Genomic DNA, 72089 nt, shown 5'->3' with positions numbered 1-72089 from the left:
CCGGAGCCACAGGAACGCTTTCTGAAACTGGGTGAGCAGACGAACTCGTGGCAGGAAGAACGTACAGACCATGCTCACAGGGGCCCTGAAAAATCACCCTCTTGGTAGTATTGTCTAGGATCTGAAAATCATTAGAGGTGAACAAGAGTGAGCAATTATTGTCTTTTGTGAATTGGTGAACTGAAAGGAGATTGGTTTTAATAGAAGGGGCGTGGGTAAGGTTACCAAGGTGAAAGATAGCGGTGGGGGTTTTAATGGTACCCGTTCCAGTGTGAGAAATATTAAGGGACTCACGTTGCCAACAGTAATACCATTGGATCCATGATATGGATTTGGAGTGTTAAGCTTGGATAGATCAGAAGTAACGTGCATGTTGGCCCCAGTATCAAACATCCATTCAGGGGAAGGGCCGGCTTGAGATGCATAATTGGCACGGTTATCACTATTTCGGTTCTCTTCATACCGAAACAAGCAACGAACAGCGGTGTGTCCTATTTTCTGACAAATTTGACAAGTTGAATGATCCCGCTCGTAAGTGCCCTGCCCGCCGCTGGAAGATGACTGCCCGCCGCTGCCGAAGGAGTGCAGGCTGTTGTTGTTGCCGTGCTGCTGACCGTCGTACGGCGGACGACTGCTCTGCCGACCGCCGCGCCCGCGGCCTCCGCTGTTTCTGCCGTAGCCGCCGCGGCTCCCCTGCCGGCCGCCACCACGCCCCCCGCGATAGTTCTAGCTTGCAGTGAGGGCAATGGCCGGCTCCATAACAGTGGCTTCTCGAAGAAGAAGTTTGCTCTCCAGATCCACATTGATTTCTTCACTTTTTAGCCACGAAGAGAGAGTAGCCAAGTCAACGGGCGTTGGACTGATGCGAACCGCCTGTTTAATGGAGGAGTAAGCTGATGGGAGCCCCCGAACGACGCACATGACGAGATCTTTTTTCGGGAATGATTTCGTTCACGGTGTCGAGGGCTGTGATGATGGTGGAGACCTCGTCTAAATACTCCGCCATAGTTTTCGTGCCTTTGGTAATTGTGTGGATACGATCACGCAATTGAAAAATAGTGGGAAATTGATGCATAGCGTGTTGCGAGGGCCGTCCACAGGGCTGAAGCAGTTGTGTTGGATCAGACGTGTTTCTTAACCGTGGGAGAGATGACCGCAATCAAACATGATCGGATCTGGCCATCCACGGCTTTCCAGGCGGCATGGGCCAGATTGGTTTTTTCTGATTTGTCCGTGGCGGTGATGACTGCCGGCGGCGGTTCTGTGCTTCCATCGACGTATTTGAGAAGGTAATTGGCCTCAAGGGCTCTAAGAACTGTGATTTTCCATGTAGGGTAATTTATGTCAGATAATTTTTTGGGAATCAGGGCATGAAGATGCCTGAGAAGGAGTTTAACGCCAGAAGGAAGTGAATCGAGAGGATCCACCTCGGTTGTCATGGTTGCCGCCGCCCAAGAGAAGAGAGGGAACGATCGGTGCCCTAAAGAGAGAAAAAAAAACCTAGAGAAAAGAAGATCTAGGTTTTCTGGCTCTTGATACCATGAAGTAATATTGATTGTATTGAAGTCTTAACCTAATAAGGGAATACATGGGAGATATATATAGGAGATATAGGAAGGAGTACTAATTCTAATAGGACTAGGATTAAGGAGTACTAATCCTAATAGGACTAGGATTAGTACACAGTAAATACTATTATTATTTAATACTATTTATTTAATACTATCTGTTATTAAAAACTTATTTAAATTTTAGGCCTCTAATTAAAATTTCACTTCAGGCCACGAATTATGTTGAGTCGCCCTTGCTCTCACAAGAAAACAACAACTTTTTAAGAATCGAAAGGGACCCGATAGAGCTATCAAATGTCTTTAGTTGTTCATCAGAAAGTTGTTTTTTTGAATTTTAACCTGTAAGATCTATTCCAATCTATAAAGGAACTAGAGAGTTGTACATAAAAATTTGACCAAAATTAATTATCTTATTCAGAATACATTGATCAACTTTTAAAATAAATTTGTCCCTTCAAAAAAAAGTCATACGTGTGTGTATATATATATAATCGTGGTAAATATTTATCGCAAACTAAAACATCAAACAAAAATAAGTAAATGAACTTACGAATTTGACCCAAATAATATATCATATTAAGAATGCATTTATAATCTATTTAGATATATTTATCATTTCAATGAAAACAAATTGCACTTATAGTTAATGTCGTTATTTTATTTTTGATGATGGTGCTGATATTAATAAACATCTAATGCAAAATAGTACGTATTAAAAAAAGAAGTTGAAGTAACAAATGCGATCCAAATAATTTATCGTATCAAAGATATATTGTTTATCTTGTAAATAACTTTATCATTTTAATTAAAATAACTTGTATTTAAGTTAATATCATTTATTTTTATTGTGATATAATCAACAAATATATATTGCAAAATAGAATATCAATAAAACATGAATTGAACTAACAGATTTAATAGAAATTAATATTGTACTAATAGACATTAATTATTTTTTACGATTTTTTTTTCCAGTGAAAATTTGTAATTGAAGTTACTATAATTAGTTATTTTTTTCGAATTTATTCTTTCAGCCAAAAGGCATAATTATAGTTACTATAGTTAACTATTTTTTTGACGATTGTACAAATCATAACTCCAAATATAAAAAATTGTAATTATAATTACTAATTGACATACCATCATTTATTTTATGATTGTGCTTAATCAACAAATACATATTGCAAAATAAAATATCAATAAAAACAAATTGAACTAACAGAGTTAATCGAATTAAATATCGTATTAATGAGACATTAATTATTTTTTACGAGTTCATACTTGCAGTAAAAATTCGTAATTGAAGTTAATGTAAATTAATTATTTTTTATGCATTTATTCTTTCAGTCAAAAGTCATAATTATAGTTACTGTAATTGACTAACTTTTTGACGATCATACAAATAATAACTCCATATATAAAAAGACGTAATTATAATTACTAATAACATACGATCAGTTATTTATGATTTTGTGTGTGTTTGTATATATATGTGTGTGTATTGTAATACAAAATACCAATAAAAATAAAATTGAACTAATAGATTTAATCGAAATAAATATCGTGCGAATGATGCATTAATTAATTTTTACGAATTTAGTCTTTCAATAAAAAGTCATAGTTGAAGTTAATGTCATTACTATTTTTTACGAGTTTATTCTTTCAATCAAAGTCATAATTATAGTTACTGTATTTAACTATTTTCTTACGATAGAACAAATCATAACTCCACATATGAAAAATCATAATAATAATTATAGTTATTGTGAGAAACTATTTTTTATGAGCGTATCATAACTCTACATATAAAAAGTTGTAATAGTAATTACTGTAATTAACTATTTTTTCGATCATATTGAATCATAACTTTACATATATTAAGTCTTAATTGTAATTACTAATTAACATATGAAAATAGCAAACACAGTCATTTACTTATAAACTTTATTTAATTTGAATAAACGAATGAACAAAATAATTTACTTATAATTTAAATCTAAAATAATGATATTGGAACTTTTTATGTGTTATTCTCGTATAATTTGTGTTATCTAGAGAAAATAATAACATCAAATAAAAAATTAAGAGTGGAACAAACTAATAACCCAAATAATCCATTATATTAAGAATGAATTAGTTATCAATTTTAATAAATTTATCATTTCAATAAAGGTAGTGATATTCTCGTTATTTTTGTGTATTTCAATAAATATCTATTGAAAAACACATGCACGCGCGCACACTCATACATGTACGCACACACACATACAATAAATTTTAATGATCGTGCTAAAAATAATAAATATCTATCACAAAATAAATAATCAAACAAAAACAAATAAGAAATTAAACTTACAAACTTGACCCAAATAATTTATTTTATTAAGAATACATTTACATTCTTTTTAGATATTTTTATTTATTTCAATAAAAAATCACTTATAATTGATATCTTTTTTTTTTTAATGATCGTGCTGATATCAAAAAACTTCTAATACAATATTTATGCAGAAAAAAAGAAGTTGGGATAACAAATTCTGTCCAAATAGTTTATCTCATTTAAAGATAACATTCATTATCTTGTAAATAAATTTATAATTTTAATAAACTTATCCTTAAGTTAACATCATTTATTTTTATCATTGTTATATAATTTACAAATATATATTGCAAAGTAAAATATCAATAAAAAATGAGTTGAACTAATATATTTAATCGAAATAAATATCATACTAATAAGGCATTAACTATTTTTAACGAATTTAATTTTTCAATAAAAAGTCATAATTAAATTTAATACAATTAATTATTTTTTACGAGTTAATTTTTTCAGTCAAAAGTCAAAATTTGCAAAATATTAATAAAAATGAATTGAAGTAATGGATTTAATCGAAATAAATATCGTGCTAATGAGCCATCAATTATTTTTTTACGATCTTTCAGTAAAAATGTCGTAGTTGAAATTAATGTCATTAATTGTTTTTTAACTATTTATTATTTCAATCAAAAGTCATAATTATAGTTACTGTAATTAACTTTTTTTTTTTACGATCGTACAAATTATAACTCCATATATAAAAAGTCGTAATTATATTATAGTCATTGTGAATAACTTTTTTTTATGCTCGTATTATAAACCTACAAATAAAAGGTTGAAACTATAATTATTGTATAACTATTTTTTCAATCGTACTAAATCACAACTCTACATGTATAAAGTGATTGTTGTAGTTATTAATTTACATATCAAATAGCGAACATAATCATTTACTTAAAATTTTATTCAATTTGAATAAACGAGCGAACACAATAGTTTACTAATAACTTAAACCTAAATTAATGACATTGCAACTTTTTATGTGTTATTCTCGTGTCACTTGTGTTATTAAGCGAAAAATAATAACATGAAATTAAAAAAAGTAAGAGTGAAATAAACAAATTAATCCAAATAATTTATCGTATTAAGAATGCATAGTTATCTTTTTTAATAAATCTATTATTTAAATAAAGATCATGTTATTCTCATATTTTTTTGTGTATTTTAATAAATATCTATCGAAAAACACACGCATACATACAAAAAAAATTAATGATCGTGCCAAAAATAAAAACATTTATCGCAAAATAAAACATCAAACAAAAATAAATAAGGAGTTGACCCTACAAATTTGACCTAACTAAATAAGGAGTTGACTCTTTCAATCAAAAGTCACAACTATAGTTATTATAATTAACTATTTCTTTTACTATATCACAAATCGTAACTCCAAATATAAAAAGTCGTAACTATAATTATAGTTACCGTGAATAACTACTTTTTGATGGTTGTATTATAACTTTACATATAAAATGTTGTAACTGTAATTACTACAATGAATTGTTTCTTCGATCGTACTAATCATAATTTTACACATATAAAGTTGTAGTTATATTTACGAATTAACATATAGAAATAGCGAACACACTCATTTAGTTAAAATTTTTATTTAATTTGACTAAACGAACGAACACAATAATTTTACTTATAATGTAGATCTAAGATAAAAATATTGCAACTATTTATGTGCTATTCTCGTGTCACTTATGTTATTTAGCGAAAAATAATAACATAAAACTAAAAAATATTAAGAGAGGAACAGACAAATTAACTTAAATAATCTATCATGTTAAGAGTGCATTAGTTATCTTTTTTAATAAATCTATCATTTCAATAAAGGTCGTGTGATATTCTCGTGTTTCTTGTGTATTTTGATAAATATCTAAAGAAAAATATACACATACTCGCACACATACAAAAACTTTAATGATAGTGCTAAAATAATAAACATTTGTCGCAAAATAAAATATCAAACAAAAATAAATAAGGAGTTGAACTTATAAATTTGACTCAAATAATTTATCGATTTAGGAATGCATTTATAATATCATTTCAATTTTAAAAAATCACCCTTATAATTGATATCGTTATTTCTTTTTTTGATGATTGTGCTAATATCAACAAACATCTAATGCAAAATATATGTATAAAAAAAGAAGTTGGAGTAACAAATTGGATCCAAATAATTTATTGCATCAAAGATACATTCATAATCTTGTAAATAACTTTATAAGTTTAATAAAAACTTGTACGTTAGTTAATCAAAATATAATCAACAAATATATATTGCAAAATAGAATATCAATAAAAATGAATTGAACTAATATATTTAATCGAAATAAATATTGTATCAATAAGACATTAATTGTTTTTTACGAATTTATTCTTTCTCTATAAAGTCATAATTAATTTTTTCGTGATTATTCTTTCTAACAAAAATCATAATAATATTTACAATAATTTACAATTTTTTTGACGATCGTACAAATCATAACTCAATATATAGAAAGTTATAATTATAATTACTAATTTACATAATATTATTTATTTTATGATTCTGTAATCAACATATATAATATATATTGCAAAATAAATTATCAATAAAAATGAATTGAACTATCAGATTTAATCGATATAAACATCGTACTAATGAGACATAAATTATTTTTTAGAGTTTATTCTTTAATGTAATGACCCAAAAGCTCCTCTTTAGAATTTTGAATATTTATTTAACTTAAGTTAATTAATCGATAGTTTATGGGCTAAAGTGATAATTTATTTAAGACCATATACCATTTAGACTATATTCAATAAAATATGTGGGTAAAACCTATCACTTTTAGTACATAATTAATTAAAAAAAAGAAGAAGAAGAAATAAGTAAAAGAAGAAAAGGTCGAACGCTAGAGGCGGCCGAAGGGTTTGCAGGTAGCTGATTTCCCATTTTCTATATGCCTGCTACATTAATTTTCTCCACTTAGTTTCAATTTCTAGGTTACATGTTAAATTATTATTTTATCATGAAGTAAGGACATATTGTTATGCATATATATTAGTTATTATTATTATATTAACTAGGTAGAGATTAGTCCGTGCAAGCACGGGCCCAACATGAGCCCAATATAATGAATATTTAGTTAGAATTGTTTTGTTGAGAACAAGTTATCTAAAATAATTAAATTTTGAAATAAATTATTATATATTTCATCACTACGACAAAAAAAAATCTGCAATAAACAAGTGAACGACTACCTAATATTCCCAACTAAACATAAAATAAAATAATTCAAACATTTTGTCCTGAAATTATTATACATTATATTCACACCAAGTAACTCTTTAGAGTTTGTTTTATGTAAGAAAAACATAGAGTCTGTTTTATTTAAGAAAAACATATACTAATTGAAAAGTGAATAATGTATTTAAAGTTAGATCCAGAGATCTAAAGATTTCTATAAATGTTCTATTTACATATTAACATAATGCAATGAATTAAATTGAAGGTCAGCCAGGATGCAGTCTAAATTGTGATCTCCAACTTGCCCTGTCATATAAACAAGGTAGGACAATACATGAAAATAACTTAAAACAGAACATAAAAGCACAAAGTTTGAATCCTTAAACTCGGAATCAATAAAGTAACCCCAATATTAAACCAACAAAACAAATTACCAAGTCACCAACTACCCAAAACAAAACAGTATGAAATTAAACCCCACATCAAATCAAACGAAGAACTCAAACCATAATAAGAAAGAGCTCATACCTTTATCGAAAAATCACAAAAGGCCTTTGGACTTGAAATAGTCTCTGCAACAATGAATTCAAGAAGAAGAACACATTTTACACAGTGCAGATTTGTGGTAAATTAAAAAAGTACAAAATTATCTGCAGCACATAGATTGAGGAAAATGAAGGAAAAAAAAAGGATCCTAAGAATCAGGATGAATCAATTATAAAATGAAAATTCTCACACCACATAATCTTAATCTAAGCCGTATGTTTTTGGAGGATCATCAAGAGCTACACTTGCAATAGTGAAGGAGAAGAAAATCATATACCCGAAATGGAGATAATCAGGAAGAGTTTTGTAGCTCAAATACATCCTGATTAAAAGACAACCAAAATTTACTGCATGTAAAAATATATGGGGTTTTCATACGTAAGCAGAGGAAGACAACCAAAAAGTCTGAATTGGAAGAACAAACTAACACTATATCTGACAAAAGAGAACCAAAAGTTACTGCATGCGAAAATACATAGGTTTTTCATACATAAACAAAAGAAGATAACCGTAGAGCACTAAGTTCAATTATTTTATGGCCTTTTCTTTGGTGATAGAAGATCGAGAATTCTTTAGTAAAGGCATGGCTTAAGCCCACTTGGGATGGAAGGTTTTTCAACTATTATTACAGCTCATACAACCATTTTTGTATTCTAATTTTGGTATTGAAATGCATTCAGTCAAGAAATTTTAGGGTTATTCACCAATTTCATTTTGGTATGTGAACACTCATATATGAACTCCTTGGTTGGTAAGGGAAGATTTTAATGTGCTTGTGGATGAATATCATAAGTTTGGTGGGCTGAAAATGAAGACTTCTTGTTGCCTAAAGGAATGTCAATTATCAGATATGGGAGTCACTTCACTGGTAGCATGCTCCTTGATTGAATGGCAGATCAGATGAAACTTACATTTCTAAAAGACAGGACAAATGTTTGCATAATCAGATATGAGTATGTTTCCTAACCTGGAAGTGGCACATTTAATTAAGCAAGGATCTAATCATGCACCTCTCTTAACGCATTACAAAGAGGATAGTAGAGTAACTAAGAATTTTTGGGTGGAACATAAGACATTCTGGGAGGCAGTCAGGCAGAATTGATCAAGGAACTTTGGTCCAGACCGTATGGTTATTGTACATAATAATTTGAAGAAGGTCAGTAAGGCATTGTCTAAAAGGAGTAGCAATTTTTATGGTGACACACTGAAACAGATAGCAAACTCTAGAAGTAGTAGCTAAGGTCCATGAGCTGGAATTTGAACAAAATCCTACCTATGGAAACAGGAAGAGGCTACAAAAATGTACAAGCTGAACTGATAAAATTCTATGATATGGTGAAAAAGTTTTGGAAGCAAAAAGCTGGAAAGCAGTGGTTTCAAAATGGTGAACAGGACCACCTAGTTCTTTCATTCCCATGTAACTGATAAGAGAAATAAACTACAAATCAAGAAGATTAAAAATCCTAATGAAAACTTGCTGGATAAGGAGGAGGATATCGTGCAGGAGGCTATAACAATTTACACATATTTATTGTTGAGGATCACATTCCAACAAACTTTCAGATGATACTGAATCATATACCTCAACTGATTAATGCAGAACTGAATAATTAGATTCATGAAATTCCAGAGATAGAAGATGTGAAGAGTTGTTATAAGTCTAAATGTAGATAGTTCAAGTGGTCCACATGGTTCACTGGAAGCTCTACTGATATTGTTCGTACATGATTGAAACAGATGTGCTCACAACGATGCACTTTTACTTCCATGACATAAATTACCGGAGAATCCATTTCGGAAACGTAGAATGTAAGAGAAATTCAAATGTGAAACAATAGGTGAGCTCTTCTACTTGAAATATCCATTAATTATGGATATGGAAGAAATATTCTTTTATCGTTGTACGATCAGCTATTCCCGATGCATCAACAACAAAAATGAGGCACTCCATAATGCAATAACTGCAGAACACACCTAGCAACTTGATCACATCAGTGTGATGCAGAACACACCTACTATTGAACATATTGCGTTTTTTAATTTATTGAACTTTATGACCAAAGCCATGTGAGTTAGCTCTCCCCCATAGCAACAATGTAATAAAAGACTGGTATACCTACTGCCAACAATCATCTCTCCAGCAAGCAGGTTTTATGGAAGGAAGAAGCATAGTTGAGAATATATTATTAGTACAGAAAAATTGTGCATGATGTTAAGATAAAATTCGAGATGTGCAAAAAGATATCTCTCCCATCTCTCTCAAAGCATTAACCTCCTGTAGAACGACTGTAGGCTTGTGCCAATTGTCCTGCCGATACTCGATAGAAATATCGACTCACAAAAACCCAGAAAATTAATTCAGATGGAAAAAGCCATATATGAATGGAGGAAGTTGAAAAGAGTTGTGATATAGAAAACCCAATTAAAGCAAACCACAAAGTAAATTGCGATAGAAAAAGATCAAATTAGCAGCAAATTAATAACTACATACAAGAAAAAACAATAAAAATTTACTGCATGCAAAAAAAACACAACAAAAATCTGAAATAGGAATTCAAGATAAAACATATACTCAACCAAAATTGAATTGAAACCAGATCAATTAAAATTACAAAAACCCATAAAATTAAAAGCATATCAATTAAAAAGGTGCTGTCTGCACAAGCATTTTGTCAAAGGAATGAAGAAAACATTAGTGTAGACTTCCAGAGCTTACGCTTGACTCCGACTTTTGGAAATTTAAAAAGGACCACAACTCATTTTTCTCATCATCTCCGTTATGTCAAATTCTAGAACATTTACACATAATAGTCCAAAATCCAATAATTCAACACGTGAATTTCAGTCTCAATGGAAAATTTGCAATTATTGTGAAAACAAGAATCAAACATAAACCTAAACTATCAGAAAAAAAATTAGATGCAATAATAATACCCAGTTGTGAAACAACTATGAGAAGGAGCATAAGGGTATGTATCACTTACCGGCTCATGTGTTTGCCAAAAATCTGTAGGTAATCAATTTTGATCCAATTGATGCCACTTTATTTTTAAATAGAATTCTTTTTGCATTAATCTCATGAAAGAAGAAGATGTGAAGTTGTTGAACCTCCATCATAGACATGCAATTAGAAATCTGCATGACAAATTGTGCATTGTTGAAGGAGATATGATCTCATATGCAGAGGATTGTTGGCAGATGGAGGAATATGCACATCACACGTTTGATATTCTATATGCATCTTATGACACCTGTTTATCATATTGTATAATGACTAATTTAGCCTTTAAATGTTTTAAAATAGCAAGAAGCACACATGTTGAATTACCGCATTTCTACTATAGTAGTAATTTACTGTTAGTATGATTATTGATTGGTTATTCCATTCATACTTTAAGCATGTTGGATGGATTGATAATTGAATCATTATTGTAATGTGCAATTTTATTTTAGGATAAAATAGAAGAGATAAAACTTGTAGATAAATTAATTGAAAAAAATAATAATATCGGACTTTGAACTAATATGGTTGCCACAGTATTTTGGTGGTTTCTGGGAATTAAACAAATAAGATTTGATGGAAAATTGTTACAATAATCATGCAGTAATCATATAACAACGATTAGGTGATGAGGGGAAAGTTGGGAATTGTCAGAATTGACACTTCCTCTTATGCGGACAATAACTAATTTCCATGCTTAGCGTGAATTTGATGTTTAAGATTCTCTGCACCAATACACTAGGATTCATATTTTGATATATTGAGACTTAACCTTAAGTTTAAAATTTGGAGGAAATTGAATGATTTGACATGTTAATTGGCATTAAGGTTTAAGAACTTGATTATAAATTTGTAGTGAGTTTTTGGGTCAAGGCTAAACACATAGTAATATAAGTGTTGTTAGTTCCAAAATCTTACTGTGGTCATTTACTTGAATAGATTGCTTTGAGTTGGAAATTCAATTAAAGGGAAGAATCAAGTTTCAAAGTGAATAGATTGAATGAGGCAAGTGGATTTCTAAACTCTTGTTAAGCGTATGAAATTCGTGTATTTCCTTGCATGGTGTTGAGAACGATTTAGAGGCTTAATGCTTATTTGTTAGTGTTGTATTCCTTGCTGTAAATTGCTTTTTGTTATCAAAATGGTTATCTCCTCATTTTCATTTGAGCATGTCAATTGCATTGTATCTGAGACATGATTGTGGTATAAGGATGTATCATTTCGAGGGTCGTATTGCGCGCCGCGATGGATATTATATTTCGAGGGACGTATCGCATGTCACGATGGTTACTATTATCGAGGGTCGTGTCGTACACCCAGGTCAGGGCTCGTACGGTTCACAGCAGCGACCTAAAGGGCGAGGCAATTATAGTGGGTTTTCAGGGTCCACACAACAGTTCCCAGGTCAGAGATTTTATTTTACTTGTGGAGATCCCGATCATCTAATGCGATAATGTACTTTACAAAGGGGTCGTGGTGGACCTCGACCTAATTCTTCATTCCAGACTAGACCACCAGCACCACAGGGTAGAGGTCGTGGCAGAGTTCAGTCAGGTAGAGGTGATAGAGTTTCTAGTAGTGGTGTTGCAGCTCAGCAGAGTGGGGGTAGAGGTACCACCCAGGATGGAGGATGACGAGGAGGCCACTGCTATGCTTTATCCGGGATACCTGAGGCGGAGACCTCCGATGCTGTTATTACAGGTATCATCCCAGTATGCCATCGACCTGTGTCTGTGTTGTTTGATCCAGGTTCTACATTCTCTTATGTTTCTACGTATTTTGCTGCTAAATTTGATATGATATGTGATAGCATGACTGTACCTATTCGTGTTTCTACACCCGTGGGTAAGCTCTTAGTGGTGGATCGAGTATATCAATCTTGTCTTATTTCATTGGCTGGGTATGACACTTGGGTAGACTTAATCATTCTAGGGATGGTAGACTTTGATGTTATCTTGGGTATCGATTGGCTTTCTCCTTATCATGATGTCCTTGATTGTAATGCTAAGACTGTGACTTTAGCAATGCCTGGTATTCCGAGGGTTGAGTGGAAGAGTGCTAGTGGTTCTTATCCTAGCAAGGTCATCTCTTTTATCCGTGCTCAGAAATTGGTGGAGAGGAGGTATTTGTCTTACTTAGCATTTATTCGGGATACTAGTGTTGAACAACCTTCCATGGACTCTGTTCCCGTGGTTCAGGAGTTTCTCGATGTATTTCCTTCTGATCTTCCAGGTGGTCCTCCCGATAGGGATATCGATTTTGCTATTGATTTGGAGCCGGGCACTAACCCTATTTCTATACCTCCATATCATATGGCCCCAGCAGAGTTGAAAGAATTGAAGGATCAGTTGCAAGATTTATTGAGTAAGGGTTTTATTCGCCCTAGTGTATCACCTTGGGGTGCCCCTGTATTGTTTGTGAAGAAGAAGGATGGGACTATGAGAATGTGTATTGATTACAGACAGTTGAACAAGGTAACAGTTAAGAATAAGTATCCTCTTCCGCGTATTGATGACTTATTTGATCGGTTACAGGGAGCATCATTATTCTCTAAGATTGATTTAAGGTCTGGGTATCATCAGTTGAAGATTAGGGCATCAGATATCCCTAAGACAGCTTTTCGGATTTAGAGGTGAAAAGGCTAAAACCAACTTTCCTATTTCAGAATATACTGCTAGGGCGGTCAATGATGAGATTAACAAGTTGACTAGTGTAGTAATGGAAGAAGAGAGAGAATTATTAGTACAAGTCCTTAATGGTGGTGACGTGGCTGTTAATGATGAAAATGGTAGTAGTATACAGAATGGTGATGAAGACGACTTTTGGGAGACGTTAGAAGATGATGGACTTGTCAAATGGATATGTTCGGCTTAGGTTTTTTTGTATGATGAAAAATATCTTATCTCTTTGGGTTTGTTTTTTTTCGAGTTCTGTGTCTAAAGGTTTATGGGCATTATGAGTTTCTAGTGATGTCCTTCGGATTGACTTATGCCCCTGCAACATTCATGGAGTTGATGAATGGGGTGTTTCGACCATACCTTGATTCTTTTGTGATTGTTTTCATCGATGACATCTTGGTTTACTCTAAGACTGAGGAGGACCATGCCGACACCTGAGGATTGTACTTCAGAGGTTGAGAGAAGAGAAGTTGTATGTCAAGTTCTCAAAGTGTGAGTTCTGGCTTACTTCTGTGACATTCTTGGGACACGTGGTGTCCAAGGAGGGTATTAGAGTAGATCCGGCCAAGATTGAGGCAGTTAGAGGCTGGACGCGACCTACTTCACCTACTGAGATTAGGAGTTTTGTGGGATTGGCAGGCTATTATCGACGATTTGTTCAGAGTTTCTCTACTATTGCAGCTCCATTGACTAGATTGACTCGACAGGATGTGGGTTTTCAGTGGTCTGATGAGTGTGAGGAGAGCTTTCAAAAGCTCAAGACTTTGTTGACTTCTGCTCCTGTGTTGACTCTACCTGAGTAAGGTGTAGACTTTACTGTGTATTGTGATGCTTCAGGAGTTGGTTTGGGTGGTGTGTTGATGCAGAAGGGGAAAGTGATTGCTTATGCTTCTAGGCAATTGAAGTCCCATGAGAAGAACTACCCTACTCATGATCTGGAGTTAGCGGCTGTGGTATTTGTACTTAAGTTATGGCGTCATTATTTGTATGGAGTGCATTGTGAGATCTTCACTGATCATCGGAGTCTTCAGTATATCTTTAGCCAGCGGGATTTGAACTTGAGGCAACGGAGATGGCTTGAGTTGCTGAAGGACCATGATGTGACCATTCTGTATCATCTAGGAAGGCCAATGTTGTGGCTGATGCTTTGAGTAGGAAGACTCCTAGCATGGGGAGTCTTGCAATGCTTAGTATTGAGGAGAGACCGTTGGCTAGAGATGTGCAGATATTAGCTAACAGTCTTGTCTGCTTGCAAATTTCAGAAGAGAGTGATGGGATGATTGCTTTTATTGAGGCTCGGTCTTCTTTAGTCGAGCAAATCCATGCACACCAATTTGATGATGAAAAATTATGTCTCATTCGAGACAAAGTATTGAGAGGGGAAGCTAAAAAGGCTGTCCTTGATTCTGATGGTGTCTTGTGGATCGGAGTCAGAATTTGTGTGCCCAGGACAGGAGATTTGATTAGATTGATTCTTGAGGAGGCCCATTGTACTCGGTATTCCATCTATCCGGGAGCGGCGAAGATGTATCATGATCTGAGTCAGCATTACTGGTGGTGTGGGATGAAGAGAGATATTTCAGACTTTGTTTCGAGGTGTTTGACTTGCCAGCAGTTCAAGTGTGAGCACCAGCGGCCCGAGGGTGTATCTTAGAGGATGCCTATTCCTACTTGGAAGTGGGAGCGGATTACTATGGACTTTGTTGTGGGTTTGCCTACCACAGTGGGTGTTTATGACTCTATTTGGGTTGTTGTTGATAGGCTGACCAAGTTTGCCCACTTCATCCCGGTTCGGGTAAAGTATACAACAGAAAAGTTAGCCGAACTATATATCAGTCAGATTTGTGCGACTACAAGGAGATCCTGTTTCTATCATATCAAATCAAGGCTCACTATTTACTTCTCACTTCTGGAAGCCATTACAACATGGTCTGGTTACTCAGTTAGATATGAGTACGGCATTTCACCTTCAGACCGATGGTCAATCTGAGCGGACCATTCAGGTATTGAAAGATATGCTTCGAGCGTGTGTGATCGATTTTGGTGAAATATGGGATCGACATTTACCCTTTCGCCTATAATAACAGTTATCACTCTAGTATCCAAATGGCCCCATTTGAGGCATTGTATGGTAGATGGTGTAGATCTCCTATTGGTTGGTTTGATTCGGCAGAGATGGACTCTTTGGATACAGACTTGCTTAGAGATGCAATGGAACAAGTCCGTATGATTCAGTATAGACTGTTGACAGCCCAGAGTCAACAGAAGAGTTGTGCAGACCGGAGAGTTAGAGCCTTAGTATTTATGGAGGGTGATCATGTTTGGCTCCGAGTTTCACCCATGAAGGGTGTGATGAGGTTTGGAAAGAAGGGCAAGCTTAGCCCTAGGTTCATTGGACCTTTTGAGATTTTAAACCGAGTGGGAGAGGTGGCCTATAAGTTGGCCTTGCCACCTAGTTTGTCGGCAGTTCATCCTGTTTTCCATGTCTCTATGCTTTGGAAGTATATTTCGGATGAATCTCATGTGATTTCACTCGATTCTGTGGAGCTGGGTCCAGACTTGACATATGAGGAGGAGCCAATAGCTATATTGGATAAGCAAATCCGAAAGCTTAGGACCAAGGAGCTTGTTTCAGTGAAGGTGCAATGGAAGCACCGTTCAGTAAGAGAAGCAACTTAGGAGACAGAGTCTGACATGCGTGTCAGATATCCTCAAATTTTTGAAGCTTCAGGTGATTACTATTATTCTATGTTCGAGGACGAACATGATTTTTAGTGGTGGATAATGTAATGACCCAAAAGCTCCTCTTTAGAATTTTGAATATTTATTTAACTTCAGTTAATTAATCTATAGTTTATGGGCTAAAGTGATAATTTATTTAAGACCCTATACCATTTAGACTATATTTAATAAAATATGTGGGTAAAACCTATCACTTTTAGTACATAATTAATTTTTTTTTAAAAAGAAGAAGAAATAAGAAAAAAAAAAAAAGGTCGAAGGCTAGAGGCGGCCGAAGGGTTTGCAGGTAGCTGATTTCCCATTTTCTATATACCGGCTACATTAATTTTCTCCATTTAGTTTCAATTTCTTGGTTACATGTTAAATTATTATTTTATCATGAAGTAAGGACATATTGTTATGCATATATATTAGTTATTATTATTATATTAATTTACTGTTAGTATGATTATTGATTGGTTATGCCATTCATACTTTAAGCATGTTGGATGGCTTGATAATTGAATCATTATTGTAATGTGCAATTTTATTTTAGGATAAAATAGAAGAGATAAAACTTGTAGCTAAATTAATTGAAAATAATAAAAATATCGGACTTTGAACTAATATGGCTGCCACAGTATTTTGGTGGTTTCTGGGAATTAAACAAATAAGATTCAATGAAAAATTATTACAATAGTCATGGAGTAATCATATAACAACGATTAGGTGATGAGGGGAAAGTTAGGAATTGTCACGACCCAAAATGAGCCGCGAGTGGCACCCACACTTATCCTCCTAGGTGAGCGAATCAACAAATCTAAACCCCAACATTTACCAGTATATAAATTATAAATAGCAAAAATAATGCGGAAGATCCAAAACTTATTATTCCCAATACCTGGAAGTCATCACATCAAGAACATCTATCCTCAAATTTCTCAATCTAAGAGTATTTAAGAAGCTAAAATAAGTAAAAAGATGGTCCATGTCTGAACTTCAAGATATCAAGATGTGAAGGAGAGAATCCAGCACGAGCTAGGAATAATAGCTCACCCTGAACTATGATGTACTGAAGACTGGCTAGAGCTGAGGACGAGTCGAAGTCGATGGCACGCTTGCTTCACTCCACAAATAACAAAGAAGAAAATTACAAGTAGGGGTCAGTACAAGGAACACGTACTGAGTAGGTATCATCGGCCAACTCAAAATAGAAAACAATATATGCTGAATAATAATATAAAATCAACCACAATACTTAACAGGTGACAATCAACAAGTATAAGAACCATTGACAACAACACCAAGCACACCTATGAGGACTCAAGCCTCCACACCATACTCATTTGGAAAATAGGTTCTTCGAATTTGAGTATATTAACATAATTCAAGATTCATTCTATTTATCATTATCGTGTCAGAACGTGACACTCCGATCCCCTAATACTACCGTGTCGGAACGTGACACTTTGATCCCCTAATACTAGCGTGTCGGAATATGACACTCCGATCCCCTAATGCTACCGTGTCGGAATGTGACACTCCGATCCCCTAATGCTACCGTGTCGGCACGTGACACTCCGATCCCCTAATGCTACCGTGTCGAAACGTGACACTCCGATCCCCTAATGCTACCGTGTCGGAACGTGACACTCCGATCCATTTATCTCATTATTTTAGTTCATCAAGCCTTCTTTATGTCAAGGCATCATCTTAATAGAGAGGATTTAAGATTGAAGATTCAACAGTCTCATCATTCTGACCACCACAATTACACAATCACAACATACAAACATACAATTAATCATATAGAAGACTTTACAATACCACCCAATACATATCGATCGCTATTTAGAGTTTATCTATCACATAGAAATAAACCATAACCTACCTCCACCAAAGAATCGTGATCAACCAAGCTACTTCCCAATGCCTTTGCTTTCCTCTTCGTTCTCTCTCTCTCGCTCGTTCTCCCCTCTTCCTGTTCTTTTTATTTTCCTTCTGCACATTCTTTTTCTTTTATCCTAGTTATCATATAATCCGTTATGATAAAAGTAACCCACTATTTATTTCCTTATTATCTTCTTTAACCCCCAAGTAAATAAATTATTAAACTTACCCCACTAATTCCATAATTATAATCATGAATAGTCCAAAACACCCCTTTAAAACTTTTAGCAAAAATCCGACCCAGTCGGGGTTACGCAGCTTGTGACGGTCCGTCGTATCTACGACGGTCCATCCTGCAGGTCCGTCACAATGTTCAGAAAGTTTATTTCGATAGTGAGGTTATGCAACTTGTGATGATCCGTCGTATCTATGACGGTCCGTCCTGCAGTTCCGTCGTGAAGTTCAGAGAGTCGATCCCAGTACCCAGATTTCAGAGTTGAAGTGTTTTGGAATGAAAGTGCTCGACGGACCGTCGTGCCTGTGACGGTTCGTCCAACCTGCCGTTGAGGGTAATGAGGAGAGCAGCAGAAGAAATTACACAAGTATGGGATGATGGAGTCCATCACGGTGGCATACCAGGAAGGTCTGCGGGAAACACATCCCGAAACTCATGGACTATCGAGACAGACTCAATTGAAGGTACTTGGGAAGTATCATCCCTGAGATGTGCCAAGAAAGCTAAACAACCCTTACTGACCATTCTCTTAGCACGAAAAAAGGAGATGATATGAACTGGAGTGGATATGTAGTCGCCCTCCCACACTAGCGGATCTGTTCCAGGCTTGGCCAATGTGACAGTTTTAGCATTACAATCTAAGATTGCAAAATTTGGAGAAAGCCAAGTCATACCCAGAATCACATCAAAATCAACCATTTCTAGAATAATCAAATCTACATGAGTATTGCTCCCCACACAAGTCACAAGACAAGACGTATACACCTTCTCAACTATCACAGATTCACCCACAGGAGTAGAGACACGAATAGGCATGTCAAGCAAATCACAATATAAGTCAAGACCAGTAGCAAAGGAGGAAGATACATATGAAAATGTTGATCCAGGATCAAATAATACAGAAGTCATGCAATCACAAACCAAAAGATTACCTGTGATAATAGCATCAGATGTCTCTGCTTCAGACCTCCCGGGGAAAGCATAACAATGGGCCCTATCACCTGTCTACCCGTTTCCCCTACCGTGTTGCGCTGCAGTAGCTCCAGCTTGCCCGCCACCCCGGCTGATTTGGTGACCACCATTACCTTAGCCACCACGTCCTCCAGAATGGCGGCCTCTCCCATGACCACCTCTACTGCTAACTATTGGGAATCTGTAACTCTGTTTTGGACAATACCTCCTAATATGTCAAGTCTCTCCACATCCACAACACTCTCTAGAGTCAAGCATAAGTCTCTGTGAGAATGACGAAGTCTGGGGATAACCTCCAAACTCAGAGAAATGTTGACTGGTCTGCGATGGACCCCAGCTACAGCCTACAGTGAAGACTGAATAGGTTGGGCTAGGTAACCTCCTAAACTCTGCCCTCTGGAGTAAGAACCACTAAACTCACTTCCCTTACGGAACTTCTTAGAAGTCGACGCCATGGTGAAGTCTTCTGGCTTCACCCCCTCCACCTCTATCACAAAATCAACCACTTCCTGAAAGGATTTTGCTGCTGCAGCTACCTGTAAGGCTGTGATCTGCAAATCTGACCTCAATCCTTTCATAAAGTGGCGAATCCGGTCTTGTGGACCGAAGAAAAGCTGAGTGGCATACCTGGATAGCCCACGAAATTTGGCCTCATAAGCAGCAACAGACACCCTTCCTTGCTCTAGGATCAGGAACTCATCTCTCCTCTTATCCCTCAAAGTCCGGGGTATATACTTCTCCATAAATAAGCTAGAAAATGATGCCCAAGTCATAGGTGGTGCCTGTGCTGGTTGACACTCAACATAAGACCGCCACCACATTTTGGCATTCCCTTGAAACTGATAGGTCACAAACTCAACACCGAATCATTCTACTATGTCCATCTTATGTAGTAGCTCATGACAATCAACCAGAAAATCATAGGCATCCTCAGATTCAGCACCCTTGAAGACTGGAAGTTTCAACTTCAAGAATTTAGTGAAAAGTTCATGCTGATCACTCGTCATTATAGACCCTATAGTCAATCGAGGAAACGTGCCTACTTCCAATGAGGCATCCATGTAACTAGCCACAACAACTGCATGTTGTACTCCCGAAACCTGAGGTGCTGGTACAGGAAACACTGGAGGTGTCTGGCCCTGATCAGATAACCCGTTAAGATAAGTAAGAACCTGGTTGATCATCTCTGGGTAGGTTGGGGTGGTAATTCCTCATCTTGCACCTACTCATTTTCCCCTTCCTCACCCTCTCTTACTACCTCATTAATCGGTGGAGGAGTCACCGCCCTATTACTAGCTGGACCAGGTGTTTGTCCTCTACCCCTAGAGGGTGTTTTTCTGCGACCTCTACCACAGCCTCTTTCCACTGCTCCTCCTCGAGCTACAACCCCAATGTTCGGCTCAGACGCACCCTGTCTTGCCGGTGTTGGTGTTGGCACAGTTGTTGCTCTAGTTCTAACCATCTGCGAAATAGAGTGAGGATGTCAGATACCAATTTGTATTAACTAGAAAAGTAAGGGCGTCCCCCTACCGTTCCTCAAGACTATACTATACTCGTTCTTGTGTGTTGAGACCAACGAACCTAAGGCTCTAATACCAAGTTTGTCACGACCCAAAACAAGCCGCGAGTGGCACCCACACTTATCCTCCTAAGTGAGCGAACCAACAAATCTAAACCCCAACATTTACCAGTATATCAATAATGAATAGAAAAAATAATGTGGAAGATCCAAAACTTATTATTTCAAAAATCTAAAAGTCATCACATCAAGAATATTTATCCTCAAATTTCTAAATCTAAGAGTATTTAAAAATCTAAAATAAGTAAAAAATGGTCCATGTACAAACTTCAAGACATCAAGACGTGAAGGAGAGAATCCAGCACGAGCTAGGAATAATAGCTCACCCTGAACTCTAAGTACTGAAGACTGGCTAGAGCTTAGGACGAGTCGAAGTCGATGGCACACTTGATGCACTCCACAAATAACAAAGAAGAAAATTACAAGTAGGGGTCAGTACAAGGAACACGTACTGAGTAGGTATCATCGGCCAACTCAAAATAGAAAACAATATATGCTAAATAATAATATAAAATCAACCACAATACTTAACAGGTGAAAATCAACAAGTATAAGAATCATTAGCAACAACACCAAACACACCTATGAGGACTCAAGCCTCCACACCATACTCATTTGGGAAATAGGTTCTTCGAATTTGAGTATATTAACATAATTCAAGATACATTCTATTTATGTTTATCGTGTCGGAACGTGACACTCAGATCCCCTAATACTACCGTGTCGGAACGTGACACTCCGATCCCCTAATGCTACCGTGTCAAAACGTGACACTCCAATTCCCTAATGCTACCGTGTCGGAACGTGACACTCTGATCCCCTAATGATACCGTGTTGGAACGTGACACTCTGATCCCCTAATGCTACCGCGTCGGAACGTGACACTCCGATCCATTTATCTCATTATTTTTGTTCATCAAGCCTTCTTTATGTCAAGGCGTCATCTTAATAGAGAGGATTTAAGATTGAAGATTCAACAGTTTCATCATTCTGACCACCACAATTACAGAATCACAACATACAAACACACAATCAAGCATATAGAAGACTTTACAATACCACCCAATACATATCGATCGCTATTTAGAGTTTATCTATCACATAGAAATAAACCATAACCTACCTCCACCGAAGAATCGTGATCAAGCAAGCTACTTCCCAATGCCTTTGATTTCCTCTTCGTTCTCTCTCTCTCTCTCTCGCTCGTTCTCCCCTCTTCCTGTTTTTTTTATTTTCCTTCTGCAGATTCTTTTTCTTTTACCCTAATTATCATATAATCCGTTATGATAAAAGTAACCCACTATTTATTTCCTTATTATCTTCTTTAACCCCCAAGTAAATAAATTATTAAACTTACCCCACTAATTCCATAATTATAATCATGAATAGTCCAAAACACCCCTTTAAAACTTTTAGCAAAAATCCGACCCAATCGGGGTTACGCAGCTTGTGTCGGTCCGTCGTATCTACGACGGTCCATCCTGCAGGTTCATCACAACGTTCAGAGAGTTAATTTCGATAGTGAGTTTACGCAACTTGTGACGATCCGTCGTATCTATGACGGTCCGTCCTGCAGTTCCGTCGTGAAGTTCAGAGAGTCGATCCTAGTACCCAGATTTCAGAGTTGAAGTGTTTTGGAACGAAGGTGCTCGACGGACCGTTGTTCCTCTGATGGTTCGTCCTACCTACCGTCGAGAGTAATGAGGAGAGCAGCAGAAGAAATTACACAAGTATGGCACGACGGAGTCCATCACGGTCCGTCGTGACCATGACGGTCTGTCGCGTGATCCGTCGACCCAGTCAGTTTTTTTATCACAACTGATTCTACTGCTCGAATGACTAAACAGGTTGTTACAGGAATTGTCAGAATTGACACTTCCTCTTATGCAGACAATAACTAATTTTCATGCTTAGCGTAAATTTGATGTTTAAGATTCTCTGCACCAATACACAAGGATTCATATTTTGATATATTGAGACTTAAGTTTAAAATTTGGAGGAAATTGAATGATTTGACATGTTAATTGGCATTAAGGTTTAAGAACTTGATTATAAATTTGGAGTGAGTTTTTGGGTCAAGGCTAAACACATAGTAATATAAGTGTTGTTAGTTTCGAAATCTTACTGTGGTCATTTACTTGAATAGATTGCTTTGAGTTGGAAATTCAACAAAAGGGGAAGAATCAAGTTTCAAAGTGAATAGATTGAACGAGGCAAGTGGATTTCATAACTCTTGTTAAGCATATGAAATTCGTGTATTTCCTTGCGTGGTGTTGAGAACGATTTGGAGACTTGTTGCTTATTTGTTAGTGTTGTATTCCTTGCTGTAAATTGTGTTTTGTTATCAAACTGGTTATCTCCTCATTTTCATTTGAGCATGTCAATTGCATTGTATCTGAGACATGATTGTGGTATAAGGATGTATCATTTTGAGGGTCGTATCGCGCACCGCGATGGATATTATATTTCGAAGGACGTATCGCGCGCCGTGGTGGTTACTATTATCGAGGGTCGTGTCGTACGCCACCGACAGATGCATGGACAGATATGTCTCTCATGAGTCTCGGACTGAGAGACAGCGGGTGTGTATCGTTAAAAAATACATGCATCACTATATTTGACATTGCATATCATGGCATTGCACATTTATTATTGATGAACTTGAACACGTGTTTTGTTGATCTTGTGAGTGTTTTTCTTTAAAGCTTGTGACTGTTGAATATTGAGTTGTTATTATTAATGTGTAAACTGATAGAGTGTGGTTATTGAGTTGTGTGTTGGTAAACTGAAAACTGTTAGGCTGTAGCATGGAGGTCTAGATAGGGTGTAAGAAGTACCCGTATTTTGTTCACTTAACTTGTGTTTAGAGGTTTGCTTGTTGGGTACCGCGTGGTTAGGTACTCACCCCTTGCTTCTACAAATTTTTGTAGTTTACGAGCCCGAATTTTTGTGATACCTTCCATTCTCTTTGTTTTCGAGGCATCTTGTGGAGGATTGTGAGGTAGCTGCTTGTCATCTCAGCGAACTTTCCCACTCCAGTTTATGACTTTGTCTTTACTTGAAAGATAACTTCATTTTAGACTTCTATTTTGTTTCAATTCTAATATTTACATTAGAGGCTTGTGCACGTGACAACCTGGTTTTGGGGATTGAATCAATATGACTTGGTTTTTTTTTATAGAAATTGTTGTTGGATTGTCATTTACTTCCGCACTTTGTTAGATATTGGGTTTTAGGCTGACTTGTCTTGGTGGGATAAGACGAGTGTCATCACACCCATTTCGGGTCGTGACATTTAAGTAAAAATTCGTAGTTGTTTTACAAGTTTATTGTTTCAATCAAAAGTCATAATTATAATTCATGTAATTAACTAACTTTTTGACGATCATACAAATTATAACTCCACGTATAAAAAGTCATAATTACAATTATTAATCAGCATAATATCATTTATTTTATGATTTTGATATAATCAACAAATATATATTGCAAAATAGAATATCAATAAAAATGAATTGAACTAACAGATTTAATCGAAATAAATATTGTACTGATAAGGCATTAATTATTTTTTACGACTTTATTTTTCAATAAAAAAATCTTAATTGAAGTTAATGTAATTAATTATTTTCTACGAATTTATTCTTTCGGCCAAAAGACATAATTATAATTACTATAGTTAACTATATTTTTGACGATTATACAAATCATAACTCCACATGTAAAAAGTCGTAATTATAATTACTAATTAACATACCATTATTTATTTTTTGATGATTGTGATTAATCAACAAATACATATTGCAAATTAAAATATCAATAAAAATGAATTGAACTGACAGATAATCAAATTAAATATCCTATTAATCAGATATTAATTATTGTTTCGTTTATTCTTTCAGTCAAAAGTCATATTTATAGTTACTGTGATTGACTAACTTTTTGACGATACAAATTATAACTCCACATATAAAAAGTCATAATTATAATTGCTAATTAACATCCTTTCATTTATTTTATGATTGTGAATAATCAATAAATATACATATTGCAAAATAAAATACCAATAAAAAGGAATTGAACTTATAGATATAATCGAAATAAATATCGTGTGAATGATGCATTAATTATTTTTTACGAATTTATTCATTCAATAAAAAGGCATAGTTGAAGTTAATGTCATTAATTATTTTTTACGAGCTTATTCTTTCAATCAAAAGTCAAAATTATAGTTACTGTAATTAACTATTTTCTTACGATCGTACAAATCATAACTCCACAAATAAAAAATCATAATTATATTTATAATAAATATGACTAACAATTTTTTATAGGTGTACTATAACTCTAGATGTTAAAAGTTGTGATTGTAATTACTGTAATCAACTATTTTTTTTTTTATCATACTGAATCATAACTTTACATATATAAAGTCGTAGTTGTAGTTACTAATTAACATATGAAAATAGCGAACACAATCATTTACTTATAAACTCTATTCAATTTGAATAAACGAACGAACAAAATAATTTACTTATAATTTAAATCTAAAATAATGACATTGCAATTTTTATGTGCTATTCTCATGTCAGTTGTGTTGTTTAGCGAAAAATAATAACATCAAAATAAAAAAATAAGAGTGGAACAAACAAATTAAACCCAAATAATTCATCATATAAAGAATGAATCAGTTATTTTTTTAATATATCTAGCATTTTAATAAAGTTCGCGATATTCCCGTGTTTTTAGTGTATTTCAATAAAGATCTATAGTAAAATACACATACGCATATAATGACCCGGATAAAAAAAAGTTATTTTTGATAATTTTGAATAGTCGTTTATCTATAATTAATTAATTTGTGAGTAATTTGTTTATTATTAAAAGTAATGGATCAAATTTTTAATTTTAAAAGAAGTTAGTGAGAATTATTACTTTTAATATTTATAATAAATTTAGAAAAGAAAAGAATGAGTCGGAAGAACACCTAACCTAGCTAAACGTGTGACTAAAAACAAAGCAACAGGAAAATTCGAGTGAATATATATATATATATATATATATATATATATATATATTAACTGTATAAATATCATTAAACTTATGATATTGGAGAAGTTGAAGTTTAAATCTAGGTTTGAAACTTAGAGATTGTGAATTTGGGTGAGTTTTTGGGTATAGGCTAGACATATAGCAATATGAGTGTTGTTAGTTTTGAAAGCTTATTGTGATTATGTATGTGAATAGATTGCTTTGAGTTGGAGATTCAACAAATGGGAAAGGTTCAAATCTCGGAGTAAATTCTTATTGGATTCAGACAAGTAGATTTTGAAACCTTTGTTAAGTGTATGTAATGCATGTATTTCCTTGTGGTATAGATTTGGGAATAATGAGACTTGGTGATGGGTTGACTTGTCCACATCGATTAATTCTAATGATAAAAACAAAGGGTAATAAAAGGCAATGTGCATAATTGTTTTTGTATGATGTGTTGATAATGGAGAATGGTTTGAAAGACTTGTTGAATCATTGTTAATGTTGTTGTGAATTGTGCAATGTTATGAAAATGGTCATCTCATCGTTATTTTTGTGAATATGTGCTTTGCATTGTTCTGAGATATGGTTGTGACAAGTGTTATGTGCATTGAGAAAGAATGAGAAATTAAAGAGGATGTACCATTTTGAGGTTCGTATCGCACGTGTCACGACCCAAAATCACAAGTCGTGATGGCACCTATGTTCCTAACTGATAGGTAAGATAATCCAATAAGTTTACCAATTCAACTTAAAAAATGAAAAGGTAAGTAGCAAACTAGTATCTAACATAATAGTCTTAATAATGATGCGGAAAATAAAATACCACCCCCAAGATTTAGTTTCATAAGTACAAGAGCTTCTACAATAAAATATAAGTCCAAACTAATATGAAAATCTAAACATAAGAAATATCGTATTATAATATTAAAGTAACCTAATAAATAGAGGTAGATTGAAGGTGTGGGCCGCTGAAAATATCCCAACCAGCGCACCACAACTACAAGATAATTCAAACTCATATTCAAGATCCAAGAACGTGCCCGAATTTGAAATTCAATCTTCATTACAAAAGAATCAGATTCTATAATTCTAATTTTATCTTTTAAGTTAATCAATTTATTACTTATAAAATTATGTTAACAATTCATGTAATAATTGTTTCAATAAAAGGATGTTTTTCAATGTTGAATTGATAAAAATTTACCTGAAAATAATAATTAAAAAAATATTTGAAAAAATCATTTATATAAAAGATATAAGTAATAATTTACATCTAAAAATTTAGAAAAATAAATAAGCACAGTTAAAGTTTATTTAAATTTTAGGCCTCTAATTAAAATTTCACTTCAGGCCACGAATTATGTTGAGTCGCCCTTGCTCTCACATGAAAACAACAACTTTTTAAGAATCTAAAGGGACCCGATAGAGCTATCAAATGTCTTTAGTTGTTCATCAGAAAGTTGTGTTTTTGAATTTTAACCTGTAAGATCTATTCCAATCTATAAAGGAACTAGAGAGTTGTACATAAAAATTTGACCAAAATTAATTATCTTATTCAGAATACATTAATCAACTTTTAAAATAAATTTGTCCCTTAAAAAAAAAAAAAGTCATACGTGTGTATATATATATATATAATCGTGGTAAATATTTATCGCAAACTAAAACATCAAACAAAAATAAGTAAATGAACTTACGAATTTGACCCAAATAATATATCATATTTAAATGCATTTATAATCTATTTAGATAAATTTATCCTTTCAATGAAAAGAAATTGCACTTATAGTTAATGTCGTTATTTTATTTTTGATGATGGTGCTGATATTAATAAACATCAAATGCAAAATAGTACGTATAAAAAAAAGAAGTTGAAGTAACAAATGCCATCCAAATAATTTATCGTATCAAAGATATATTGTTTATCTTGTAAATAACTTTATCATTTTAATTAAAAAAACTTGTATTTAAGTTGATATCATTTATTTTTTATTGTGATATAATCAACAAATATATATTGCAAAATAAAATATCAATAAAAACAAATTGAACTAACAGATTTAATTGAATTAAATATCGTATTAATGAGACATTAATTATTTTTTACGAGTTTATACTTGCAGTAAAAATTCGTAATTGAAGTTAATGTAAATTAATTATTTTTTATGTATTTATTCTTTCAGTCAAAAGTCATAATTATAGTTACTGTAATTGACTAACTTTTTGACGATCATACAAATAATAACTCCATATATAAAAAGACGTATTTATAATTACTAATAACATATGATCAGTTATTTTATGATTTTGTGTGTGTTTGTATATATGTGTGTGTTGTAATACAAAATACCAATAAAAATAAAATTGAACTAATAGATTTAATCGAAATAAATGTGCGTGCGTGTGTGTGTTGTAATACAAAATACCAATAAAAATAAAATTGAACTAATAGATTTAATCGAAATAAATATCGTGTGAATGATGCATTAATTAATTTTTACGAATTTAGTCTTTCAATAAAAAGTCATAGTTGAAGTTAATGTCATTACTATTTTTTACGAGTTTATTCTTTCAATCAAAGTCATAATTATAGTTACTGTAATTAACTATTTTCTTATGATAGAACAAATCATAACTCTACATATAAAAAATCGTAGTAATAATTATAGTTATTGTGAGAAACTTTTTTTTATGGGCGTATCATAACTCTATATATAAAAAGTTGTAATAATAATTACTGTAATTAACTATTTTTTCGATCATACTGAATCATAACTTTATATAAATGAAGTCTTAATTGTAATTACTAATTAACATATGAAAATAGCAAACACAATCATTTACTTGTAAACTTTATTTAATTTGAATAAACGAATGAACAAAATAATTTACTTATAATTTAAATCTAAAATAATGATATTGAAACTTTTTATGTGTTATTCTTGTATCATTTGTGTTATCTGGAGAAAATAATAACATTAAACAAAAAATTAAGAGTGGAACAAACTAACAACCCAAATAATCCATCGTATTAAGAATAAATTAGTTATCAATTTTAATAATTTATCATTTCAATAAAGGTAGTGATATTCTCGTTATTCTTGTGTATTTCAATAAATATCTATTGAAAAACACACACACGCGCATGCACGCGCGCACACTCATGTATGTACGTACACACATACAATAAGTTTTAATGATCGTGCTAAAAATAATAAACATCTATCGCAAAATAAAATATCAAACAAAAACAAATAAGAAATTGAACTTACAAACTTGACCCAAATAATTTATCGTATTAAGAATACATTTACATTCTTTTTAGATATTTTTATTTATTTCAATAAAAAAAATCACTTATAATTGATATCGTTTTTTTTTTAATGATCGTGCTGATATAAAAAAAACTTCTAATACAATATATATGCAGAAAAAAAGAAGTTGGGATAACAAATTCTGTCCAAATAGTTTATCTCATTTAAAGATAACATTCATTATCTTGTAAATAACTTTATAATTTTAATAAACTTATGTCACGACCCAAATTCAGGCCGCGACTGGCACCCACACTTACCCTCTTATGTGAGCGAACCAACCAATCTAAACCTTAACATTTCAATATAATATCAACATAAAGTAATGCGGAAGACTTAAACTCATTAATAAAATCAATAACTATTATTATCCCCAAAATCTGGAAATCATCACCACAAGAACATATACGATCAAATGACTAAACTAAGAGTATTCTAAAAGCTAAAAATACATAAGAAGCTAGTCCATGCCGGAAGTTCAAGGCATCAAGACTTGAAGAAGAAGATCCAGTCCAAGCTAGAAGCATTAGCTCATCCTAAATTTCCGGTGTAGTAAGACTGGCTTGAATTACTGTTGAGTCGAAGGCGACGGCACGTTTGCTGCACTCCACAAATAAATAAGAAGAAAACATAAAAGTAGGGGTCAGTACAAAACACGGGTACTGAGTAGATATCATCGGCCAACTCAAAATAGAAAACAGTATATATCAGATAATATCATAAAATCAACTAATATCCTTAGCATGCAGCATTTACAGTTACCATAACCCTTGGTTACAACACCAAGCACATCAATGAGGACTCACGCCTCCTCATCATACTCATTTGGGAATTAGGTTCATTAGATTTGAATATATTATCATCTTTCAAGACTCATTATCTTTATTCCCCTCGTGTCGGTACGTGACACTCCGCTCCTCAATATACTATCCTGGTGTCGGAACGTGACACCCGATCCATATTTTATCTTGGTACCGGAACGTGGCACCCGATCCATATACTATCCTGGTGTCGGAACGTGACACTTCGATCCTCATATACTATCCTGGTACCGAAACGTGGCACCCGATCCATATACTATCCTGGTGTCGGAACGTGACACTCCGATCCTCATATACTATCCTGATACCGGAACGTGGCACCTGATCCATATACTATCCTGGTGTCGGAACGTGACACTCCGATCCATATATTCTATCCTGGTACCGAAACGTGGCACCCGATCCCCTAATCTCACCACTTTCGTTCATCAAGCCTTCTTTTATACCAAGGCATCATCATTAACAAAGTAGATTAGGGTTTCTTTTCAGGATTTGGGATTCAATAGCTTCATCATGCTTATTTATTCACAATTACATAATCACATCATTCATGCAAGCATACAATTAAGCATATAGAAGGTTCACAATACTACTAACACATATCATTCGCTATTAAGAGTTTACTACGAATAGCATAAAAACCATAACCTACCTCCACCGAAGATTAGTGATCAAGCAAGCAAATTTTCTCCAAAGCTTTGTGTTTCCCCTTCTCGATCGTCTCTCTCTATCGATTCCCTTCTCTCTCTTTCTGTTCTTTTCTTTTTCTTATTCCAACCCTCTTTCTTTTACCCTAATTAGTATATAATTAAGAATAAAAGATGGCAATAATGCCCCACTAATTAACTTAAGGTTACCTCTTTTAACCCCCAAGTAATTAGACTTATTAACATTAACCCACTAACTTTATAATTAAGGCAAGAATAGTCAAAAACGTCCCTTAAAACGTATCAAGAAATCCGACCCAGACTGGGATTGCGCAGTCTGTGATGGCCCGTCGCGCCTGCGACGGTCCGTCCTGCTGCCCGTCACAGAGTTCAGAGACTCAATTTCTCTGAAGGGTCTGTGACGGTCCGTTACACCTGTGACGGTCCGTCCTGCCATTCCGTCACGAAGTTCAGAGAGTCGATTTTCAGTACCCAATTTCAGATTTTCTAAGTGTTTTGAAATGAGACCCTGCGACGGTCCGTCGTGCCCATGACGGTCCGTCGTGTGGTCCGTCGTTTCTGCTAGTTTCTCCAAAATTGAAGTCTGCTGCTCAAAACGACTAAACAGGTCGTTACAATAGATACCAATTTACCCATCGTTCGTCCCCGAACGATCACAAGAAGGAAAACAAGGGCGAAGAGGAGTACCTGAATCTGTAAACAGGTGTGGGTATCTTTCTCGCATATCGACCTCCTTCTCCCAAGTTGCTTCTTCAACCGGCCGATTCTTCCATTGCACCTTGATGGATGCAATCTCCCTTGATCTCAACTTGCGAATTTCCCTATCTAGAATGGCAACAGGTTCCTCCTCATAAGACAAATTCTCGTCAAGCAGAACTGAATCCCAACGGATAATGTAGTTTCCATCCCCATGGTATCTTTTCAACATCGACACATGGAATACCGGATGTACTCCGGGCAGCCCTGGAGGCAAGGCTAACTCATAAGCCACCTCCCCTACTCGCTTAAGTACTTCAAATGGTCCAATGTACCTTGGACTTAGCTTACCCCTTTTACCAAACCGCATCACCCCTTTCATGGGCGAAATCTTCAGCAAGACTCGTTCTCCCTCCATGAACTCTAAGTCTCTAACCCTTCGATCTGCATATTCTTTTTGTCTACTTTGCGCCGCTAGAAGCTTTTCTTGAATAAATTTCACCTTCTCCATCGAATCCCTCAAAAGATCAGTACCCCAAGGTCTAACCTCGAACGCATCAAACCAACCAATGGGGGACCTACATCTCCTACCATACAATGCTTCAAATGGAGCCATATCAATGCTTGAGTGATAGCTATTATTGTATGAAAAATCCACTAAGGGTAAGAAGCTATCCCAATGGCCACCAAACTCTATCACACATGTGCGAAGCATATCCTCCAACACTTGAATCGTTCGCTCAGACTGACCATCGGTCTGAGGATGGAACGCGGTACTAAGGTCCAACCTAGTACCCAATTCCGCATGCAGTGTTTTCCAAAACTTAGAAGTAAACTGCGTACCTCTATCTGATATAATGGAGAGTGGAACCCCATGCAATCGCACCACTTCTGAGATGTAAAGTTTGGCTAACTTCTCTGCATTGTAAGTCACCTTGACCGGAATGAAATGAGCAGACTTAGTTAACCTATCAACAATCACCCAGATGGAATCGTACTTACCCATCGTCTTTGGAAGACCAACCACGAAGTCCATTGCGATTCTCTCCCATTTCCATTCCGGAATGGGCATTCTCTGAAGTGTTCCTCCGGGCCTTTGGTGTTCCTACTTTACTTGTTGACAGTTTGGACATTTGGTAATAAAGTCCACAATGTCACGTTTCATTCTACTCCACCAAAAGTGTTGCTTTAGGTCACGGTACATCTTGGTTGCACCCGGATGTATCGAATACCTTGAACTATGAGCCTCTGACAGAATAGTGTTGATCAAATCATCGACGCGGGGTACGCATACCCTTCCCTTAATCCTCAAAACACCTTCCTCATCGATTTGTGCTTCCTTAGCCTCTCCTCGCAATACCTTATCTTGGATTCTGCGCAGTTTCTCATCATCAGACTGTCTTCCCTTAATCTTGTCAAGAAAGGAAGATCTTGCCTCAACAGAAGCCAACAATCCTCCCTTCTCATTTACTTCTAATCTCATCAAGTCATTAGCTAGAGTCTGAACCTCTTTAGCCAATGGGTGTCTAGAAGCTTGCAAGTGAGCTAGACTTCCCATGCTTCCCGCCTTTCTACTTAAAGCATCCGCTACAACATTCGCCTTCCCCGGATGATACAAAATAGTGATGTCGTAGTCCTTCAGTAGTTCCATCCATCTCCTTTGTCTCAAGTTCAAATCTTTCTGAGTAAATACATACTGTAGGCTACGATAATCCGTATAGACCTCACACTTAACCCCATATAAATAGTGTCTCCATTGCTTTAATGCAAACACTACCGCGGCCAATTCCAAATCATGAGTTGGATAGTTACGTTCATGCACTTTTAATTGTCTTGAAGCATAAGCAATCACATTCTTCTCTTGCATTAGCACTGCACCCTAACCCGAATAAGATGCATCACAATAGACAATGAAATTCTTACCTTCCACTGGCAAGGTGAGAATGGGTGCGGTAGTCAACAAAGTCTTGAGCTTCTGAAAGCTTTCCTCACACTCATCCGACCATACAAATGGAACATTCTGCTTAGTCAAGTTCGTCAGTTGGAAAGCAATAGAAGAGAATCCCTTGACAAATCAGCGGTAGTAGCTAGCTAACCCAACAAAGCTCCTTATTTCTGACACATTAGTAGGTCTTACCCAATTTTTCACTGTCTCGATTTTAGAAGGATCCACCATCACTCCATCCTTTGAAACCACGTGCCCCAAGAAGGACACTGCATCTAGCCAAAACTCACACTTAGAGAACTTGGCATAAAGCTTTTTCTCCCTCAACATTTCCAATACAATTCTCAAATGCTCCTCATGTTCTTTCTTGCTCTTTGAGTATATCAGTATATCATCAATAAATACGATCACGAAGAGGTCCAAATACGGCTTAAAAATCCTGTTCATCAAGCTCATGAACGCAGCAGGGGCATTCGTAAGACCAAAAGACATCACTACAAATTCGTAATGCCCATACCTCGTTCGAAAAGCAGTCTTTGGCACATCCGTTGCCCGTATTTTCAATTGATGATAACCGGATCTCAAGTCAATCTTAGAGAAGACACAAGCACCTTGTAACTGATCGAACAAGTCATCAATGCGAGGAAGGGGATACTTGTTCTTTATGGTTACCTTGTTCAACTGCCGGTAGTCTATGCACATCCGAAAACTCCCATCCTTCTTCTTCACAAACAAAACCGGAGCACCCCAAGGGGATGCACTTGGTCTAATGAAGCCTTTGTTCAACAACACTTGAAGTTGTGCCTTTAACTCTCTTAACTCCGCGGGAGCCATTCTATAAGGGGGTATAGAAATGGGGAGAGTACCCGGTTCAAGGTCAATACAGAAATCAATATCCCTATCTGGTGGCATACCAGGAAGATCTGCAGGGAACACATCCCGAAACTCACGAACCATCGAAACCGACTCAATCGAAGGTATTTGGGTAGTGTCATCCTTGAGATGTGCCAAGAAAGCTAAACACCCTTTACTAACCATTTTCTTAGCACGAAGAAGGGAGATGATACACACCGGATTGGAAGTGTAGTCACCCTCCCACACTAACAGATCTGTCCCGGGCTTGGCTAACATCACCGTTTTAGCATTACAATCCAAGATCACAAATTGCGGAGAAAGCCAAGTCATACCCAGAATTACATCAAAATCATCCATTTCTAAGATAACCAAATCTACATAAGTGTTTCTCCCCACAAAGTTCACCAAACAGGACCTATATACCTTTTCAACTACCACAGACTCACCCACCGGAGTAGAAACACGAATAGGCATATCAAGTAATTCACAATGTAAATTTAGACCATTAGCAAATGAGGAAGATACATACGAAAATGTGGATCCAGGATCAAACAATACAGAAGCCATGCAATCACAAACCAGAAGATTACCTGTGATGACAGCATCAGATGCCTCCGCTTCAGATCTCCCAGGGAAAGCGTAGCAATGGGCCCTCTCACCCGTCTATCCGTTGCCCCTACCATGTTGTGATGTAGTGGCTACAGGTTGCCCATCACCTCGGCCGTTCTGGTGGCCACCATTACCTCGGCCACCACGTCCTCCAGAATAACGGCCTCTACCATGACCATCTCTACCTCTAACATTTGGAGGTCTGTAACTCTGTTTTGGACAATATCTCTTAATCTTTCCAATCTCCCCACATCCATAGCACTCTCGGGGTTCATGCATAGGTCTCTCAAAGAAGTGTTGACCGGCCGGAGGTGGACCCCCAATTACAGTCTGTAGTGAAGACTGAATGGGTCGAACTGCGTAACCTCCGGAACCCTATCCTCTAGAGTAAGAACTATTAAAATCACCTCCCTTTCGAAACCTCTTTGATGTCGATGCCATGGTGAATTCATCTGGCTTCACTCCTTCCACCTCTACCACGAAATCTACCACTTTTTGGAAGGATTTTGCCGTAGCCGCTACCTGTAAGGCTGAAATCCGCAACTTTGACCTCAACCCCTTCACAAAACGACGAATCCGCTCTTGTGGACTGAAACAAAGTTGGGTGGCATATCTGGATAGTGCATGGAACTTAGCCTCATATGCATTGACCGACATCCTACCTTGCTCTAGGCTCAAGAACTCATCCCTTTTCCTATCCCTCAACGTCCGGGGGATATACTTCTCCATCAACAAGTTAGAGAATGAGGCCCAAGTCATAGGTGGTGCCTCTGTTGGTTGACACTCAATATGCGACCGCCACCACATTTTGGCGTTCGCTTGAAACTGATAAGTCACAAACTCCACACCAAACCGTTCTACTATACCCATCTTGTGTAGTAGCTCGTGACAGTCAACCAGAAAATCATAAGCATCCTCTGATTCAGCACCCTTGAAGACCGGAGGTTTCGATTTCAAGAACTTACTGAAAAGTTCATGCTTATCATTTGTCATTATAGGCCCAGTAGTCAGACGTGGAAATGTGCCTATGTCTAATGAGGCATCCATACGAGGAGCCATAGTGGCTGCATGTTGTACTTCTGAAATCGGAGGTGTTGGCGCAGAAAACACTGGAGGTGCCTGACCTTGATCAGACAACCCACTGAGATAGGCGAGAACCTGATTGATCATCTCTGGGGTAGGTTGGGGTGGCAATCCCTCATTCTGCACTTGTTCATTTTCCACATCCTCCCCTTCTCTTATTACTTCCTCAGTCGGTGGAGGAGCCACTGCCCTAGTATCAGATGGGCTAGGTGCTCGTCCTCTTCCCCTAGAGGACGTCCTCCCACGACCTCTACCACGGCCTCTTGCCGCTGCTCTTCCTCGAGCTACAGCCCCAGTGGCTGGCTCAGACGCACCCTGTCCCGCCGGTGATGGTGTTGGTGTTGGCGTAGTCGTTGCTCTAGTTCTAACCATCTGCGAAAGAGAGTGAAGATGGTCAGATACCAATTTGTATCACCTAGATACCAATTGGATTCAAGTAGTAGCACGAAAGAAAGAAAGAAAGAATTGAATTTTCCCAAAGTCTTATAGCCTCTCAAAGAAAAGTAAAGGCGTCCCCCTACCGTTACTTAAGACTCTACTAGACTCGTTCTTGTGTGATGAGACCAACGAACCTAATGCTCTGATACCAAGTTTGTCACGACCCAAATCCGGGCCGCGACTGGCACCCACACTTACCCTCCTATGTGAGCGAACCAACCAATCTAAACCTTAACATTTCAATATAATATAAACAGAAAGTAATGCGGAAGACTTAAACTCATAAATAAAATCAATAACTATTATTATCCCCAAAATTTGGAAGTCATCACCACAAGAACATCTAGGATCAAATGACTAAACTAAGAGTATTCTAAAAGCTAAAAATACATAAGAAGCTAGTCCATGCCAGAAGTTCAAGGCATCAAGACTTGAAGAAGAAGATCCAGTCCAAGCTAGAAGTATTAGCTCACCCTGAATTTCCGGTATAGTAAGACTGGCTTGAATTACTGTTGAGTCGAAGGCGGCGACACATTTGCTGCACTTCACAAATAAACAAGAAGTAAACATAAAAGTAGGGGTCAGTACAAAACACGGGTACTGAGTAGATATCATCGGCCAACTCAAAATAGAAAACAGTATATATTAGATAATATCATAAAATCAACTAATATCCTTAGCATGCAGCATTTACAATTACCATAACCCTTGGTTACAACACCAAGCTCATCAATGAGGACTCACGCCTCCTCATCATACTCATTTGGGAATTAGGTTCATTAGATTGAATATATTAACATCTTTCAAGATTCTTTATCTTTATTCCCCTCGTGTCGGTACGTGACACTCCGATCCTCATATACTATCCTGGTACCGGAACGTGGCACCCGATCCATATTCTATCCTGTTGTCGGAACGTGACACCCGATCCATATTCTATCCTGGTACTGGAACGTGGCACCCGATCTATATTCTATCCTGGTGTCGGAACGTGACACTCCGATACTCATATACTATCCTGGTACCGCAACGTGGCACCCGATCCATATTCTATCCTGGTGTCGGAACGTGACACCCGATCCATATTCTATCCTGGTACCGGAACGTGGCACCCGATCCATATTCTATCCTGGTGTCGGAACGTGACACTCCGATCCTCATATACTATCCTGGTACCGGAACGTGGCACCCGATCCCCTAATCTCACTACTTTCATTCATCAAGCCTTCTTTTATACCAAGGCATCATCATTAACAAAGTAGATTAGGGTTTCTTTTCAAGATTTGGGATTCAATAGCTTCATCATGCTTATTTATTCATAATTACATAATCACATCATTCATGCAAGCATACAATTAAACATATAGAAGGTTCACAATACTACTAACACATATCATTCGCTATTAAGAGTTTACTACGAATAGCATAAAACCATAACCTACCTCCACCGAAGATTAGTGATCAAGCAAGCAAATTTTCTCCAAAGCTTTGTGTTTCCCCTTCTCGATCGTCTCTCTCTCTATCGATTCCCTTCTCTCTCTTTCTGTTCTTTTCTTTTTCTTATTCCAACCCTCTTTCTTTTACCCTAATTAGTATATAATTAAGAATAAAAGATGGCAATAATACCCCACTAATTAACTTAAGGTTACCTCTTTTAACCCCCAAGTAATTAGACTTATTAACATTAACCCACTAACTTTATAATTAAGGCAAGAATAGTCAAAAACGTCCCTTAAAACGTATCAAGAAATCCGACCCAGACTGGGATTGTGCAGTCTGTGACGGCCCGTCGCGCCTGCGACGGTCCGTCCTGCTGCCCGTCATAGAGTTCAGAGACTCAATTTCTCTGAAGGGTCTGTGACGGTCCGTCCTGCCATTCCGTCACGAAGTTCAGAGAGTCAATTTTCAGTACCCAATTTCAGATTTTCTAAGTGTTTTGAAACGAGACTCTGTGACGGTCTGTCGTGCCCATGAAGGTCCGTCGTGGGGTCCGTCGTTTCTGCCATTTTCTCCAAAATTGAAGTCTGTTGCTCAAAACGACTAAACAGGTCGTTACATATATGTGAGTCATTTATATAACAGCAAGGATACATATGAGTTACTTTCATATAATTAGGGGTATATCAGCTCTAAATATCAAAATAGATAGGTATAGCAACCCCTTTGCACTTTAATTAGTATTTTAATAATAGTTTTTGTGCAAAATGATAAATCTAACTTTGGGCTTAAGCTCTTGTCACTTTTAGTAATACTAGTTTATGGGAACGTACGTTGCACATTTACCTCAAATTACTTGATAAAATATTTGTATTGCAAATAATAAATTTAAATGATACATGTATTATTCGACTTATATATATATATTACCCCCTAAAGCTCAGCTCTGCGAAGGCCTTTCGGAGATTGACCTTTCTTTCTCTTCTTCCCGGTCTGATCGGTCGAGCTCTCGTAATCGATCACTCATATATATATATATATATATATATATATATATTGTATCAGCTCTTATATTATTGTATTAGTTTGAGAAATTTCTATAATTATAAACTTATAAGGGATAAATGATAATTTTACTGTAAAAGCATGTGATTTCTGTCATTTGTTCTATTAAAAATAGGGTCCCTTTAAAATAACAAAATCCAACTTAAAGTTTAAGTTATAATCATCAAACGTAATATACTTAATATTCATACTACTACTGTATCATCATAATCATCATTCATCATTGGTGACGTATTCACACCAAGTATAGAAGTTTCATCCATCATGCAAAATATTCAATCACTTGTTTCTACTCAAACCTAGTTGCATGATTTTTCTCAAAATGATAATATTTTTTGTGTACATTTAAATATTATACGTAGTTGCTAAATTACGTTATATTTTATTAATGTTTAACTAATCAATATTGTATATAAATTGATGAAAATAAAGAAATCTTGTCAATATTTATATATATATATATATATATATATATATATATATATATATATATATATACACTTTTACAAAAATGAGTTAATCCGACATGGCCTGCTATCAACCTATTAGTGGGTTGGACTGGCTGATTTTTGGCCCACAAAACAAATAGGCGAGTCTAACCTGGCCTGTTAAATTCCAAAGCCTATATAAGCTAAGCCGAATGGGGTGGGCAACTCACATTTACAACTTTGATATAAATCAACTCACGAAAAGTAAAATCGAAAAACTAAGCAAATACTCCATAAAAGTTAAATGATTATAAACATATATAATTTTACATTCATGCCCCACTAAATAATAAAACTATATAACCCCCCCCCCCCCCACTAACTAAGTTTGTTTAATTACTCTAATTAGTGTCATATATCGTATGATATCATTAAGGCTGATAATTTCGCTTAATAGTCATATATTGTATTGGTATCATTAAGACTGATAATTTCGCTTAATTGATACTAAATCTGTGTTTGTGTGTATGAGATCAATGAGTAATTTTTCAACAAGAAACCTTGATACCATACAGTATATAATATATATACGTATGCATATCACTAAAACGTTAATGATACCACAACAACATACATATACCCTTATAGTTTTATTAATTAATGGGTAATTTCAAAATAAGAAATCTTGATGATACTATAACAATATACATATACTCTCATAGTATCATTGACTATAAGTATTTTCTGAACAAGAAACCTTAATGATATCAATATGTCACGACCCAAAATCACGAGTCGTGATGGAATCTATATTCCCAACCAATAGGTAAGTCAACCAACATATTTTTAACAAACTTAACTAACAAAGAAGTGAAAAGACAACAATTTCCAAATCTCCAACACTGAGTTCTTATAAGTACGAATGCGGAAAACTAAAAAAAAGTACTACCCAAGAAATGGTGTCATGAGTACAAGAGCTTCTAAAATACGATGCAAGTCTGAAACTAAAAGGCAAATCTAACATAAGGGATATCCTGTCTGAATACTAAATAACAGAATAAGTAAAAGATAGAGGGAGGTGTGGGCCACGGAACAGCAAAGCAGCTCACCACAACTCCAAGAACTTCAAGCCGGACTCAATTTGCTCCACGAGATGTGCTCCTACTCGAAATCGAATCTGCACCACAAAGAGTGCAACAAGCGTAGTATGAGTACGAAACCACGTGTACCCAGTATGTCTCATTGACCGACAACGAAGAAGTAGTGACGGGAGTTTATATAAGAAAATAAGTTCTTAAATTATACAAGTATATATATATATATATATATATATATATATATATATATATATATATATATATATATATATATATATATATATATATATATATATATATTACACTCACTATTTAAGTTTCATCAATAAAGGAAATCAACATTTAATATTTTCCAAACACCAAACGAAACATATAGTCATCAAGAATGAATGATGGGATGAAATGCAATGCAATATGATACCATGTAATGATATGTCTCAGAATACCCAGTACTCACTCAACCGTATATACATGATACTCCTCGGAAATACATCGAGAGTTCATGACCCATGGGGGACTCGCGAGGTCCATATACCGACACAGACGATCTCCACGTGTCTGTGCGGACGATCTCAACGCACTATCATAATATCAAACAATTTTCGCACGGACGATCTCCACGTGCCCAAATTACAATCTTAACATCTCACCATCCCCAGCACGGACGATCTCCGCGTGCCCAACTTATACTCAGTCTCATCTCTATGCATGTGCACAATATTGTTTCAATAGAGGGAATGATGATGCATCTCAATCAATCAATATGAATATAATACATAACCACCTCAATTATCTCAACTATACGGGTGAAATAAATAAAACACAATCACACAAGGAATTCAAGTCAATAATATATCAGCTAATGCCCATATGCTTTGGCATTCTCAAATTTCAGTCCACATTCTATAACAGTATTTTTCCTTTTTATAACACCGGTACTCGTACCAATGCCCGTCACACCATTGATACGAGACCACCATCTTTCCCCCTTACCCCTTGTCTATTTTCATTTTTTTTAATCTTTAATTAGGAAAACGTCCTTCAACAAGTCTAAAAAGTCTTAACATACCTTAGATGCCGAACTTGTGCCACGAATCTTTTAAGAGTTTTCCTTTCCTTTTCGCAAGGTTTCGGAACGTTCCCAATCTACCAATTTTGCAATATTCGTAAGTAAGCAATTTTTGTAGATATTAAAATTATTATATGTCTATCATAGACGCTAAAACCCACTCATATTTTCAACCAACTCCAAATCTTGATATAATTTATATGCCAACTTGTCAAATTTCAAGCCAAGAATTTAACCTTAATTTCTTAAATACACTAAATTTCAATGTTAGATCATATAATATATATCTAATAATTAATTACCTATCTCAATATATCAAAAACTAGTAAATTAATTTTGTAAATAAATAAAATAAGAATAATTTCACCCCTAACGATGCACGACATCAGTCGCAAGCAGCCTGCAATTCTCCTCCAATTTGTCATTCTGTACAGGTGACAATTTGGTCTGTTTGTCACATGCCAATCATTGGCAATCATTGCCCAATGATTGGCTCAACATTCTTTCCCATCATTCTTATGCAACAATTAATTATATAGGAGGGAAATTTGCAGATCAAATTCCCAGATTTTCACAATACGTCTAGCGATTAGGATTTTATTAGACTATCACCTAATAACCACACTAACGTCCCTAGAAATCCCAATCCGTGATAATAAATAAATTCTCAACTCACTATACACTACATCTTACCCATGAAAAAAAAACACCCTTAATAAACAACCTAAGAATATAATAATAACAACAATCTAATGCCCTCTGACAACCTATTTTCATATGTAGAACTGAGAAAGAATGAAACTTTTTTGCGTTTACCTGAGCAATTCTTATTGTTTTTCCTCTCGTTCGTCGCCTACAGTAAGTTTCTGCCTCCACCCCTTTTATTTTCTGAACAAGAGTTTGTTAACCGTGAAACCCCACTAATCTATTATCTATATTACTTATTTAATAAAAGTTTCATCAATTGGGTACTCATAGTTATCTAATAGTTTAAAAATAACCCTTTAAATTTTCAAAAGGAGTCAAACTAGTCCTAGTTTTCAAAACGACCTAGCGGGTCGTTACATCACCTAGCACTTAAACAAATGTTTGTCCTCGAACGTAAAAAGAAAAGAGCTAACCTGAACGCTCAAAAAAATGAGGATATTTACTCCTCATGTCTGCCTCTGTCTCCCATGTAGCCTCCTCCACTGGACGATGCTTCCACTGAACCTTTACTGAAGCAATCTCTTTGGACCTTAGCTTCCGAATTTGCCTATCCAAAATGGTGATCGGCTCCTCCTCAAAAGTCAAATTCTGATCAAGTAACAGTGAATCCCATTGAATCACGTGATCACCACCCTAATGATACTTCTTAAGCATTGAAATATGAAATACAGGATGGACACCTGACAACCCAGGTGGCAAAGCTAACTGATATACCACCTCACCAATACGCTCCACAACCTCGAAGGAACCAATGTACCTTGGACTCAACTTGCCCTTCTTTCCAAATCTCATCACACCCTTCATGGGTGAAACCTTAAGTAAAACCCTCTCTCCAACCATAAACTCCAAATCACGAACCTTCCTATCTGCGTAACTCTTTTGCCTACTCTGAGCCATGAGAAGTCTATCTTGGATCAACTTGACCTTGTCCAAGGACTCCCTCAACAAATCTGTACCCCAGGGTCTAACCTCAAATGCGTCAAACCAACCAATTGGAGATCGACATTTCCTACCATACAAAGCCTCAAATGGTGCCATCTCAATGCTCGAATGATAACTATTATTGTAAGCAAACTCCGCTAATGGCAAGAATTGATCCCAGTGACCACCAAAGTCAATCACACATGCCCGCAACATGTCCTCAAGAATCTAAATAGTCCGCTCAGACTGACCATCAGTCTGAGGGTGGAAAGCTGTACTAAGATCCACCCGAGTACCCAACTCCTTCTGCATAGACCGCCAGAAATGAGATGTAAATTGGGTGCCACGATCTGAAATAATAGATATAGGAACCCCATGCAAATGAACTATCTCTCGAATATAGATTTTGGCTAACTTCTCTGAATTATAGGTCGTCTGAACTGGTACAAAGTGTGCAGACTTAGTCAGTCGATCCACAATGACCCATATAGCATCAAACTTACCCAAAGTACATGGCAATCCTACCACAAAGTCCATAGCAATACGCTCCCACTTCCACTCAGGTATAGGCATCCTCTGTGTCACACCTCCAGGCTTTTGGTGTTCATACTTCACTTGCTGACAATTCAGACACTGGGATACAAAATCTACTATGTCCCTCTTCATACGACACCACCAATAATGTGCTTCAAGTCACGATACATCTTAGTAGCCCCTGGATGAATAGAGTACCTCGAACTATGAGCCTCCTCCATGATCAATCTAGTCAAATCACCTGTACGAGGAACATATATATGACCCTTAATCCTCAAAACTCCCTCACTATCAAGAATTGCAGCCTTGGCTTCTCCTTTTAACACCTTGTCCCTAATCTTACATAAATCACCATCATCAAACTGTTGAGCCCGAATCTGCTCCAACAAGGATGACCTAGCCTCCATATAAGCCAACACCTTACCAGATTCTGAAATATCAAGTCTCACAAAGCTATTGGCCAGGGATTGGACATCCCTAGCTAAGGGACGCTCGCCAACCTGTAACATGGCTAGGCTACCCATACTTACCGCCTTCCGACTCAAGGCATCTGCTACAACATTTGTTTTGCCTGGGTGATAAAGAATAGTCATATCTTAGTCTTTGAGCAACTCCAACCATCTCCTCTGCCTCAAATTTAGATCCCTCTGATTGAATATATACTGGAGACTACGATGATCCATGAACACCTCACAATGCACACCATAAAGATAATGCCTCCAAATCTTTAATGCAAACACCACAGCCGCCAATTCTAAATCATGAATAGGGTAGTTCTTCTCATGAACCTTTAACTGTCTCGAAGCATAAGCTATCACTTTTCCCTTCTACATTAATACACAACCAAGACCAATCCGAAAAGCATCACAATATACGACAAAACCCTCTCCCTCAATGGGTAGGGTCAAAATCGGAGCAGTGGTCAATAAAGTCTTGAGCTTTTGGAAACTAACCTCACATTCGTCAGACCACTGAAAAGTCACCTCCTTCTGTGTCAGTCTAGTTAATGGAGATGCAATGGATGAGAAACCCTCAACAAACCGTCGATAATAACCTGCAAGGCCCAAGAAACTCCGAATCTCAGTAACTGAAGCAGGTCTGACCCAATCTCTAACCGCCTCAATCTTCTTAGGATCCACCATGATACCCTCCTTGGACACTACATGTCCCAAGAATGCTACCGAACTAAGCCAAAACTCACACTTTGAAAACTTTGCATAAAGCTTCTTCTCCTTTAGAATCCCAAGAACAATCCTCAAATGATGCTCGTGTTCCTCCTTACTGCGTGAGTATATCAATATATCATCTATGAAAACAATAACAAAGGAATATAAATATGGTCTGAACACTCCATTCATCAAGTCCATAAAAGCTGCTAGGGCATTAGTCAATCCGAAAAACATCACCAAAAACTCGTAATGACCATAACGTGTTCGAAAATCCGTCTTAGGGATATCCTCCGCCCTAACCTTCAACTGATGATAGCCAGATCTCAAGTCAATTTTGGAGAAAACTGAAGCACCTTGTAACTGATCAAATAAATCATCAATACGAGGTATCGGATACTTATTTCTAATGGTTACCTTGTTCAACTGTCGATAGTCAATACATATACGCATAGATCCATCTTTTTTCTTCACAAATAACACTGGAGCACCCCAAGGAGATACATTTGGTCTAATAAAACCTTTGCTCAACAAATCCTGCAACTGCTCCTTCAACTCTTTCAATTCAGCCGGTGCCATACGATAAGGAGGAATAGAAATAGGTCGAGTGTCTGGCTCCACATCGATACAAAAATCAATATCACAATCTGGTGGAAGACCTGGCAAATCAGTCGGGAATACCTCTGAAAATTCACTCACCACTGGAATAGACTCAAGCATAGGAGTCTCAATACTAGTATCTCGAATATGGGCCAAGTAAGCCAAACATCCTCTCTGTACCAACTGACGAGCCTTAAGGAATGATATCACACCCATAGAAGGATGACTAAGAGTACCTCTCCATTCAACTATAGGAATTCCAGGCATAGCTAAAGTGATGGTCTTGGCATGACAATTTGAAATTGCGTGGTAAGAAGATAACCAATCCATACCAAGAATCACATCAAAATCTATCATTTCTAAGACCTTTAGATCTGCATGAGTGTCATGCCCTATCAAAGTAACAGTACATAAACGATACACTTGATCTACAACTACAGAATCCCTGACAGGAGTAGAAACACGTATCGACAAATCAAGAGACTCACACAATATATCCAAACTAGGAGCAAAATATGTGGACACATAAGAATAAGTAGAGCCTGGATCAAATAATACAGTAGCTGGTCGATGACAAACCGGAATAATACCTGTGATAACAACATCTGAGGCTTCAGCCTCTGGCCTACCTGGAAAAGCATAACAGTGAGAACGACCTCCATCAGATTGTGAACCTCCACGACCACCACCTCGACCAGAAGGAGAACCACTTCTACCTGAATGAGAACCACCTCTACCATTCTGTGCACCACCCCTAGCTGGAGGTTGTGCAGCCCTGGAAGTCGAAACCAGAGAACCCTGATTTAAGCCACCACGTCTGGTCCTAGGGCAGTCTCTCACAAAGTGTCCCATATCACCACACTCAAAGCAACCCCTACGAGAAGCAGGCTGATGAGAGGAACCTGAATGACCAGAATGCCCTCCACGAACTACAGGTCTAGAAGATGAAACCCTGCGAAGTATGTACCGAGCTCGAAGAGTTATGCCCAGCGTAACCAGCCCAGACGCTGGTATAGCAGCATGAATGGGTCTGCTGGACTGAGGGTGATAACCTCTACCCAAGTAACCCCGACTCCTAGACGGAGCACCACCATAATCACCTGATTAACGAGTCCTCTTGCCCTCTCGCTGCTCAAATCCCTCGCGTCGAATCATCTCCAACTCCTTAGCAGCATCTACCACTTTCTGGAATGGAACACCAGAAGCAGCAACCTTAGAAACTCCTAGACGAATTGGAATAATCAGCCCCTTAACAAACCTCCTCACTCTCTCAGCCTCTGTGGGAAGTATCATCGAAGCATGCCTAGCCAAGGCATGAAATTTACCCTCATACTCTGCAACTGACATACCATTTTGCTGCAAACCCTCAAACTCGGCCCTCTTGCGCTCCCTCTCACTGCGTGGAACAAATTTGGATAGAAATACCTGAGTAAACTCAGTCCAGGATAGTGGATGAGATCCAGCTGGCCTACTACTAATATAATCCCTCCACCACTGCTTAGCAGAGCCAGTCATCTGAAACGCTGTGTAGTCAACTCCATGAGACTCCACTAATCCAAGATTATGCAACCTCTCATGACAACTAACTATAAACTCATATGCATCCTCAGCTAAGTCACCAGTATAAGTAGGAGGATTCATTAGTCTGAACCTCCCAAACATCTTTTGCTCATCAATAGTCATAGAAGGCCTGTTCACCAAATGTGATGTCATATCTGGAAACTCCATACTATCCAAACGAGGAGCTACAGCGGCAGCTAGCTGAGTCCTGGGAGTCTGAGAATCTGGAGCAACTATCGGATCTGGAGTTTGACCTCCAACACGGGTCTGTGAGCCATCAGAAGTGACAGGCAAAGCTCCTGTCTGGGCCATCCCCTCTAGGATTCCTAACATACGAGCCAGGGTATCTTGAAGCACTGGGGGAACAATAGTACTGGTTGGAGCCTGAGCTGGCCCATCCCCCTCGACACGATCTTGCACATCCCCATGAAGAACATCTGCATCAGGAGGTACGGTCCTATCATGACCCTGGGTAGCTATTGGTACTTGACCACCCACAGGTGCTGCAATACGGCCCCTACCCCGACCTCGAGCTCGTCCCCTACCTTTACCTCGGATAGGGTTCCCAGAAGCAGGCACAGGATTAGGATCCTGACCACCACTTGCCGACGTACGGTTCCTCGCCATCTGAGAGAGAATGAGATATCAAGATTAGAATTCCTATAAGGTCAAGTGTGCACGATAATGAATAAAAGAACAGAATATTTCCTAAATATCCTATAGCCTCTCGAGGATAGGTATGGACGTCTTCATACCGATCCGCAAGACTCTACTAGACATTGCTCTTGTACTCTTGAGACCGATGAACCTAGGGCTTTGATACCAAATTTGTCACGACCCAAAATCACGAGTCGTGATGGCACCTATATTCCCAACCAATAGGTAAGCCAACCAACATATTTTTAACAAACTTAACTAACAAAGAAGTGAAAAGACAACAATTTCCAAATCTCCAACACTGAGTTCTTATAAGTACGAATGCGGAAAACTAAAAAAAAGTACTACCCAAGAAATGGTGTCATGAGTACAAGAGCTTCTAAAATACGATGCAAGTCTGAAACTAAAAGGCAAATCTAACATAAGGGATATCCTGTCTGAATAATGAATAACAGAATAAGTAAAAGATAGAGGGAGGTGTGGGCCACGGAACAGCCAAGCAGCTCACCACAACTCCAAGAACTTCAAGCCGGACTCAATTTGCTCCACGAGATGTGCTCTTACTCGAAATCGAATCTGCACCACAAAGAGTGCAACAAGCGTAGTATGAGTACGAAACCACGTGTACCCAGTATGTCTCATTGACCGACAACGAAGAAGTAGTGACGGGAGTTTATATAAGAAAATAAGTTCTTAAATTATACAAGTATATATATATATATTACACTCACTATTTAAGTTTCATCAATAAAGAAAATCAACATTTAATATTTTCCAAACACCAAACGAAATATATAGTCATCAAGAATGAATGATGGGATGAAATGCAATGCAATATGATACCATGTAATGATATGTCTCAGAATACCCAGTACTCACTCAACCGTATATACATGATACTCCTCGGAAATACATCGAGAGTTCATGACCCATGGGGGACTCGCGAGGTCCATATACCGACACAGACGATCTCCACGTGTCTGTGCGGACGATCTCAACGCACTATCATAATATCAAACAATTTTCGCACGGACGATCTCCACGTGCCCAAATTACAATCTTAACATCTCACCATCCCCAGCACGGACGATCTCCGCGTGCCAACTTATACTCAGTCTCATCTCTATGCATGTGCACAATATTGTTTCAATAGAGGGAATGATGATGCATCTCAATCAATCAATATGAATATAATACATAACCACCTCAATTATCTCAACTATACGGGTAAAATAAATAAAACACAATCACACAAGGAATTCAAGTCAATAATATATCAGCTAATGCCCATATGCTTTGGCATTCTCAAATTTCAGTCCACATTCTATAACAGTATTTTTCCTTTTTATAACACCGGTACTCATACCAATGCCCGTCACACCATTGATACGAGACCACCATCTTTCCCCCTTACCCCTTGTCTATTTTCATTTTTTTAATCTTTAATTAGGAAAACGTCCTTCAACAAGTCTAAAAAGTCTTAACATACCTTAGATGCCGAACTTGTGCCACGAATCTTTTAAGAGTTTTCCTTTCCTTTTCGCAAGGTTTCGGAACGTTCCCAATCTACCAATTTTGCAATATTCGTAAGTAAGCAATTTTTGTAGATATTCAAATTATTATATGTCTATCATAGACGCTAAAACCCACTCATATTTTCAACCAACTCCAAATCTTGATATAATTTATATGCCAACTTGTCAAATTTCAAGCCAAGAATTTAACCTTAATTTCTTAAATACACTAAATTTCAATGTTAGATCATATAATATATATCTAATAATTAATTACCTATCTCAATATATCAAAAACTAGTAAATTAATTTTGTAAATAAATAAAATAAGAATAATTTCACCCTAACGATGCACGACATCAGTCGCAAGCAGCCTGCAATTCTCCTCCAATTTGTCATTCTGTACAGGTGACAATTTGGCCTGTTTGTCACATGCCAATCATTGGCAATCATTGCCCAATGATTGGCTCAACATTCTTTCCCATCATTCTTATGCAACAATTAATTATATGGGAGGGAAATTTGCAGATCAAATTCCCAGATTTTCACAATACGTCTAGCGATTAGGATTTTATTAGACTATCACCTAATAACCACACTAACGTCCCTAGAAATTCCAATCCGTGATAATAAATAAATTCTCAACTCACTATACACATCTTACCCATGAAAAAAAAACACCCTTAATAAACAACCTAAGAATATAATAATAACAACAATCTAATGCCCTCTGACAACCTATTTTAATATGTAGAACTGAGAAAGAATGAAACTTTCTTGCGTTTACCTGAGCAATTCTTATTGTTTTTCCTCTCGTTCGTCGCCTACAGTAAGTTTCTGCCTCCACCCCTTTTATTTTCTGAACAAGAGTTTGTTAACCGTGAAACCCCACTAATCTATTATCTATATTACTTATTTAATAAAAGTTTCATCAATTGGGTACTCATAGTTATCTAATAGTTTAAAAATAACTCTTTAAATTTTCAAAAGGAGTCAAACTAGTCCTAGTTCTCAAAACGACCTAGCGGGTCGTTACACAATACTACCTATATACTTATATTAGTATCAGTTTAGTGAAATTATTAGTTTTAATTATATCAATACGAAAATTATCTGCCTTAATGAATGGAGATACGGGCTGTAATTTTTTTGGGGAGAATGGATATTTCTTGAATTATTTTGCATTAGAGTATGAACATATAATTATTTTGAGTTATATAGCTCATTTACTTAGTTTTTTTTTTCGAAAATAAAAGACTAACTAAATATTTAAATATATTATTTTAAAAAAATTAAGTAAAAAGGGGGAAATATCATAAACGGCAGAGTTTGAATATTTTGGACAAATACAGTTTTGGATAAATGATTATAACGTGGTCCATCAGGAATTTTAACTTATGCAGCGGATATGGCTGTTGTTGGCATTAGGCTTAAGTTTTGTCATAAATGATGTATGCAGAAAAGAAAGCCAAAATAACAAAAAAATACGTAAAGACAAAAAGACAAACAAGCATAACAACAATGCCTCTATTCTAGACTTCTTAACGTTACCTGTCAAGTAAGCAATTCTAACTTTAAAAATGTACATTGAGACACCTCAACTTGACACCAACTGTAGAGTAAATATGTCAACTCGTACCTACAATGTCGTATAGGTATCCGATACGTAGTGTAATGACTATGTATATTTTGAAGGTGTTTAGATGTTCATTATTTGTTGGAGTATTTAAGTAATAGTTGAGGTGTCTAGAATATGCATAGTGGAGTGCTTACTTGTCAGTTGAGACCAAGTTTGAGTTGTCTGTTCATGTATTATGCCTTTTCAAGATAAGTATTAGTCATCCATCTTAGGCCATCGATCACATATAAGCCACAGGCTGAGCCAAAATTTGAAGTTTACCTGTTTGATATTGTGCATGTTCAATAGATTTCCTTAGAGAAATATAAAATTCAAATCAAAGCTATTGAATTTCTGTCAAACTCGTAACTTATATTCTAACTCCACCTTTCATGATATATCGTTTGATTCACATGCTAGTTATGCAAAGATTATAATACATAACGATATCAATTATTAATTCATTGCAAGTCAAGAAGGAAAATGGAAATGTTGCTTCTCTTCCTAGTAGCTATACCTATCATTGTAATTTTCCTTGTAAAACTTAGATACACACATAACCATCCACCAAGTCCCCCTGGACTTCCACTTCTTGGAAACTTGTATCAACTGAATCAAGAATCCCCACATAAATACCTATGGGAACTTTCAAAGAAATATGGTCCCTTAATGTTCATGAAGCTTGGCTTTTCCCAACTAGTTGTTATTTCATCTTCAAGAATTGCTAAAGAAGTTCTAAAAACTCATGACTTTGCATTTTCTGGTAGACCATCATTTCTTGGCCAAAGAAAGTTATCATACAACGGCTTGGATGTCGCCTTTTCGCCTTACAACAACTATTGGAGGGAGATGAAAAAGATTTGTACCTTACATCTCTTTAGTCCCAAAAAGGTACAATCTTTCCGTCCAATTCGTGAAGATGAAGTATCCAGGATGATCAATCGCGTAACGCAACTTGCATCATCGTCAAAATTGGTTAATCTAAGTGAGATTATGTCGTCTCTATCGAGCAACATATCGTGTATTGTTGGATTTGGTAAGAGATATGATGAGAAAGGGTATGAAAGTAAGAGGTTTAGCAAACTTTTATGTGAAGCTCAAGCTATGATTGGAGGTTTCTTTCTCTCTGATTACTTCCCAATTTTCGGACGTTGGATTGATTGTATATTCACAAGAAAGGCTAATCGACTCGAAAAGATTTACAATGAGTTAGACTTGTTTTATCAAGAACTCATTGAGGAACACCTTAGTCCAACTCGGCCAAAATCAATGGATGGTGATATTATTGATATGTTAATTGCCTTACGAGATCAAAATCAATCATCGTCGTCTCTGAATCTCACTTGGGATCATATCAAAGCTGTGCTAATGGTTTTCTCACTTCTCAACCTAGTTAGTTATGAGAATTAATCAGAACATTTGATGATACATAGTATACAGAGTTTAACTAAATGTATCGCGATTTTTGCTTTTTTTTTCAGGACATATTTATTGCTGGAACGGACACGAATGCTGCTGCATTAGTGTGGGCGATGACAGCTTTGATGAAAGAGGGGGGAAGCGCGAGGAGAAAATTACAACAAGGCATAAGAGAATTGGTTGGAAAAAAAGGAAGAGTATACGAAGATGATATCCAAAATCTACCGTATCTCAGGGCAGTTATAAAAGAGACATTGAAATTGTATCCACCCGCTCCATTAATACCAAGAGAGACAATGGAAAAATGCATCATAGATGGATATGAAATCAAACAGAATACTCCAGTTTCTATCAACGCGTGGGCAATAGGTAGAGATCCTGAATGTTGGGAAAATCCAGACGAGTTTATTCCTGAGAGATTTTGTGATGTGAACAACAATGGTATTGTCGATTACAAGTCAGGGGAATTTGAAATGATTCCGTTTGGAGGTGGTAGGAGAGGGTGTCCAGGGATTTCACTAGGAGTAGCAACAGTGGAACTCGCGCTCGCCAATCTTCTCTATGCATTTGATTGGGAATTGCCTTATGGGATGGTAAAAGAAGATATTGATATCGATACTTTGCCCGGTATGACCATGCACAAGAAGAATCCTCTATGTCTGGTGGCAAAAAAGTACCTATTACAATAATCGTTAATATAGTCAAGTTTTGTTGGGTTTTGTTTGCCCTGATTTTCTTACCATAAATAGGTTTTCCTTTTAGGAAAAGGTTTAGGACTCTATAAATAGAGGAATGTTCCTTTAAACTTAATCAGCATTCACAATTTAGTATTAAGGGCTTTGAGAGTTTTGGTTAGAGGGAGAATTTGTGGGTCACAAGCTTGATACGTTATGACTTCCCATGTATTCCGAGTGAATTGGTTGAGGTTGTTTCTCTCTGTATTTTGTACTCTCATATTTTATAGTGGATTGCTCATCTCCTTTGTGGTCGTAGGTCGATTGACCGAACCACGTTAAATCTGTGTATCTTTTGGTATATTTCTCATTGTCTTCTTACTCGTGATCTTTTGAGATTTGCGTTGCTAGCTACCTATTACAATAATCGTTAATATAGTCAAGTTTCTCTATAACAACAAAGTGATTTGTTTGAATATTTTACGATTTATATAGCTAGATGTTGTGATAGGAGAACATGTAATAAAATATTTTCACAGACAATGATTGTTATAGAGAAGGTCTATAGCTATCTTCTTTATGTCACAGAATAATTAGTGTACATTCTATTTAGTACTTTGTAAAGAACAAAAATTGTTCTATTGTGTAACCTTTGTTTTATATACTAAGTTTTGTTGGTATAATGGTTGCAGCTTTAATTTGAATCAGAAAAATGCCACTTTACACTTAGAAGACATCTCAGGGATTATAATTAATTTGGATCAGGAAAATGGCACTTTACTCTTAGAATTTACTTATACATCTCAAGGATTATAATTAATATGGATTAGAAAAATGTGCAAGTGCAATGACTCTTCTCATGATTAGCTTACAAGCATTTCTTGTAACTTCTTTTATTAGATTTGCTAGATGTATTATAAAGTTTTAAAAAAATTAATGTAAATCACCTCAAAATTGTTTTTTTTTTTGTTTCTTTAATAAATAATTTCATTAATTCAATAATAGGATTTGAATTAGTGTGGTTGCACAAAAAATTTTGAATTTCATCATTGAGTTATCATCTATATTAAAAACTAATGTACTCGAATACATTTGAGCTTTATTCATATTAGTATTTGAGCCTTCTGAGCTTTATTTATATTAGTGTTATGTTTGTGTATATTTTGTGTGCTAGTAATTATGTTTGTGTGTATATTTTGTGTGCTAGTATTTCTATTTGTGTATATTTGTGTGCTAGTATTTCTCATCAATGATTTAGTATGGATTCTAAATTCTACGACAACAACAATCTTGGTAATTTTTGGATTTGACTTTAGCAAATTTAAGTTAAAATTATTGAGTTTGATTAAACCTGTATTCTAATTTCACCCTAAAATATACCTAAATAAAATATTGCACTCTTGTCTCTCTAAAACAACAGAAAAAGGTTCAAATATACTTTCGAACTTTAAAAAGAATTCGTCTATATCATCCTTTAAAACTTCGATTGCTTCATAACATTTTTATTTAAGAAAAAGTTCATATACTCACTCGTGCTATTATTTGGATTCGTCATTTGCACATTCCTAAGTTAGCTCACATTTTAAGAGGTCAAAAATATTTTTTTTTCTTGAAAAAAATTGTTTCTTGAATTTGCTTTAAATAGAAGTAGGAGCGGGTTTTTCTACATTGAATTTTTCTTTGCTTTTTAAGAAAAGCAGAAGCACAAAATTATTATTTCAAAGACTTAAAATATTTTCTCCATGTATATATATTTATCAATATATTTAATAATGAGCATATATCGTAAGTTTAGTTTATATATTGTTATTTATTATTTTATAATTTATGTATTGAAAAGACAGTCTGAACTTCATAAGGATTAGATTTTTATGATGTTATTTTTGTCTTTTATTCGAGCTATTAAATTTAACATTTGAAGTTATTATCAATAGTAAATTTTACTTTTTATTTGATAAATAAATTGCCCATTTTTATTAATAGACGTTGATTTGATTTAAAATTTTATTATAGATATTCAAAATAGTTTTTTTTTATAAAATAATGTTATTATTAGAAATATATTGATATTTGTGATTTTTTGTAATTTAACTCTTAAAAGTATTTTTAATAAGATAAGATAAATCCAACAGTTTATCTAATTACGTAAAATAGTTATAATTTTGAATAGATATTATACATCTTTCTAGAAATTTACTTTTTATAAAAATTAGATTCTTAACTTAATCAATGAGGAGAATATTTAGTTTATTAACAAGGAAAACATTCCAACAAATCATAGTTATTGTATGTGATTAGAATTTCGTATCAAATATGACTTTTATCAAATAAAGAAAAATAAATTTAATTTCCTAAATAAACGTATCATAAATCTCTATATATATATGCCGAAATCATATAAATTAACAGCCTAAGCACATACGTGTTGATAATATACAAATACAGAAAAAATAATTGTATATAATTTATGAAAAGTATACATATAAGATCTAAAAAAGTAAAAAAAAAAAATCTGTAATAAATATTGTTAAGCTAGACCCATAGAATAGTATACAATAGAATGTGAAATGTATGGATAGAAATACAAATAACAAAAGATATACAAAATAAATTATACAAACTCTTCAATAATACTGAAATTATACAAATAATAGTGGAAACGCATACTTGCTAAAATAACATACAAACACAAAAAACTGTATCTAATTGTAAAATTCTACATTTATAAATATCAATACATTAAATTCATAGAATCGAATACAATATAATGTAAAATGTATTACATAAATACAAATTACAAAAAATTATACAGATAAATTGTACAATATACCTAAATTTCTTCACCATAATTTTGATTCATTGACCCAAATTCATCATCTTCTGCCAAACAGTACCCATATCTAGCAACTCCATAACGTGGGTCCCATTCCTGGCACCACTAAAATTGAAAACTTCAACCAGATGGGGGCATTGAGGAGGAAATTAAGTGGATGCGAAAAAGAAAGAGTTTATAGATTTGTATTAAAAGGAAAAAATTAATTATATATGTTTTAATATAAACGGTTGGGATTCCAGCAGGGGCGGACTAGGTGGAGTCGAGGGATTTATTCGGATTCTTAGTTATTATATATATAATGTAATTTTATGTGTATATATATTAAAATGAATCCCTAAAAACAAGGATAGATTTGACCACCATTGGCAACATATTTTTTCCCCTTTTTTAATGCTTTAGGAAATGGAACTTTTGGGCTTAGAGCCTGTTTGGCTGAGCTTAAAAGCTAGTTAAACTGACTTAAAAGCTTGTTTTTGACTTATTTAGCTGTTTGACAACACTCAAAATAACTTATTTTAAGTTTAAAAAAAACTTATTTTAAATCAAAAGTTGGGGTAGGAGTGCTTTTTTTTTTTAACTTATAAGTTGTTTTAAGCACATTTTTATCTTTTTGTCCTTAATATTTTTATACAGTCTCCAAATTACCCACATAACTCTAATATCTCTTTCTTCCATTTTTTCCTTTTCACGTTTGGCATAGCAACTTCAGCACTTTTATCCAAACGCATAACTGCTTATTTTAAAAATAAGTTTCAGCACTTTCAAAAATATTTTTTTAAAGCTGTTTTTATTAAGCCCATCCAAACGGGCCCTTAGACCTTCTTCTTCTTTTTCATTATTTTTTTCTTTATGTTAATTTTGTTTCTTTTCCTCTCCAATAAACCTTATTCAATGCTTTTTATTTTCATCTTCATCTCCGTTTATCTCATTTTCACCCCAACACTCTTCTACCATTCCCTAGTTTCTCATCCGGAAAAGAGTTTTGAAAAATATTTTAATTTTGAATGAAATTGTTATTACGATATCAAATTTTAAAGATATATATATATATTCACGTGAACACTATTTATAATTATACAATATGTTTTATATCCATGTAAAAATAAATATACTTTTAAAATGCACTATTAAACAGTGCGGGTAAAAAGTATATTTACAATATTATTTTTTTAACTAATTGAACACAAAAAATATATATGTTTAAAAATTATCATATTCTTATTTAAATATTTTTCAAAGAAATATTTACATCCTAAGTAGATATTTTTTCCCTCGTGCTTCGTTTAAACCACAAAATGAAATTATTATTATTATTTGTAAATTTGAAGATGGCTTTCTTCCTTTCCCATCCATCTTTTTCTTCCCATAATAATTCATTCACCTAAAAACGATTGATGGGCATATCTCAATTCTTCTCCTTCAATCAAAAACAATCCTTTAGATATTTTTCCACTATCGATTCTCTACTTCTCTTAGTCCTCACTCTCACACATGACATGTAAGCCTCTAATTATGATTACCACTTAATATTTTATTTATATCGAATTCAATATTTGAAGATTTTGAATTTTTATAGTAATTTAAAATTAACCTACAATGATAATTGAATTCACGATCAAATATCTATAAATAAATAGTATTTTGTTTCTCCGTACCATAATTTGTTGCTTTAATATTGATTAGTTTAATTTAAATTGTTGATCTAAAATTTAAAATAAGCAAATTTTGAAAGTTTGATCGAACAAGTTACACAAGTATATGAAAATATCTTGATATTTATAGGGAGATACAACCACAAATTTTGGTTTTATGTTAAAGGGAGGTGTATATGTCCCTATCATGTTAAGAGTTTAAATTGGTAGACATAGGACAAGTCATTTGTAACTAAATTTAGTTTTGTAGAACAAATTCTAATCAAAATAATTTGTGTTTTCTTTAGCTGCAAGTTTCTTTTAATTTGTTCTCTATGTTTGTTTGTTGTTTTTATTTCAATTTTTTGAAGTTTTAGATCAACAATTGCAGGGCATATCGGAGGCGGATTCAGAATTTTGAGTTATGAGTTATTGATTAGTCTGAGTAGCCTGGATAAATTATTTTTTAACTCATATATATTGAGTTTTGGTTGAAGTTACTGAGTTTTGTTGAACGCGTAACAAAGTACTTATGGAGTCACAAAGGGGTAGTATGATTGAACATTCATTTGATTGTTACTCAGCAGGTTTTCAAGAATCTCTTGATGAATTGCCTGATTGTTTCACTATAACTGATCCTTACATTTCTGGTAACCCTATTGTGTATGCTTCGCGGGGTTTCTTGGAAATGTTTGGATATTCAAAGTATGAGGTGATTGGGAGGAATGGGAGGATATTTCAGGGGCCTAAGACTGATCGTAGATCGGTTTTGGAGGTTCGTGAGGCGATACGAGAGGAGAGGGATATACAAATTAGTTTGTTGAATTATAGGAAGGATGGGACACCATTTTGGATGTTGTTTCATATGTGTCCTGTTTTCGATGAGAAGGACGGGAGAGTGATTCATTTCTTGGGAGTTCAAGTTCCAATTTTGAGGAGGCCTAAGCCATCTGGAGTTGGACTAAATTTATGCCAAGATGTAGCTGGCTGTCGAGAGTCCGTGCTTAGGTGTTATAGAAGGGAAGTTCACTCCATGAGCGTGGAACGGGCACTGTCTCTGGCATCAGGTTCAGGCTTGGATTTCACAGGTACACTTCGATTGAAGTATATGCTCCTGTAGATATATATATATTATATGTAGACTTTCCTCTCTTGACCACGATCGATTAGGTGAGAAAGGTTATGTGAAGTTTGTGTTTTACATACAGGAACTGTGGTCATAGTACTCATATTGTGCCAGCCATGCAATTCGTACTGCATTAGCATAATTGTTATACACTCTATAAAAAGTGGCTCGATAAGCTCATGTGATTGTCGGGTATTTGCTTAATTATTGAAAACTAGAATATAGGCTCATCTCTTTGAAGCGTAACTTTGTTTCACGGGAGTGTTGTGAGATAGGAGGATACCTAGCTTCTTTTTCATATATCCTGGTGTATATTCATCCTAGTCTGGTTGCTTAATGTGCAAATGATTGATGTTTTCCACAAACTTGTCTGTCGTAGGAATAGATGTAGAGGGGCCGTGTGATGCAAATGATCTAGAGAAGAGAAAAGCCACTGCTGTTATAAACAACATACTGACTGTGCTGGTACATGACGGTGAATCAACAGGCAGACTAGTCCGTGGAAAGAGACATTCTCAACCTGGGACGGGTCTGCTCGGAGCATCCTTAAATATATCTCTTGGTAGAATCAAACAAAGCTTTGTATTGTGAGTTTTTTTTTGCAGTTCTTCATTTTTCTCATTTTTACAATTGATACGATTCAGTTGTAGACGGTTTTTAACACTTCTGGTGTTGTCTTTCTGTAACTTGTAGAACCGATGCTAACTTACCTGACATGCCAATTGTCTTTGCAAGCGATAACTTTCTGAAATTAACAGGTGGTAAAGATGTAATTAACTTTTAACGCGTTTTTTGTTTGTTTTCAACGTTAAGTTCCCATCCTTGTTTAACTGGAATGATTCTTCCCTTCACTTTTTTATAGGCTTATCAAAAAATGAAGTGTTGGGCTATAACTGTAGATCTTTTAGTGAGAAGGAGACAGATTCAAGCTCACAATTTCGGGTAATTTTCTCTTGTAACTAGCTCTTATTTGCTCAATTTCGATGCCACGTGATCTAAATCCAACTTTTTTACTTCACTCTTTGCAGATAAAAGAATGCATCCAAAATGAACAACCGTGTACACTACGTATGTTAAATTACAGGTAGGTCATGTTCCTGTAAGTTATTTAGATGCAGAATGTTACTTCTCTAGACTCACTGTCTTGTGGCTACGTATTCTCTTTTCAGAAAAGACGGAACCTCATTTAGGCTTCATATCTCACCTGTCCGAAATGCTTCAGGAAAGGTAATATTACTTGGTTGTAATTCGATAAATGTCTTGGCATATCATCAAAATCTTCGAATGGAGATTCTTCTTTTCATATTGATATTCTTCAGTCTCAATGAATGAACTTCATATATTTGCACATTCCTTTTAGACCTCTTTCCTAGTAGAAGCGAGCGTATTTGTGACTTAATTTATGTTCACTTGTTGCATCGATAGGAAAGGAGACAGCGGTCTCAAGAAGAATATTGTTCGTAGTATAAGCCAGTTGAAGCTCTGGAATTCGTAACAGCAAACATTTATTATTTTCTGCTGGATCGTTTTGCTACGTAGAACTACTAATGCTGTTGGCTTTAGGCGCATACTGGCGATTTACTGGAAGAGAAATTCGTTACCAAAAGATGAAGTCATTTGCTGCATATATAGTTAAATAAACGCAGCCTAGACAGACGAAAATATGCACTTAGGCTAGTCTAAATTTCAGCTCTCATCTTGGTATATCTAGTTAAAGGGAGCATTGGTGAAGTTCTCTCCGTGAGATCTCATTCAAGCCGTTGAGTCAGGATAGGTTGTCTATATTACACCCCTTAGAGTGACCCTAAGTGAATGTGGGATACTTTGTGCACTGGACTTCCTTTTTTTTTTCTTGTTATGATATCTTGTCATAATGGTTTCTGATTCTATTCCATTTGGCTCAAAAGGTTGCATACTCCATACAAAACGTTATAATAACGTAGTATCAATTTATATACCATGAATGTTTGCTTGTCGTGATGTTTTTCTGATTCTATCCTCATTTGGCTCGATAGGTTGCATACTTTGTCGCTGTTGAGGGTGAAGATAATAACGAGACCAAGGAAAATCAGGGGTTGAGACAGCGTGGTGTCGTTGCAGCAGTAAAAGTTGCTGTGAGAGGCTTGTCAATGAGTGTGAGAACATGCTAGTTCTTGCACAAACTAGCTCCAGATTTCTTCTGTGCTGTTAGTCGCCACTTCGCCACAAAGTCTCAAAATCACTCCTTTACAGATGTTACTACCTCACTGTTCTTGTTAGCACCAGATGAAATGCATACATAAAAGATTATAAATAAGGTAAATATTTTGTTTATCATCTGTATAAAAAGGTAGTCAAGTAGATATGTAACAAAAATTTTATACAATTTGGAGATGCGATCCCCGTACCTCTCGCATGCTAAGCGAGCGCTCTAGCTACATCCCCTGGTTGTTGTATGTTGTTGGGATTTGTCGATTCCATAGTAACTTTTACTTAGGTTGTCAATTTTTTTCCCCTTGATGGTTGCAATTTCATTCCATCTATGAAATTACACTGAATAAGTTATTGTTCATGGTTGGAATTACATCTCACCAGCATTGTTGTCTTCAAGAAACGTGATGGCGCATTAAAATTTTTGAAATCGTTGATGATTTCCTCACGTGTAACACATGACCTAAATTTGTTTATCCTAAATGCATAGTATTATCTTAAGTCTGCATAATTTCTTCAAAACAATTCCGTTTATTAAACAACTCCGCGTAGGTAGGTTTGCTCTCATTATTGAACGACATGATTAGTGAGGATGCATATGTCCTATTGTAACCTTATCAATTAGGCACAACTGTTTTTAACCTCCTCCTTGTGTTTTGACTCAAATCCATCAACAATATAAATGAATTGTGCACTATCAAGTCAACTTTACATAATGATTTACTTGATGTTAAGATTATGAATCTTACTTTTCATGAAGGATTATTTGGAAGTGTCATTTTGGTAACAAGAGACACTTAACATTAGCTCACAATTCCATCTTCCATAAGTGTAATGAGAACCAAAATTGTGAACAAACAAGAACGAAAACCTGGAAAAGAAGGACGACGAAAAAGAACAATGTAGTCATGACCCTTCAATTAGGAAGGGCAAGAACTTTTTCAAGAGATATGTAAACAAACCAACTGAATATATAGATAGACCAAAAGTACCAAAGGATTTCAACTTTCTTTTACTAAAACGATGATCGAGTTTTAACTCAGACATCTTTGTATCACCAGGTAACGAACCTGTACTGGATAGTAGTCAAAGAAAGGTGTGGAAAGGACTACAAAATTTTACATGGAACCCAAGACTAAGTGATCAAATAATTGTCAAGAAGCAACCATCGCCGCTTGGTAGAGCTTCCAAGAGAGTAAAATTTGAAGTCCCTTAACCACAAAGAATCTGTTGATCTTTCACATTCGGAAGTAACTTTGTAGGGACATGCTCTTACGTAACAATGAAAAGATTGTTTTCGTGTCCATCGCTGTGAACAATAGGCCTCAAAGGATCAATCTTCCATATGCCATCAACAACGAACTTGATCTGCATGAAAATAAATGAGACGCTTGGTACATCACAGGATAACACAGTATGATATCAAATTCATTGCGATCATTAAAACCTACCTCATATCTGCCTGGATACAGCTTTAGGCTTACAGAAAAAACACCCGTGCTCGATTTTTCCATCTTTCTCTGCATTTCAATGCATCGTGTCATGCTGCTAGTCAATGTCAAGAAACTCCTTGAAATCAACATCAAGAAGGTCGTACAAGGCCTTTAGGGGAAAGGGAAAATAGAGATGTGCAGTTTTCATTATTAAGAGACCACCGAGACATCATTGTTCAAGACATTTGATGCTTTAGAAACAACCTTAGTAAAAATGTAAAATCGACTTGATGGCGCACACAAAACCGGTTCCTCTCCTAATTTCCATGTGACTTTCTGGAAATCAAAGGAAAAACACTTTGTATGCCATCCCATAAAGTTCTAAGCAAGGATTGAAGAAGTGCAACTTGACTATGAAATCTCCATGTCACTAACACTCTGTATCTGATTTGGATTAGTAAGTTGAGAAAATCCTGAGTTTTCCTATCTATCGTTTCATTTATTGTGTCATAATTTGTGTGTAACGAAGTTTAAGAATGTAAGAAAGACTTTTGAAACTTGTGGTCTTAAATAAAGGTCTATATAAGATATCAAAGTTACCCCTTAAATCTTGTGGTCTTAAATATACCATGTTATTCCTATGAAGGAATATTACTAAAGGTAAAATGGGAATGATCGAAAAAGAAAAAACATACTAGTTAGAAAGAGGTGGCACTTTGAAATAAACTAAAAAAGAAAGTAAGACATATTGATTGAAACGGAGGGATTATATTCAAGTTCTAAATATTCTTCCGTTCTCTTAAAAAGTGATCAGATACTGTTGTGATTAGATCCATAGTCTTCTTGCAAACCCTTTTTGGATCCCAACACAAACGAAATAAAAGAGGGAATAAATTATTGTGAAGGCAATAAGCAGTCGAGCCAGAAAAGCATATTGCACTGGATATTAATTGGGTGTACCCCCTAAAGGAGAATCTTTTAACTTTCCTGCTCTAGCCAATCATGACTGAGTTGTGAACTTCTCTCACATTGTCCACAAGAAAAGCTAGATGTTGACTCTATAGGTGACACTTCTACACTAAACCAAGCAGAAGGACGTCCTGACAGTAATCATTGGTAACACATCATCTTCATCTAAAACAACAAAAAGAAGATTAAGTTGGTCTGGACGATCACATTACGAAACTATGCTTGACGTTTTGACAGTAAAGAGGTGTCTCCTATTTCCTATCATTGATGTGGAGGCAAGATGAAACCTGAGTTGTCCATCCATCAAAAGAACCTGCTAGAAGAACCTCTGAGGCGGAGTTGGTCCAAACAATCCGAGCAGTACGAAGAAGCTGCAAAGCTTTACTAGACCTATCAATCATCTTCTGCTTCTCGTCTAACATCTTCTGCGCATCACTGAAATTGTACAGTAGGAACCTCAGTTTTGGTTAAGATATCTAGTCTAAAGTATATATATATTAAGATGAATGATACATGACCAGACATCATTGCAAGAGTCATTTTCCCCTCAAGCACAGCCAGCTTTGCACGAATCAACCTCAATCTCTCCCGGGCATTCATGAATTCATTCTCTTGAAACTCCCATGCATCAGAATCACTTGGGGAGCTTCCGAAAACCTAAGGAAGAAGCCGTGAAGTTACATAAGAATACTAGCACTATCCCATTAAACAATACTCCCTTTCTCCCGATTCTTTTTCTTTTTTTTTTAATCTATTTTAATAAGAATGACTACCTTTCTATATTTAGAAACAATTAACTTTAAACCTCTTATTTATCTTTAGTGAGATGATTTATTGTCACAAAACTATCTATGGTTTATTTTAAGACCAAAAGTTTCAAAAATCGTTTTTCTTTCTTTAACTATGTGCTGAGACGAACACCCTAACATGAATTGGGACGATAGGAGTTAATAGTTAGCAGAACTTTGTTACCAATTGAGATGCCTATATAGTAAACATCTAAGCATTTTTTTTTAGGCATAATCATTGAAGAAAATATTTTGTAAATAGTTCCCTTAAGGCATAGACTTCGAAAGAGATTTTGGGTCGTGGTAGTCAATTCGAGTTCCCCGAAGAAGGAAGAGCACTTGATTACTTCCGTAGTACAGTTGGTAAGACTCAAACAGACTATTTTCTCCTTAGGAAGGGTGATTAAGGTTTTTCTAACAACTGTAAGTTTATCCCAAGTAAGAATCTTATGACCCAACATCAACTCCTGGTGATGAATTTGGAGATCAAGAGGGAGAGGAGGAAGAAGGTTGGGGATAATCGGTTAAGGATTAAATGGGTTAGCTTGACTATGACAAGTGCCCTAGAGATGGGGAAAAAGTTGATGGCTATGGGGTCTTGGGGAATAGTGCGAATGTGGACAGTATGTGGGATAGGACTGCTAGGGAAGTAACTAGAGATCTGTTGGGGATCTCGAGAGGCTGATTTAGTGGGCATCGAGTGAACTAGTGGTGGAATGGAGAAGTCCAACGGAAGGTGAGTATGTGAAATTGGTGGAGGGTAAAAGCACACAAATAAGAGAGGTGTAAGAAGGCGAGGAAGGAAGCAAAGTAGCATTCAATGCAGCAAAAATGACAGATTTTAAATGTTTGTACGTAGAATTAAAGGACAAGGGAGGGGATAAGAAGTTGTACATGCTAGCCAAGAGGAAAGAAAGGAGGGCCCGTGACCTGAACCAAGTGAAGTGCATAAGCACTAGGACGTTGAAGTACTGGCGGAGGAGGCACTCATTAGAAGGAGAAGAAAGTCATACTTCCATAGACTTTTGAACAAAGATGGAAATAGAGGAATTGTGCTAGGAGATTTGGAGCACTCAGAGATGCGCCGCAATTATGAGTATTGTAGGCGTATAAAGGTTAAGGAGGTTAATGGTGTTATTCCTAGGATATGTAGGGATAGAGCGACCAGGCCAAATGATATCCCAGTGAAATTTTGGAAGACCGCAAGCAGGGAAGCATGGAGTGCATGAGTTATTTAATGTCGTTTTCAAGACGATGAAGATGTCCAAGGAATGGAGATGGAGTACAATGATTTTGTTGTATAAGAGTAAGGGTGACATTCAAAATTGCAACAACTATAGGGTATTTAGTTGTTAAGCCTCACTATGAAGGTCTTGGAGAGGGTGGTGGAGTTGAGGGTGAGGAGGGCGTGGATTTTTCTGAGAACCAGTTTAGATTTATTTTAGAACGCTCAACTATAGAAGTCATTAATCTCGTAAGAAGACTGGTGTAGTAGTATAAGAAAAAGTAGGACTTACACTTAGTGTTCATCGACTATGTAAAGGTGTACGAGAATTCCAAAGGGAGGTCCTATGCGTTGCCGTGAGGCAAGAGGTGTACTTCTGGTGTACACTTGGGCAATGTGGGATGGAGGCAAGGTGTGGGTAAAGACTGTGGAAAGGAACTCAAAACATGTTCCAGTTTTGATAGGGTTGCAGCAGGGATTAGTCCTTAGCCCGTTTTATTTACCTAGGTGATGGATACAATAACAAGACAAATTCTAGGAGAGGTGTCATAGTATATGTTATTTGCGATGACATAGTTCTGATTGACGAGACACGTGGTGAAAGTTAAGGTTAACTTGGAGGTTTGGAGACAAACCCTGGAATCTAAAAGGTTCAGGTTGAGTACGACCAAGATAGAATACTTGGAGCGCAAGTTCAGCGATGTACAACATGAGACAAACATGAGGGTGAGGCTTGAAACACAGGCAAGAGAGGAAATTTCAAGTATCTTGGGCCTATTATCTAAAGAAATAGAGAGATTGACAAGCATGTCAATCACCATATTGGTGCAGGGTAGATGAAGTGGAGGCTCTACTTTGTAATGTTGTGTGATAAGAAAGTACTATCAAAACTTAAAGGCACGTTCTACAGAGTGGTGGTTAGACCAACTATGTTGTATGGGGAAGAGTATTGACCAGTCAAGAACTCTCAGTTCAGAAAATGAAAGTTGCGGATATAAGGACATTGCGATGGATCTGTGTGCATACTAGGAGACATAAAATTAGAAACAAAGATATCTGAGACAAGGTGGGAGTGACTTTAGTGGAGGAAAATGTGGGAAGCTAGGCTAAGATGGTTTGGGCATGTGAAAGAAGAGATGCACTGATGCCCACTGTGAAGGTGTGAGAGGTAGGCTCTAGATGGTTTCAAGAGAGACAGAAGTAGACCAAAGAAGTATTGGGGTGAAGTGATTTGATGCGACATAATGCAGTTTTAGCTTACCCAAGACATGACCTTATAGGAGGGTGGGGAGGACTCAGATTAGGATAGTAGGTTAGTAGGTAGCAGTGTGTTGTCTTGTTGTTCATTCATATTAGTAGTCATATGGTTCCTGTAGTTTCTTCTCTCCAATTTTTGTTATTATCTGTATCATCCTTGTACCTCGATTATGGTATTGTTCTAGTGTAGTCTTTGTTATGTTATTATTTGTTGATCTTGTACTTCCATTACTTCTTTTTTTTAGACTGCTTTGAACGATTTTCCCTTGAGTCGAGGGTCTATCAGTACTAGCACCCTACCTTTGAAGTAGGGGTAAGGTATGCATAAACTCTACCCTCCCTAGAGCCCACTTTGTAGGACTATATTGGGTAAGTTGTTTGTTGTAATTTCGTTTAGGCCCTTTGTCCTTTTCACTTTTTTTATTATTACATAATTGTGTTATTACCACATCAAAAAGTTTAAATTACTAGGAAGGAACACTTGTATTTACTTAATTATGTATTAACACATCCTTTCACACATAGACCTAATTCATTTTCCCGAGTCAAGCACTTGGAAATACTTTTTGTTAATGGCAGGAAGTAGGACTTGAATCCAAGACCACTACCTGCTCTGGCTCGGATACCATGAGATTGTGAACCTCATATTGAGGGGATACTTACTTTATTTAACATTAATGTCTTTAACAGTTTTATTTTCAGCTTTTCTATGGGAAAGGGTGTGAAGTCGAAAGAAGCAATTTTATGCATTGAATTTAAATTCCTAATAGAACTTTTGGGGAGGTTGATGTGCTAAAAGGCAATAGGAAATGTGATATAAAAGTTTAGCTTGACAAGAAATTATGTAATGTTCACAAACAAATCATGGTAAAGAAATTATCGAGAATTTCCCTGTTGACATCTATTCAACAAAATAAAGAAACAATTCCTTTTGGTGGAATAATTGCATCCAGGGAAACACAGCTAAACTAATCCATTATTTTACATAAGAAAGATATTAATATATGATGCTAGGGGAAATAAAAGATACAGATTTTTACCTATCTGTCCAAGCCTTGTTGGACAGTGTTACCCGATACTGTGCTGGCGGGAGGTAACATGTATCCCGTAAAATTAGGTGAAGTGCGCGCAAGTTGGCTCAGACACCGCAGTTATTAAGAAAAACAGAAGACACAGATTAATACCTCCTTTGAACTGAACTCCTCACTCTTGGATTTCAATGAGCGGAGTGTCATGGATAGCTCAAGCTCTAAATGTTTAAGACGAGTGCTCATCTCATTATTGTTGCCATTTTTTGATCTTTGTAAAGCTTCAAATCTACTCGCAGTGATATTAACTACATCATCTCCCGAAGCTTCGCTGGTACTTCCAATCCAACTTTTACCCAGAGCAACCTCAGCAGCTGTTCATAGCAGTAGTGAAGCAAGGTTACAATCTATAAACATAATTAGACACAATAATGAGAATACCTTCAAAATCTATATCCTGAAGGCCTGCACGTTGTATGCTCCATTTTCTCAACCTGGCCGGTGAAACGCTACGGTAAATCTCCTCGTCACTTTGAATGTCTTTCATGGAGCTACCTTTACTCAGGCTTTCATTTTTCCGTAGGTCAGTCCTGTCTTTTACAGTGACAGAAATGACATCTCATGATTAAGAATTAACTGTTTACAAACAAAATACTCAGGAATAAATATTTCTAGTTCAGAAACTTAGGGAAAACAATTTCAGGTTCAAAGAAATATTAAAGATATCTACGACATAGTACACAAAGGCTATAATGATTAAACAGCAAATCAATGCTGTAAAAAGAAGATTATTCAACCATTTTTTTGATAACATGTCATCCTGCTTCCTGATTAAAAATTTACCTGCATCAGAGGTTCCAAAGCTTCTGTCATCTATGTTGTCCCTACTTGATGTATGAGAAGTATGTCCAGGCTTTCCCAGATCAATACCAAGAGATGAGTTCCTCTCTTTTTCTAATCGACTCAATATCCCTTCGATCCCGCTATTTTCCTCTGCTACAGTTTCTCTGTTGAGAAAGGAAAGTAAAGAAGATACCAATGAATGAAGGAGAGTAAATAGGAGGAGATAATCATTTAGAGACATGCTTCCTTGTTTCTTATTTTTAAGATTTTCGGTCATCCTGAGTATTGTCTTTGTGTACTCTTGTCACTAATAGTACTGACTACTGAGCTACCAAGTTAGACTTTACTTCACTCTCTAATCCCATCTACATTTTTCTATTGAGTTGGTTAATTGTAACTATAACTACACCATTTACCAAGTCTCTGGTTATATCCCTGTCAAACAAACAACCTTCGGAGCTTGGTGGGAGTAGTGAAATTAAGGAAGGAAAGCTTTTATTTTTGTTTACATGTTGAAGGCAAGTGTTAAGACAGTGACTAATGGCGAAAGTTGAGTCGGATAAGAATCACATATATCAAGATAAGATTTAGTAAAATTGCAAAATGGCAGAACAAGCACAATTCTGTATCCACAATATCAAACATAACATAAAAGCTAAGCATCATGTATCCAAAGTCTACTTGCCAACTTATCCGGATTCACGTGGGAAAGGTCCATACCAAAAGCAAAACAATAATAATAACTAAAAGAAAGCACATTTCGGTGTAAGGAACCTCACATCGATCTACCAGAGGACGAGGCGGGCTGAGAAGAACTAGAATCTCCAGAACCAGAAAAATGAGCTTCATTCTCATGTAATAAATCACTCTCTTGACATCTTTTGACTCTTTCATGAAACTCCTCAATGTCAAAATTCATTTCCACACTCTCAACCTCATTAACATTAACATTCACAGTGTTAGTGTCATCATCCTCAGAGTCCCAACCAAACGAAAACCATCCTCCTCTTTTCTTTATAGCTTCCACCAAATCCACTCTTCCAGCTTTTTCCAATTCTTTCCTTGTTGGAAAAACATTTGGGTTCTCAGATATCTCCATGAAAGCCAAAATTTCCTCTTCCAACTCCATATCCCCTTCACTTCCCAACCCTTTCCTACACAAGCAATATGAACTATCCCCAACTCTTTTCTTACTAAGCTTCTTGAAAACCTGAAAAGACCCCATATTTTTTCCCAATACAAGATTAAAAATGGCAGCTTTTCTTCTGCAATGAAGTCTTTTTGGGGAATTTATGACTATTGGAGTTGGAATAGGTGAAAAACTCAAATGGGTCGGTGTCAAAATGAGTGAAACCATCGTTCAGGCATTTCTTCAAACAGTTGGTGGCCACCTCAAGAAATAATTATACTGTTGTGAAGCAATGACAATGCACTGGGATTCTGAATTTACTTTAATTAATACTTTTATACGCATCGAATGAGTATGAATACAGTAATGTAATTCACACACTTCTACAGGCTTTTTGTTGGCGAGTCGCTTTGTGTCTCTAGCCCCTGTTTTCAAGATTTGGTTTTGTCCATTTAAGGCCAATGGAGAAGAAGAATTGAAAAAACACATATTCTTATCCATGTAGACGGTATGTTATAATGTGAAATCATAATATAATATTTTTTGTATTGAGTATAAAATAAATATTTTAAAATTAATTTGATAATAAATATAAAAATATGTCATTTTCTTTTTAATGAAACTCGAATTTTCAATTTGATTATAACGTCATAGTGATTCGTTAAAATACTTAATTTTCTATTACATCATGAAAATTCATAAATCTATTTCTATTCTAGTCATTCAAATTGAATTTATCATGAAAATTCATAGATTTATTTCAATTCTAGTTATTCAAGTTAGGTTTATAATGAAAATTCGCAGATCTATTCAATTATAGTCATTCAAGTTAGGTTGTGCAATAATTTTTCTAAATCCAATATTGAATTGATAATAGATCTATATAAAGATGATATTCATATAAGAAAATATTTTTAAAAATTTATTGCACAAGTTAAAAATTTGAAATCAAACGTAAAATTTATATCGTACTGCAATAGTCAAAAGTTTGGAATAGAAAATATTTATTGAACCAAAACATTAGAAAAACGAGTTGAGATTAAATTGGGGTTAATTTTGAATTTTAAGGAAAAAATATTTAAATATTTAATTTAAAAAATTTGAATTATAAAATAATATAGAAAAAGTGACATTAATTATAGTTCATATCAAAGCTTCAAATATATTATTTGAAATCCTACAAACATTAGCATTTGTAATTTATAATTAAAAGAGAAAAATATCCCACTTTAACTGTCTATGCACTTAACTTACAACACTGTTTAATTATCTATGCACTTAATTTATAAATTAATGCTTTTATTTTTATAACTATTTATTATTCATTATATTTATTTATTCAATACAAATAAATTAAAATAAACATTTGTTTTACTAAAAGCTCAACAATAATATTTCATTAGCTTATATTACAGGTCAATGTCATCATACAAAATAAAAAATATATTTTATTTGTAAAATGCAAATAATTGTGTACTATAATAATATTAATAATCTAATATAATTAAATACAAAAATTACTTTAGTATTAATTGTGTAACAAATGGGTCTACATTTACAAAAGCGAGCCATCTCTTACTTCCTCTATCCGGTCCCCGTTGAGTACTCATGTCTTCCCCCTTCTTGATTGGAACAATCGTTAGTTGGAACAATCGTTAGGTTTCCTCCGCCCCGTCCATCTTGGACGTGACTTTGGTATTCCCTAATCCTATTAAACGCGGAATTGGTCGCGGGGCAATCTTTTTTTTTAGCTTCTGTTTCCTTTTTTATCTCCTCGATAAGCTCAAATTGGTTGTCACATTGAAATCTGCAACTCTTTGGCCATCCCCGAGATCGTTTTATATTTGAAAGAATAAGTTCCTCCTTTCTTTCGTCTAGGGCTGATTTGCCACGGGAGCCGGAAGCATCAGAGTGGGGAATTTCAACGGCATACGAGGGGGCGTTGGGTATATTTCCTCAAATTCGTAAATGAATCAAATTACCTCATCGAGAAAAAGGAGAAGAAAAATGTAAAATATTATAAATACAAATTTTTTTAAAAAAATTATTATTATTATAGAGAAAGAGAGAAAAAAAAAGAGAAAAGATGGAGTATTATATTTTTGGCAATTAAAACTAACATTTTATTACCAATGTAGCAGATCTGGTCTTAGTCTAAACAAATTGTGATGGTATGACATTCATATAGCAACAAACCAAAAAACTAGACATCAAAAATTTATGTGCTAATGGTATTTTGAAGCTAACTATGGATAGATATTAAGGTTATTTAGATTTCTAGCAAGTTTCTTGTCGAAAAGTTCGATCACTTTGATAAATAACATAAAAATTTGTGATCAATAAATCTAGATAAAGAATACTACTATTAATTTAATTTAGCTACTTTATGCCTAAATAAGATAGGAATTTTATTGTCCAAATATGTTATTCTTTCTAGTATCTTGTCAATCAAGAGTTGCATCGAGTAATTAGGCCAAATACATAAGCAGATCCTTAAACTTGTTGGGTTTTTTCTCTTAGGTACCTCAACTACGTTATTTTTCTATTGGATCATTGAATCCCCATAATTTATTTCGTTTAAACAAACACCGTTGTCTGATGTGGAACCAGATTTATGAGGGGCATTGATAGAATATACATATGTTGTTCCACAACTCATTAGTCCAATTAATAGTGAAAATGTTCAAGAATAATTGTGTTTTACTTAAGTCATTTGAGCACATTAGAAAAAAAATGAAACTAACACGATTTGTCTTCATTCCTTCAATCATAATTATTACAATTCGAACACAATTGAAGACATTTACAATAGAAAAGCCGATTAAAATCAACCAACAGTGTTTTAAAGGAATAAATTATGGGTGGTTCAATGATTCAATAGAAAAATAACGTA

General features: G+C 35.6%; 5 protein-coding genes and 1 long non-coding RNA gene across 16 annotated transcripts; 4 read left to right on the top strand and 2 right to left on the bottom strand.

The window, feature by feature from the left end:
* Positions 1–7362: 7362 nt before the first annotated feature.
* LOC104648163 (uncharacterized) lies at positions 7363–11059 on the bottom strand. The gene is made up of 3 exons (XR_742229.4): positions 10717–11059; positions 7715–7758; positions 7363–7492 (listed from the first exon to the last, which is right to left on the bottom strand). It is a non-coding gene; the product is annotated as an uncharacterized lncRNA (long non-coding RNA).
* Positions 11060–14594: 3535 nt separating this feature from the next.
* On the top strand, positions 14595–15065 carry LOC138340846 (uncharacterized). Its single transcript, XM_069293036.1, has one exon. The coding sequence runs from the start codon at positions 14595–14597 to the stop codon at positions 15063–15065; it is 471 nt and encodes a 156-aa protein (XP_069149137.1).
* A 452-nt stretch (positions 15066–15517) lies between these two features.
* On the top strand, positions 15518–16090 carry LOC138340845 (uncharacterized). The gene is made up of 2 exons (XM_069293034.1): positions 15518–15758; positions 15879–16090. The coding sequence occupies exons 1-2, from the start codon at positions 15518–15520 to the stop codon at positions 16088–16090; spliced, it is 453 nt and encodes a 150-aa protein (XP_069149135.1).
* A 34559-nt stretch (positions 16091–50649) lies between these two features.
* Positions 50650–53084, top strand: LOC101254820 (6,7,8-trihydroxycoumarin synthase). Of its 2 annotated transcripts, none has more exons than XM_004228352.4 (2): positions 50650–52019; positions 52130–53084. In XM_004228352.4, exons 1-2 carry the CDS (start codon positions 51132–51134, stop codon positions 52754–52756), a joined length of 1515 nt encoding a protein of 504 aa, XP_004228400.1. In that variant the 5' UTR covers positions 50650–51131; the 3' UTR covers positions 52757–53084. The 2 variants fall into 2 exon arrangements, with proteins under 2 accessions (XP_004228400.1, XP_069152872.1); XM_069296771.1 differs by having other exon boundaries at positions 50935–52040.
* A 3751-nt stretch (positions 53085–56835) lies between these two features.
* On the top strand, positions 56836–60897 carry LOC101255122 (protein TWIN LOV 1-like). Of its 4 annotated transcripts, none has more exons than XM_010325188.4 (8): positions 56836–57075; positions 57600–58296; positions 58714–58921; positions 59028–59092; positions 59197–59276; positions 59363–59418; positions 59504–59561; positions 60350–60897. In XM_010325188.4, the coding sequence occupies exons 2-8, from the start codon at positions 57741–57743 to the stop codon at positions 60482–60484; spliced, it is 1158 nt and encodes a 385-aa protein (XP_010323490.1). In that variant the 5' UTR covers positions 56836–57075; positions 57600–57740; the 3' UTR covers positions 60485–60897. The 4 variants fall into 4 exon arrangements, with proteins under 4 accessions (XP_010323490.1, XP_010323514.1, XP_069152864.1 ...); XM_010325212.4 differs by having other exon boundaries at positions 56870–57075; positions 58720–58921; XM_069296763.1 differs by lacking the exon at positions 56836–57075 and having other exon boundaries at positions 57076–58296; positions 58720–58921.
* A 580-nt stretch (positions 60898–61477) lies between these two features.
* Positions 61478–69699, bottom strand: LOC101255617 (protein PTST homolog 2, chloroplastic). Of its 7 annotated transcripts, none has more exons than XR_011220492.1 (8): positions 68847–69699; positions 68068–68231; positions 67666–67818; positions 67381–67598; positions 63440–63583; positions 63214–63361; positions 61976–62044; positions 61478–61892 (listed from the first exon to the last, which is right to left on the bottom strand). XR_011220492.1 is itself a non-coding variant. In XM_010325241.4 (8 exons), exons 1-8 carry the CDS (start codon positions 69422–69424, stop codon positions 61797–61799), a joined length of 1560 nt encoding a protein of 519 aa, XP_010323543.1. In that variant the 5' UTR covers positions 69425–69699; the 3' UTR covers positions 61478–61796. The 7 variants fall into 7 exon arrangements, 4 of the variants coding, with proteins under 4 accessions (XP_010323543.1, XP_004228403.1, XP_025885570.1 ...); XR_011220491.1 differs by having other exon boundaries at positions 63445–63583; XM_010325241.4 differs by having other exon boundaries at positions 63450–63583.
* Positions 69700–72089: the final 2390 nt, after the last annotated feature.

Source organism: Solanum lycopersicum, chromosome 1, assembly GCF_036512215.1.
Source record: "Solanum lycopersicum chromosome 1, SLM_r2.1".
Lineage (NCBI taxonomy): Eukaryota > Viridiplantae > Streptophyta > Magnoliopsida > Solanales > Solanaceae > Solanum > Solanum lycopersicum.
This window is presented reverse-complemented; position numbering and strand designations above follow the sequence as displayed.

Excerpts from the sequence above, each read along its gene's own strand:
- LOC138340846 (XM_069293036.1), top strand. The coding sequence starts at position 14,595 with ATGCTTAGTATTGAGGAGAGACCGTTGGCTAGAGATGTGCAGATATTA.
- LOC138340845 (XM_069293034.1), top strand. The coding sequence starts at position 15,518 with ATGGCCCCATTTGAGGCATTGTATGGTAGATGGTGTAGATCTCCTATT. Across the intron at positions 15,759-15,878 it reads CCGAGTTTCACCCATGAAGG|TTCATCCTGTTTTCCATGTC; the intron begins GTGTGATGAGGT and ends GTTTGTCGGCAG.
- LOC101254820 (XM_069296771.1), top strand. The coding sequence starts at position 51,132 with ATGGAAATGTTGCTTCTCTTCCTAGTAGCTATACCTATCATTGTAATT. Across the intron at positions 52,041-52,129 it reads TTTTCTCACTTCTCAACCTA|GACATATTTATTGCTGGAAC; the intron begins GTTAGTTATGAG and ends TTTTTTTTTCAG.
- LOC101255122 (XM_010325188.4), top strand. The coding sequence starts at position 57,741 with ATGGAGTCACAAAGGGGTAGTATGATTGAACATTCATTTGATTGTTAC. Across the intron at positions 59,093-59,196 it reads TAACTTTCTGAAATTAACAG|GCTTATCAAAAAATGAAGTG; the intron begins GTGGTAAAGATG and ends ACTTTTTTATAG. Across the intron at positions 59,419-59,503 it reads CTACGTATGTTAAATTACAG|AAAAGACGGAACCTCATTTA; the intron begins GTAGGTCATGTT and ends TTCTCTTTTCAG.
- LOC101255617 (XM_010325241.4), bottom strand. The coding sequence starts at position 69,424 with ATGGTTTCACTCATTTTGACACCGACCCATTTGAGTTTTTCACCTATT. Across the intron at positions 68,232-68,846 it reads TCGTCCTCTGGTAGATCGAT|AGAAACTGTAGCAGAGGAAA; the intron begins GTGAGGTTCCTT and ends CTTTCTCAACAG. Across the intron at positions 67,599-67,665 it reads TCAGGATATAGATTTTGAAG|CTGCTGAGGTTGCTCTGGGT; the intron begins GTATTCTCATTA and ends TGCTATGAACAG.